This window comes from Camellia sinensis, chromosome 13, assembly GCF_055761805.1.
Source record: "Camellia sinensis isolate YWXY chromosome 13, ASM5576180v1, whole genome shotgun sequence".
NCBI classification, from domain to species: Eukaryota; Viridiplantae; Streptophyta; class Magnoliopsida; order Ericales; family Theaceae; genus Camellia; species Camellia sinensis.
This window is the reverse complement of record NC_138973.1, coordinates 52,259,084-52,331,172: the sequence shown is the minus strand read 5'-3', so window position 1 is coordinate 52,331,172 and position 72,089 is coordinate 52,259,084. Positions and strand designations below refer to the sequence as shown.

The window sequence follows — 72,089 nt, the reverse complement described above, 5'->3', positions numbered from 1 at the left end:
CTGATGTGTTAAGTCTGTTTTGGTTTGAGGCCGTAGGTAATCTTAGGATTACTGGCCGGTTACGTCCTTAACCCATGGGGCCGGGTTCGGGTCGTGACAGAGAGCTTTCAGCCCTTTGTTGTTAACTTCAGTTGTGCCCTATTCTGGCAGGTAGAGTGCCCTTCTTGGCAAGTATGTTGACAATGGGAAAGACAGAAAGCCTGACTCAACTGTGCCCCTAGTTCATCATTTTGACCATTTTTTTGTTTTAGTTTTCTCCTAAAAAAAATTTGACCAAAATGAGAGTTAGATTAACATGCTTGTTCAATTTTCTGATTTAAAATCATGCAAGTCAGGCCATAAGCACTGAAAATTTTCCTCTTTTGGGTCCAAGAAATGGTCCAGTTTTGAAAATGGAATACTTTTCGAGAAGAGTAGTCAACCTCAGTAAAAATTCTCAAAAACTATTTTTGCAAACGACCACTGCTCAACGAGCACGGAACCTACTCTTGAGATGCGCAACCTCGGATCCATGGCAATGGAAAATTGCCCCTTATCTGAAGGACACTGCATGGCAACGGAAAGTTGCCCCTTGTTTGAAATGACACTGCGGCGTTTTGAATGGCAACAGAAAGTTGCCCCTTGTTTGGATAGCACCGCAGCGCATTGTAGTCAGTCCTCAGAGCAACGAACACAACCAGACTCTCAGATACAGAGAAGACAAAGATGACCAGAACCATCGCATGGACACAGTCGATTTGGAAGTGTTTATGACTGGACTTCGGAATGAAGTTGCCTACGTATCCCAAACATGGGAATCAAGCCTTACATAGTTCGGGGTTAAGGTACACTCGGGTATTTAACCTCTCCTTTTTATGCTCTAACTTTTGCCAAGGCGCCTGTTGCGGGTTTTCGACCTTGCGAGCTTTGTTTTTCTTTTTTTCAATTTTTGTGTTCTTTTCTTTTCTTTTCATTTCTTTTTTGATTTTCTTTTTCTTTGTTCTTTTCCTTGCATCTTTCTTTTTTGTTCTTTTGTTCTTTTCTTTTTTTTGTTCTTTTTCTTCTTTTCTTGCTCTAACTTTTGCCTGGGTCGCCCTTCCGGGTTTTCGGTCCAGCGAGCCTCTCAAAGGGTAAAAGTGTAACAAGTCCATGCCAAATGGTTTTAGGGTTTTGAAGCCATCCGTATCCAGGAGAATGGCTGTTGTATTGATTTACTGAAGGATCCATCTTCGGCTCTTCGAGCATATCTGACATTTTTGCCCCTAGTTCGAAGGGTGTTTTTGTTCTAGCTTCGCAAGCTTCTTCTGATGAGGTCTGATCTTCTTGATCTGACTTTGGTGCCTCTTGTTCGAGGGCAGTTTCAAATCTGGCCACACAGGCCTCATATCGCGGTTGACCGTTGAACACTCTAAATCCAAGGTCAAGGTTTGAAAGCAAGGGCTCAAGTCTCGAGGCTGAGAGCGATCCTAAGCTGCACAATCTCAAGAGCGATTCCATACAAGTCTTCACAGGACCGCGCAAAACATTTTGTTTTTGAAAATTTTTAAGAAAGCGACAAATCGCTCGCGCTGAAAACAGTGTAGAACCAATCTGGATCAAGCCAAGATCCTTCCCAGTACTCACACTAACAAGCATGATTTCATTCATTAAGGGCTTAGCACGCCTTTCTTTCTCTCGAATGATCAAAGTTTTGCAAAACCCGAGGAATTCCTTCCTCTTCGTTTTCACCGCAGTGTTCGAAAAGTTTTGAAAAACTTAGGTCGATGCAATGAATTCAAAGCACAAAAAAGACACAGCTTCTAATCAAATACTGCCATCTCATTTGGAATTTCTGGTACAACTGGCACACGGCAGAAGCAAGCACAAAAGCATGAAAAACCACTGCTATTTCATTCAAATCTTCTGGTGTTACTGGCTCCCCAGCAGAAACAGACTCAAAACAAAACGAAAAGACAAACACAAAACAAAATGGTGATGCCCGAGGCAACACCCCCTGGAATCACCCGACTCCTATACAACAGGACTGACTCGATACAACAAGACAGACCCAAAAAAAAAAAAAAAAAAAAGAGACTGACTCAAAACAAAAAGACAGACTCAAAACAAAACAACAAGACTGACCCAATACCCAAGTCAGAAAGCACAAAAGCTAGCATTCGCAAATGCTCAAAACAGTGCATGTCATTCCCACGTCTGGAGTTAATCGAGCGCTGCCTGCAGGTGGTTCATCCCCCGATCACATAACATTATCCCCCCAAATTCACTGATCCAGTGCCGATAGATTTTGCTGAGCTTGGCGGGAGGATGGCCCCATTGTCGAATAGATCCTGTACTTCATGGTGAAGACGGAAGCAGTCGTCGGTAGTATGGCCAGTTTGTTGATGGTACGCGCAGTACTGGGTAGCATCATGTGTAGCCGGAAGAGGGTTCGGGAGAGGCCGAGGCTCAAGGGGTTTGAGATGGCCTTGTTCTATAAGGATTTGGAGGGCTTTGGACAAAGGCATATAGAGGGCATGGAAGACCCTCCGACCTCAAGGTTGGTACTTCAAGGCTTGTGGATTTTTACTGGGCGCACCAGCAAAGGGATTGGTAGGTGCTGGCCTGATTTGCCGATCTCTTCCGAGTGGAGGATTAGAGATAGCAGGATCGTCTCTGGTATGACAGCCCTTCTCCCGATGTTCCCTTTGATTCAGACTGCCCCCAACTTGAGTAGCGAAAGTGTCATCCATAGCTTTTGCAACAACTGCGAGGACTTGCTCTTTGTTCAGTCCCTCGGCTTTTAAAGCCTTAACATCGAACAGGAGATGTTCATGGGGATCCATGTCCGCCACTACCTTGTTCTTTCCACTCGCCTCCACTTTGCCAAGGGATTGGCCTTCCTCAAATGCAGCCTGTCCCAAGATCGGGGAGCCTTTTGACATGAAGTTCCCGGTATGTGGTGTGGTCGATGATGGAGCCAATGTCCTGGAGGCCAGATCTGTTACGGTTCTTTGAAGATCTTTAATCATTCCCATCAAATCAGAAGTAGTGGGTTCACGGGTTTGAAATAACTGGGGTTCCCAGATTGGATGTGCGGCAGGTGACCTAGGTGGGTGTGGCACTTCAACATCGGTATCACCCTACAATGTGATTCCTTGGCCTGATGTGGCTGCCATAACCACAATTTCTTCTGAATTTTGCGTCATCACGAGTCTGCTGAACTGATCGGAGGTGATGTGACTGGTGACTGACGGATCAGATGGACCAGACTGGTAATTGATGGATTTGAAGAACCGGTGAACCTTTTCCTGTCTTGCCTCAGTAAAGGAGAACACTGGTTGCTCTGAATCGAGTCTCTGAACCTAACAAAGTCTATCAGCACTAGTCCAATGTACCCGGGGGATATCAAAGCTTTCTGAAGCTATAGTTCCAGGACTACCCCTAGCAAAAGAGGAAACGTGCAGCATCTCAGCCTGATTTCACCAAAATAGATATGAGCATAACAGGATGACTGTGCCCTCTACTGAACTCTGCCCCAAAATTCGGCCTGTAAATCTGATACCCTTAGGTAAACTGAATCCCAGAATACTGAACTGGTGCCCGCAGGCCTGATGCCCAAACTCGCAAACTGGTGCCCGCAGACCTGATGCCCAAACTTGTAGATTGATACATGCATTCCTATAGAGACTGACTCTAAAAGCACATAGCAGACAAGTGAGAGCCAAAACACCCCTATGTTGGGGTAGGGTTTCCCTGTCCTATTTTGTCAGGAGCTAGGGTTTCACTACGCGCGCAGCGGCTTCAAACAACCTATATTGGGTAAGTAACCTGTCCTAGATTAGAATGGTCACTATGGATCCGAATATGCACTAGGTCGAATGGTCAAAAAGGGTGCCCCGGTAAAACCGGGGTTTGTGTTCCCATACTGGCAGAGCCCACAACTGGTCAGCCTTATGGTCATGTCTTGACAAGACAAGCCTCCGGCAAACCGTTCAGGAATAGCAGATGGCAAACACGGTGTCCTAGGCGCACCAATGCAAATGCAATGCAAAGAAACACATAAGTGTAGTCAAAACCAGATATCATGAGTTCGAGTCAAGTTCTCTAAATCCCCAGCGGAGTCCCCAGAAACTGTAGACGTCCCCGAACACCCTGGGAGGGACGAGCTCCCATTCCGTTTGATATTGGGGTCACTACAGCTCAGGACTCTAAAATTGTCACGGTTCGTAATCTGAACCAAAGAGTCCAAATCCGGCAAATCGTTTTGAGAAAACAGATTTTGAAAGAAGTGCCAAACATGGACTGCTTTGCCAGATACAGAGTCGCCACCTAAATATTTTATTTTGGGAAATTTAGGAAACCCCGACTCGTTGCCTAAGGCCACGTGTCCGTCATCACCAAAGTTGCCTCGGCTCGGGAACTTGGGTACGATTTGGGAAGGTCACTTCGTGAGCACCCCCGCTCGCCCGATCAAAGATCGGCCTCTACTAACCATGATATCAAGTTTTGAAAACATTGTGTGTTCTTATTCCAGTTATTAGCCTAGATTTACTATGTGATGCGCACAGCATACAAGTATAGATTGGATCACTTGAATTGGAACAAAACATTTCATGTTTGTTTATTTGAAAATGGTTTGATGGTGCTACCCGCAAGTAGACTAAGACGTGGATTTGCCACCCTCAGGTGGGCTTAGAAAAACATGATTTTGCCACTATCTAGTGGGCTTAAAACACACATTTGACGAATTGTTCCAATTCAGATAACCCAACCTCACCCACAGGCATTCAAGCAGTTTATATCACATAAGCACATAGCCTCATGGTAAGCATGCTATTCATGGCAGTCACTCACACGCATGCAAGGATGCTAAAGCATAAAACTCACCGAGTACTCCAAGCCAAAAAAGAAGCTAATTAGAAATCCATGCATGACCCTAATTATACAGAAATGCCTAATGCAACACATGCAAAAGTGCAACTATAGCAGGCTCGGCTATTCTAAACATGGCATATGAAATGCTACAGGTAACATGTATTCAATTTGGAATTGAAAATACAATGCAGTTAGTATGATGCGCCGAGCCCGGTGCATGCAAAACAGATGAATGAATGCAAACATGCTATCATACTGTATGCTAATTGAAATATGCCCTAATCTAACCATCGTAAGCAGGTAAATAAAAGGGAGAAAGACATGGGGTTAGAAGACATGCATCACACACACGCACACTTATTACAGTTGTGCCCTCACACGGAGGGTCCGAAAGAATAATATACAGTCCCGAATGAATAAATAATACAGTCCCAATAAATACAAAAATCCTAATTAATTTACAAATTAATCTAGGAAAGCTATAAACTGGCATGCAAGCCAGGGACTGCCTTGACTCTGATGAATGATGTATGTTTGGGCTGCCTTGCGCGGAAATCCACTGGGATGCCCCAATTAGCCTCTGTTTTGTAATTATTCTTGGAAAGCGCGCCAAGTTCCGGAAGGTTGCTAATTCTTGATTTGCTGCAACAGAGAGCAGGAAAGGGGCATAACAATGTATTTTCACATATGTATGCATGTCTCGATCCTCGTGCCACCAATCACGCATATCGATGCATGATGGCCGAGGAGTCGATTTGCATTACTCAATATAGAATGAATGCACATGAAAACTCAACTAAAACCTAACTCCATCATGGATAATCCGAAGTGTCGGTGACTGGGGAATTGAGACACGTTCCGTCACTCGAAGTACGAAACGTCCCTCGTTTCCCGTGCTCGGGCTAACTCCTATCCCAAGCACAATGCAATATGCATGACATGCATGAATGCAACTAATATACAACCTAACATGCGCAATGCTATGAAATGGCATACACGATGCACGAGATAACATGGCATACACAATGCGCTAACATACAACCTAGCATACGCAATGCTATGAAATGAAATGGCATACACAATGCACAATGGACTTACACCAACATGAGTGGACCTCAGCCGCACTCACATGAGAGGCCATGAGATGAAAATGAGACACTCGAAATGCGTGCACATATGCACGCAAACCGAGGACCGATCCTAAGGCACAAAATGCCACTCTAACAAGACATGGCAAGGTATGGAATATGGCATACAAACATGCAAATTTCAGCACTAAAATATGGCCCAAAACAGTCCCGAATCATGGAAACATGGCACCCGAAGCATGAAATGAAACCGAAACACAAAACTAGGCCTATGCATTGGCCTATAGCTATACAAAACATGCATTATTTGAACATGAAATGTGAAGAAAGATTCAAGGCAGCCTCAAAACAAGCATGTTTACAGTTTTAAGCAAAACCAAAAAATGAACACAAATAGGGCTAAACCAATATGCAAAAATGGCCCTAAATGTGAGATAAAGAAGCAAGTCATGGCTGCCGGCCTCAAACACGAGAGAGTCCTTCAACAATGTTGAAGAGAGACCCAAAACATGGCATTTTACAGTTTATGATCAAACTCAAAACAGTGCACAAGCATGCTAAAAATACTATGCAAAACAAGGCCAAAAAGAGAGCTATAACACAAAGTACAAAAAGGATGCCTCAAATAGTAAAATACCCTTAATGAAACATGAATAGGGGGTCAAAATAAGATCATTTATAGTTCATACCAGAGCCCAAAAACAGAAGCATAAGAGGCTAACAAATCATGCAAAAATGGAGCCAAAAGAGAGATACAAAGGCAAGTGGCAAATGGAAGCCTCAAACAGTGATGAGCCCTTGAACAATGTTGAAGAAGGGCTCGAAATAAGCCACTTTTCAGTTTATGACAGAGCTCAAAACAGTTTATACATAGGCCTAAAATACCATGCAAGGAAATGGCATAAAAGAAAGGTAAAGAAGCAAGTGCCACAAGGAAGCCTTAAAGAGTGAGAGGCCCTTAAACAAATATGAAATAGAGCTAAAAAAAATGCTATTTTCAGTTAGGGTCGGAGCTCAAAAGAGTAAGCACAAGGAGCTAGAGTATGAACCAAGAAAAGGGTCAAAAATGGGAGAAGAGGACTTACCCTTGAAGACTACTCTTTGACAGCCTTTTGGACCAAAATGCAGCACTCCTAGGCTCTGAAGAACAACCTCAAGCTGCTGGAATGGAGGATGGAAGGGTGGGGGCTATGGGTTGGTGAGGAAATGGTGTAAGAATCAAAGGGTTTTTTAAGGCTTAGAGTAGAGAGAGAGAGATTTAATGTGAGAGCTCCAAACCAAAATTTTCTAACCCCTAAAACACAGCTGGGGGGTCTTTTATATAGACACAAGAGGGTGGAAAAGAGGGGGAAAAATGGGGGGGAAATGAAATTCAAATTTTCCCCCAAAATTGGCCTAAAAGGGAGATAAAGGGGCAAGTGATAGTAGGAGATCTAAAACTAAAGAGAGCCCTTCAACAAAGTTGAATAAGGGCTCAAAATAAGACACTTTTTAGTTTATGACAAGCCACGAAAATAAATACAAGTAGGCCTAAACTATCATGCAAGAAAAGGCCTAAAAGAGGGGTAAAGAAGCAAGTGGCAGTAGGAGATCTCAAACAGCAAAGGATCCTTAATCAAACATGAAAATGACCTCAAAATATGACTAACTCAAGTTTGGCTCGGAGCCCAAAAATGTAGAACGAAGGTTCGGGAGCCAAAACACGCAGTTCGGGGCCCCGAAAGTGGGCTGTTAGGCACCGGAAGTGGTGTCCGACCACGAAGTTGGTCTCTCGAACCGCAGTGTCCCTCAAAAGGGAGTAAATAAGATGTATGCCAAAAACTGGAGCAAACGGAGGTGGTTAAGCGGTCCCGAACCGAGGCACACGACCAACAGCTCCGAAAAATCGGAAACCGGACTCCAAACGGGCAAAACGGCCTACGACCACGAAACGTAGCCTAAGGCCACTGAGAGATGATCTACGAGACCTCTCCCTCCCTTTGGGAAGAGAAAACAGAGAAAACGGAGTCTGGTTCGTAAATCGAGGCAAAGCACAAAAGAGTCCGGAAGTCCGGAGGCAAGGCTCGCAGCCGAGACTCTGAAACTTCTGAACGAGCACAATATGCAATATCACCGAGCGCTCAACTGGTGACGTCTGAGTCTCAAGGTCGGTCAAAAATGGGATGTCTACAATTACCATCTCCTTTTTCTCTTCCTCTCCCTTATCTCCATCTAAGGAATACCCAAAACGACGTCGTTTTGGGTATTTGAGCCAATTCAGGCCAATGGTTTTTGAGTTACCAAGTATTATTCGGTCTATATATACATGCCCTCAAAATCCGGAAATGAATAGTCTCTTATGTCCAATTCTTGTTGTGTCTTCCATAATTTGTTCACAGGGCATCCACTTGGGTTGTGAAGTAAACATTCTGAACTAAATGAGTTTCTTTATATATCCAATTTAGCATTCTTTCTTCTTCTTCTTCTTCTTCTTCTTCTTCTTTTCTTTTTTTTTTTCCTGAATCTAACATCTGCAATTCATCATTACTCTTGTTACTTGCTTTATGTGTACCAATTTTATTTTAATTTTTATTTCTGATAAGATATTTCCTTGATATTTTTGCTATATAGTCTTGAATACTTTGAAGTTGAAAAGTTCTTTTAATTGAAATATACCAATTAATTACCTTTTTTTTTATTTACGGAATCTTTTTCTATTGGCAGAAATTGAAAAACACAAATAATTGACAGATAGTTCTGTGGTTGAGATTTATTTAAAATGTAAGTCTCATATTATAATAGTTGAATCTATACTACATATGAAAAAAACTAGTTTTAAAAAAGAAAAAGAACAAAAACCTGTGTATGTTTTTTTCCTAGTTTTCTTTCATCACTTTTTAATAGTGTTGAAAATCATTGCACATAATGGATCCTGATTTGAGAGAGACACCTCGAGCAGGAAATATCAATGACTTGTATGTAATAATTCAGTCGAAACTGGACATTTTGGACAAAGAACTTTTTGTGGAGACTCCTCTGCACGTAGCCACGTCAGGTGGAGAAACCCATTTCGCCTTAGAAATCCTGAGATTAAAGCCATCATTCAGAAGAAGTTGAATCCAGAAAGGCTAAGCCCCTTGCACTTGGCTTTGCAAAACAAGCATTCTGACACTGTGAGACGGCTCGTCAAGTTCGACAGTAAACTCATCCGTGTCAAAGGAAGGGAGGGTCTCACTCCTCTGCACTTTGTAGCCAAAACAGACGATCAAGTTAATCTTTATTGATGTTTTTTTTCTTCATACTTTGTATGTGTTTCATCAATAAAGCTTTCTTTTGCAGATCAAAAAGTTGATCTTTTGTTTGAATTTCTAGATGTTTGCTCGTCGTCTATAAATGATGTGACGATTCATGAAGAGACTGCATTGCACATTGCTGTGAAAAGCTCTAGTTTTTATGCTCTTCAGTTCCTCTTGATATGGCTTCAAAAGACCTACAAGGGTGAGGTGTTGTGCTTGACAGACGAGGAAGGCAAGGCAACACCGTGCTGCATACTGCGGTGTCCATTTCACAACCTGAGGCATGCTTCTATCTATTCATTGGTTCTATAAATATCATAGTAGTTGAAAAATTGTTAGCAAACACCACCATTCAATGGTCGGTGATAACTATTGATGTATATATAAAAAAAATATGTCATATATAAAAGTGTATGGAATATATAAAACATATATTGGTTCCAATCTCCACCAGATCAGGTTGTAGCGAGGTTCCAATTGTGCAGAGGTTTGCTGATCAAAAGCTGTTGTAGTTAGCTGGGCTCTCTGGGTATTGCTTCTGCTGGAATTGGTTGGGTTCTCTAAGTCTTTTAAAGCCATATCAAGAGGAACTGAAGAGCGTAAAAACTAGAGCTTTTCACAGCAATGTGCAATGCAGTCTCCTCATGAATCGTCACATCATTTATAGACGACGAGCAAACATCTAGAAATTCAAACAAAAGATCAACTTTTTGATCTGCAAAAGAAAGCTTTATTGATGAAACACATACAAAGTATGAAGAAAAAAAACATCAATAAAGATTAACTTGATTGTCTGTTTTGGCTACAAAGTGCAGAGGAGTGAGACCCTCCCTTCCTTTGACACGGATGAGTTTACTGTCGAACTTGACAAGCCGTCTCACAGTGTCAGAATGCTTGTTTTGCAAAGCCAAGTGCAAGGGGCTTAGCCTTTCTGGATTCAACTTCTTCTGAATGATGGCTTTAATCTCAGGATTTCTACGACGAAATGGGTTTCTCCACCTGACGCGGCTACGTGCAGAGGAGTCTCCACAAAAAGTTCTTTCTCCAAAATGTCCTGTTTCGACTGAATTATTGCATACAAGTCATTGATATTTCCTGCTCGAGGTGTCCCTCTCAAATCGGGTTCCATTCTGTGCAATGATTTTCAACACTATTAAAAAGTGATGAAAGAAAACTAGGAAAAAAACATACACAGGTTTTTGTTCTTTTTCTTTTTTAAAACTAGTTTTTTTTCATATGTAGTATAGATTCAACTATTATAATATGAGACTTACATTTTAAATAAATCTCAACCACAGAACTATCTGTCAATTATTTGTGTTTTTCAATTTCTGCCAACAGAAAAAGATTCCGTAAAAAAAAAAAAAGGTAATTAATTGGTATATTTCAATTAAAAGAACTTTTCAACTTCAAAGTATTCAAGACTATATAGCAAAAATATCAAGGAAATATCTTATCAGAAATAAAAATTAAAATAAAATTGGTACACATAAAGCAAGTAACAAGAGTAATGATGAATTGCAGATGTTAGATTCAGGAAAAAAAGAAAAGAAGAAGAAGAAGAAGAAGAAGAAGAAGAAAGAATGCTAAATTGGATATATAAAGAAACTCATATGGTTCAGATTGTTTACTTCACAACCCAAGTGGATGCCCTATGAACAAATTATGGAAGACACAACAGGAATTGGACGTAAGAGACTATTTATTTTCGGATTTTGAGGGCATGTATATATAGACCGAATAATACTTGGTAACTCAAAAACCATTGGCCTGAATTGGCTCAAATACCCAAAACGACGTTGTTTTGGGTATTCCTTAGATGGAGAGAAGGGGGAGGAAGAGAAAAAGGAGACGGTGATGGCGGCGTCGATTGGTGGCTCTCTCTCTCTCTGCCGGTGGGTGGCCCTCTCTCTCTCTCTCATATATATATATAGATGTGTGTGCGTATAGATTTGTGTATACACACAGATCTGGTATTAATGATGATGTGTGTGTATAGATCTGGTGGCTCTCTCTCTCTCATATATATATATATATATAGATATGTGTGTGTATAGTTCTGTGTATACACACAGATCTGGTGTTGATGATGATGCGTTAATGGGATGAGAAGAAGAGAAGATGAAGAAGATGATCTAGTGTTGATGATGATGCTCTCTTGATTTTTTTTTTTTTTTTGATGATTTGTGTATACAACTTTTTTTTTTTTTTTGATGTTGATTGGTAGTTGTTGATGTTGATGCTCTCTCTCTCCCTCTCTCTATCCCCAGCTCCATATTATCTCCTCCTCTTCTTCTTCTTCTTCTTCTTCTTCTTCTTCTTCTTCATCCTCTCTGTTTCAGAACAGAGGAAAGAAAGAGAAAAAAAATCCAAAATGACATCATTTTGGATTTGAGCCATTTCGGGCCAAACGTTTTTCGAGCTACGTAGCAGCTCTAATATAGACAAAGCTTTTCTTCCTTTTTGTTTTTTAACTTCCTTTATATATATATATATATATATATGAAATGCCTCATATTTGTGGATAATTAAGGAATTATTTGAGATAATTTAAATACATATATTTTTAACTCTTTACAAATATATATGTAAAAAAGTAGAGAGATGAGGGTTTATAGGGGGATCTTAACTCAAGGTATGTTTAACCTCCTCTAATTGACCCCTCTCTTAGAATTGAGTAGGAAATTCTCTATTTTATGTGAGTTAAGATTGACAATATAGGTTATATATGTGTTAAGTGGTTGATTGAGTTGTTTGTCTCTTGTATTGAGTTATTTAGTGAGAAATTACATCCTACTTCAATTATCAAGCTTGAACTCATCCATGTGAATAAATGGTTACATATGTGAGTGTCTATGTGCATATGTGTGTAGGTGTGTGGAAGATGGAAATGACATGGAATTGAGTATGTTTGTGGGTTTAAATTAAGGATCTAATTCATATTACATTGATACATGGTTGTAATTTCTATTTATATGATTTTTGGCTCATATTCTAGCAAATGATAAATTTATGTAGAGCCTTGCAAGTACTCACCAAACTGGAATTTTTGGCTTGATTTCGGACTGAAAATCTGGGCAAATCGCCGCACGTGCGGGGTTCATGGCCGCATGTGTGGGAGTCATGGCCGCACGTGCGGGAAACCAAGAATTTTGAGCATTTGACTACTACTAAAAAGGCACGTGCAGGCTTCACTGCCACACATGCGGGACCAATTGCCGCACGTGCAGGGCTCACAGCCGCACGTGCGGCCCATGCTGGAAAAAATGGTTTACTCCATTTTACGTGTTCGACCCTCCGATATTTTTGAAATGTGTATTTTATGCCTTCTGATGTTGTAAAATTCATTTGAAGTGAAGTGAAATGAGTCAGGAAATGATCCAACATAGAAAGAGGAATTAATTTGCGAGTTATGTATGTGTGCAGTACACACTTCGGAAGGAGCTGTAGCGCCATCAATGCACTGTGAGTAGTAGTACGGTAGACGTATATTTTACTTACCGTTAATAATTAATGTTATTAACATTTTGTGCTTCGTAAATGATTACGTTAGCATTTATATAAATTATCCAGAACGACATATACTATGGATGTTGCACTTTGACTGAATTAACGAATATAACGACATTGATATGGACCTATGGACATTCTGTATAAAAGTGGGCCCCAGGGCCGTTATGATATGAATTGCTCTGCCCTATTAACGTAATGAAACATTTGTCTTCTGATCATCATTAATATTTATGTTATGAACTTACAATAAACCATAGGAAAACCCAAACGCATCATTGGGTAGTAATATTGTAGCACTACATTTTGGTTACTGTTGATAGTTAATATTAACATCCTGTTATCTGCAAGCTAGCGGTGTTGATTTATGACGAACAAATGGAATGTGTGTTCATTATGGAACTACGGTATGTATGTATCTCTAGGATTATTCAAACTGTTATTAATTATTATTAGCACTCTGTTAAACGCAAAGTAACTATGTTAATTCATGTGAATGATTGAAAGAATCTTTGTGCTTCGGTACCACTCTAAGATTAATCTGCTCCGATGGTATTATGGGCCTATGGTCGTTCGGTATAATCTGTTAGACCTATTGATTTCTAGAATGGAACAAAGTGTTGTACGGAACTAAGTGCTGCAATGCGAGTTACCTCTAGAATCCGTGCGAGCCACCTCTTGAGTCCATACATATATGAACTGGGCTTAAAGCCAATCTGTGAGGCCTATGGCCGTTCTGTGAAATCTGTGAGGCCTATGGCCATTCTGGGAAATCTGGGCCTATGGCCAATCTGTGACTCTGTTAGGCCGAAGGCCGTTCTGTATTCTGGGCTTAATGCCACTCTGTTCAAGGGCTTGAAGCCATTCTGTTTAAAGACTGGGCCTAAGGTCGTTCTGAAATTAATACAGAATCAGATTAACCATATGATCTCCGCATTTACATACGCATTGATATGTATTATAATTTAAGTTGAGCATCGAATTGTTTAAGTACTATTATTCACTGAGCTTCGCTCACTCTGTATCTTGTCTGCTTCTGTAGGTAATCAGTCCGGAGGTCAGCCTTAACCCTCAATGCCCGTCTCTCTTTCGTAAAGTTTTGTTAAGATTTTGGCTTTGCACTTTAATTGTCTGTCTGTGGTTAAAATGTATATGTAATTCCTTTCTTTACCAATGTTTGGTTATACACTCTGTAATGGGGCTGGGTATGTGTGTGTATAGAAATATATAACTGGCCCTCAAGTGTGTGATCCTGGCATATTAGTATTAGCTCAATGGATGTTATTCTGTGTTGTTTTAGGTTATTTTATGATATTAAATGCTTCCGTTCAGGCCCCATATCTTATGTATATCGAATTAAGTGTCCGTTTCTGAAGTAGTCATGCCCAAACTTTTAGGAACGGGTTTGGGGTGTGACATTAGCTATGAGTTGCCGAAGCAGATTGTTGTATGGTTGGTTGGTTTTATTTTTGTGTTTGGTTTTGTATCTCTTTTTTGGATTAGTTTCTCGTCAATCTAGGGGTTGTGTGCTAGCAGATAATTGTGCTGCCTCCTTGGTGCCAACCTAGTTGGGATTGTGGAATGTTAGGTATGATGTTTTTTTGTACCTCCCTCCTTTATTGATGTATTTTGTTCTGGTTTTGATCATCCCATCAATAAAGTTTCCCTTTTCTTTGCTGATCAAAAATAGAAATATATATTGTAATTCTTTTCTTTTTGATATTATTTATGTTGTTCAAATTGTGAAATTAAATAAATAGATTCACGAATAAATCAAAATTATATACCAAAAACATATGCTGATAATTATAACTAAATTATAGTAAAAATACACAATACTATAAAATGGTAAAGAAACCAAACCGAAGCTTGCACGGTAACAGTTTCCTTAAAACAGATTTCACCGCCTCACGAGTCGAATGCTTGAGGAATTCCGACGTCTGTCTCCCAGGATACGACGGTCAAAAACCAGCGACGGCAGAAGCACTCTCTGTCTAGCTTAGCGAACAAAACCGTGGTAGCACTCTCTCACTATAAGAAATTTCTAGCAAACTGACTAAAGAACGGAAGAAACAATTTTTGTGTTTGAGACTTGACAGGAGGGTCTCAATTTATACATGTATAGGGGAGAGAGGAGAAGCCTCCAGCCTTTATGGCTGGTCACTAATGCACCATTAACCTCTGCAATAAAGGCAGGAGTTACAAACCCCATTAATGCACTATTCAACTCTACAATAAAGGCAGAAGTTACAAACCCCATTAACTCTTTCATAAAGCTAACTTCATGGGGCAATTTCTCATTCAATTCTCAATGGTTTTTGGCCATTCTAAATGTGGTGTAAAGATCTCATTGAAAAGTATCTAGACCCACTTGGACCAAACACAATAGATGGTTGGGACCCACTTTAATATTTAATTAAAGTCACCAAAAATCCATTTTTTTCCAACAATCTCCCACATGAATAAAAATTGACCGAATGACTCAACAAACGGACACCGTTCAACAATAATGACTCGGAGAGAGAGTACAACAGACTAACCCCGACATTAGAGAATATAGCTTTTGGCTTTGAACCTCTCCCAGTGAAAACCTATCGAGTTTACTGGCTGATCAGTGAATATGGCATCTTGAACTGCGCTGCCGTTTATGTAAACTGAGACAATAGATCTCACACGGGAATTACTCCTACCACCATTCTGTTCTCACTGGTGTGCCCTGTATGGCCCTAAGCACTAGCCTGGTTCAGCAAGTGGTTTCAAAGAATTTTTGGCCTTCCCAATTCTTCTAGAAGTGGCCCCACTTCACACTCACATAGGTGACTCTTTAAGGTATCCTGCTATATCCTGTTTGAATTCTCAACACATAAGAGTCATTAAAAGCTTTGCTTAACCTTCACCCCCGCAGGTATCACTGCTTAAAGGAATGGCTGAAGGATTAACCTCCTCAGTGACATACCACCGTTACACGCAATTAGGTTGTCCCATTGAACCTAGATCTTGGGATCTCCAGTCAACTAGGTCGAGTTTCCATTCCGGTAACACTTACACTAAAGGCCTTAACCCCATTCCTTCTGATGACTTCTCTACTAACACTCGATTTAACCCTTTGGTTAGCGGATCCACAATGTTGTCCTAAGACTTTACATAGTCTAAAGTGACAACTCCGTTCGAGAGTAGTTGTCATATGGAATTATGCCTACGACAAATATGTCTAGACTTTCCATTATACATATTACTCTATGCCCGTCTAATCGCTGATTGGTTGTCACAATGAATACAGATAGCTGGCACAGGTCTGGACCAACGTGGAATATCCTCAACGAACTGACAAAGCTATTCAACTTCTTCAGTTTCTTTATCTAAAGCAATAAACTCAGATTTCATCGTTGATCTAAATATACACGTTTGCTTGGAAGATTTCGAAGACACGGCTGCCCTTCCGAGGGTAAACACAAAACCACTAGTGGATTTGGAGTCTTTTATATCAAATATCTAATTAGCATCACTATACCCTTCTAGTACCGCTGGGTATCGGGTATAATGCAATCCATGATCCCGGGTGTAGCATAGATAAGCTAACACCAACATAATACCCCTCTAATGAGTAGCATTTGGATTATTCGTGTATCTACTAAGCCTGCTAGCAGAGTAGGCTATATCCGGCCTTATACAGCTCATCAGATACATCAAACTGCCAATGACCCTAGAATATTCTAGCTAAGAGACCCTCTCATTGTTATTCTTGGTCAAGTGCAGACTTACGTCTACCGGTGTCCTAGACACACTTGTATCTGATTTACCAAATTTCTCAAGTATCTTCTCAACTTGGTGAGACTGAGAAAGTACAATTCCACTAGATGTTCTAGTAATCTTAATACCTAGAATAACATCTGCAAGGCCCATATCTTTCATGTCAAACTTAGAGTTTAACAATCTTTCAGTAGTTTTAATCATCTCATCATTACTACCAACAATGAGTAAGTCATCAACGTATAGACACAAAATGACATAACCCATGTCACTATCTTTAACATATACGCATTTGTCACACTCGTTGATTCTAAATCCATTTGACAACATAGCGTTGTCAAACTTCTCATGCCATTGCTTAGGAGCATGCTTCAAACTATACAATGATTTGACAAGCTTACAGACTTTCTTACTTTGTCCTGGAGCTGAAAACCCCTCGGGTTGCTCCATGTAGATTTCTTCATTCAAATCTTCATTTAAGAAAGTTGTCTTTACATCCATCTAATGCATCTCCAGACCACGTAACGCTGCTATCGCAATCACCATGCGAATGGATGTAATCCTTGTCACAGGTGAATACGTATCAAAGTAATTCAGGCCTTCTCTCTGCCTGTATCCTTCGATAAGGAGTCTAGCTTTATACTTATCAATTGACCCATCAGCTTTCATCTTTCTTTTAAAGATCCACTTACTCCCCAAGGCCTTACTGCCTAGGGGTAGATCAACCAACTCCCAAGTATGATTCTGCAAGATGGAGCCAATCTCACTCTTAATTGCTTCTTTCCACAAAGGACTTTTAGGTGAAGTCACAGCTTCATGGAAAGTTCGAGGTTCTCCCTCTAACATACAAGTCAAAAAATCAGGACCAAAGGACTTTGCAGTCCTAGCCCTCTTACTCCTTTTTAGCTCATCTTCATCTTCAACTTGATCATCAACTTGATCATGCAAGTGATCATTTGTTTGATTAGCTATGTAATCAGTGTCACCTTCAACCTCTTTCATGGAACTCTGAATCTCTTTTTGGAGACGGCACGGAAATACATTTTTAAAGAAAGATGTATTTCTTGATTCTATGATAATATTCTTGTGTATATCTGGAATAGCAGATTTAAACACACAAAATCGATATGCACTTCTATTATGTGCATATCCAATGAATATACAATCCACTGATTTCGGTCCTATCTGAACCCGCTTGGGTGTAGGCACCGCCACTTTTGCAAGACCCCCCACATTCATAAGAATTTATAAGAAGGCTTGACACCTTTCCATAACTCATACGGGGTCTTGTCCACCTTCTTCTCGGGTACTTTATTCAGAATGTAATTCGTGGAAAGAATTGCCTCCCCCCACATATTCTGTGGCAATCCAGAACTGATAACCTGGTTCCTGTGGCTTGTATGCCGGCTTCTTTGCAAAACCACCCCTTGGCCCCAACTTTGAGCCTTTGTTCACATGAGGCTTCTTCCTCACCCCAGAAGATTTTCCATGCTCAATGACATTGGCCTTCACTAAGGAGGTACTCCCCCCTTTCTTTCTATTATCCTCCTCAATCCGGAGTCGGACAACCAGCTCTTCAACTAACATTTCCTTGCGCTTGTGCTTCAAGTAGTTTTTAAAGTCCTTCCAACCATTAGGAAGTTTCTCAATGATCACAGCAACTTGGAATGACTCGTTCAAAGGCATCCCCTCAGTATGAATTTCATGCAAGATTACTTGGAACTCCTGGACTTGGCTTATCACAGTTTTTGAATCAATCATCTTAAAGTCCAGGAACCAGCCAACTACAAATTTCTTTGCCCCGGCGTCCTCAGTCCTGTATTTCTTGTCTAGAGATTTCCATAACTCCTTTGTTGAGCCCTTGGCACAAAACACACTGTATAGTGAGTCTACCAAGCTGTTGAACACATAGTTCCGGCAAAGATAGTCTGTCTGCTTCCATGTGTCAAGCGCCATGACTTTCTGCCTGTCTGGCTCATTCTCTACCACAGCTGGAGGATCCTCGCTCAAAACCTTTACAAGGTTCAGCGTGGTCAAGTAGAACAGCATCTCCTGAAGTTCACCCCAGCAAATTTCTCTGGGCGCTCTTGATGACTGAGCGGTACTCCCGGAACAGTTAGAGTAACACCAAGGTTAACCATAGAGGTCACAGTAGTAGGGGTTGGCAACCTAGTTGCCCCGAGGTTCAGATCCCCACCAGCATTAGCAGTAGCAACAACATCAGTGATAGTTGCCATTTCTGAAAATTACACCAGAATATCATATTATGTGTTTTCAGAAATTAAACTTAACACTAGAAAATCCCATAGTTGAAAAGTTAATTCAAAATTAGTCTCACCACTAAACCTAGAATCGAACATGGTCAAGAATGTTCCCAGGAAGGCTGGAAGGGTCACAACGGTCCTACTAAAAACCCAGTTAACCATTTGACAAAATTTTCAAGGGCATGTTGACTCTTAGTCCATGGGAAATAATTTTAAAATTAAGATTTCTAGGGCATAAACCAGGTTATAACAAACCAATTCCCAAGCAAATAAAATTTGCTACCAGAATTACACCACTCATAAAAGTTAACCGGTACTCCCAAAACTAAGCCCATTATTTCTGAACAAAATCAAAAATATTTTAGCTAATGCTAAAATTTGGATTCCTTTCTCAAAACCAAAACACTTTGGACATAATCAGATTATAACCAAAGACTTTGTCCAAACTTGGTTTTCTAACACTTTGGGAATAAAATGATTAAATCCAAAAACTTCCTCAAACTCCAAAGGTTTGAAACCAAATCCATCTTAGTTGTCATTTCTGAACAAATAAGAATTACTCTTTAGCCAAAGCTAAACACTTTGGTTTCTATTGCAGAAAACCAAACCAAATTCCAAACTTACAAGCAATTTAAAAATTGCTAACCAAATTATAAGCAATGTTAAAAAATTGCTATAACAATTACACGCATATAAAATGCTTCTAACAAAACAAGCAAATAAAACTTGCTACCACAAATTGGTAAACAAACCAACTAAATCTCAAGCAAAACATGCTTCAACATTTAAATAAAATAGCCAATCCATAAGGATTCTATTTAGTCCAAAAGCCTTTCCATGCTTAGGTATTCCTATTCAGCACAAAGGTTAGTAGTCCAAACATTTTTGTTTTTACATCCCAAATACTATTCATTTGGTTTTGTATTTATTTTTTCATTCCCTTTCGCATAAGTATTTCTGTAAAGAAAGTTAGCAGAAAAAACGACAACAAAATACAAACAAATAATCTAAGCAAAAAATAAATATAATAAATAATTGAAACCATCTAGCCAACTATTGATAAAATTAACCAATGAATTAAACTAATAACTTCAAATAAATAAGTTAAATTCAAAGTTAATGCACCCAATTAAATAATTCAGATTAATGCACCCAATTAAATTCAGATGAATGCACACAATTAAATTACACAATATTCATGTACATAAATTCATACAAGTTACAAAACTCTATAACTCCAAAATACATTAAACTAAAATTAATAGGCAAGAATTATATATAATTGTTAGAAACCAATAACCATTTAGCAATTAACATGCAAAAAATTCTAAAGATTAAATCATGTAAGAAAAACTAAAAGCTAGAAACTAAATAACATGTTAAAACTTGCATAATTTACAATTATTGAATTTCCAGGAAAAACCAGTGGACTAAAAACCGTCAAATTGAAAGTCTATAAGCATGCAAATTATATTGAATAAATTTATAATACAAAAAATTTCAACAGTGGGCACGGTTGTAATAGGCAGCAAGCACATCTGTTCTATTGTTTATTTATTATTATAATACCAAACATGCAACTAAAATCAGAACATGAAAAACTCAAAAGTCATGCAAATCATATTAAAAAAAATGGGGTCGGCTGGTCCTACTCCCTCTTGTGTTTGTGCGTTGTTTTGTCCTTACAATAACTTGATTCCCACAATGTTTTCCCACTTAGGTGTGTTTTGGTGCTGCTGATCCAGCTCCCATTAGGGTTGTTTGTTTTTGTTTCACCAGGGAGTGCTTGGAATAGGGGCAAAACAAAGTAGATGGTGGTCGGTTTTGGACCGGAATAGAGGCTATTCTAATCTGGTTAGGAGTTTCATTCGAGCGTTCCTGTGCGAGTGGGAGTTTGAGGGGTGAACTTTGGTTCGGATCTTTGGAGATTCTTCGGTCCAAATCTAAGATTTAGGAGTTCAGATCTAGATCCAGATCTAAGATTTCATTCGAGCGCTCCTTTTCGAGTGGGTGTTTGAGGGGTGAACTTCTTCCAGATGTATGGAGGTGCCTTGGTGGTTGTTCGCTGGTTTTGGGTTGTTAACTTTGGTGATTCTACATTGGGTGGGTTTGGAGGTTAGATTGGAACAGAGGTGCCCGAACATGGAATTGGAAATGGAAGTGGGTCTTGTTCGGTAGTGGCAGTGGGTTGTGTTCATCCTCGGGTGTGTTCGGCTGCTGTGAGTGTTCGGAGTTTTGAATCGGAAAAGTAGTGTTCCGACCGTGGAAGTGGAGATGGGTGTTCAAATGGGGGTCTTGGTAGGCTCAGCTGGTAGTGTGTGTTTATTGTTCAGGGGCTTGCATAGAAGTTGGCCCTCAAAGAGGTTGCTAGCATGGAGTCAAAAGATTGTTCCATCAGCAAGGAGGATGGTGTACGGAGCAAGGGGACTGGTTTGGTGTTGAGCGTGCAGCAGCTTGGGAGTGCAGCAATGTGGAGGTTATTGATGGTGGCAGGAGCAAGGGGGTAGGTGAGCCCGCAAAGGGCAACAGTAGAGTGGAAGGTAGAGGAGGTAGCTAATTTTCATTTGGCAAGTGTTACCAGGCATGGGCCTTGGCAGGAATGGGTATTGGTTTTGGTATTGGGTGTGCAGCAGCTATGGAGTGCAGCAGCTTTGGGAGTTAGTGTGATTAGCTTGGGTGTTTTGGTGTTGTTTATTGGGTTCGGGTTGTGTGGGTTGATTTTGTGGGGAGTCTTGTTTTTATTTTCTAGTTAAGTTCTTCTTAACTCTTTAGTTTAAAAAAAAAAAAAAATCGTGAGGCCAAGGGGTTGGTTGTATGGATGCGAGTAGCAGTAGTAAGGGTATTATATACTTTCCGAATCTCTCTCGATGCATGTCATCTTCCTGTACCTTTAATTTCATGCTGTTAATGAAATTTTTCTTTGTTGATAAAAAAAATATATTTAAAAAAACTAGAAGCAATCAACCATAAATTATCTAATAAACGTAAAATAATTATCTAATAAATTGGATTGCAACCATAGACAATGAGAAGTAAAGCAGTAGCATGCAATCTTATGAATCTAATTATATAATTTATGAAAACATCGAAAATCTGTTTTAAGCTTGTTGTTCAAATTGTGAAATTAAATAAATAGATTCACGAATAAATCAAAATTATATACCAAGCACGTATGCTAATAATTATAACTAAATTACAGCAGAAATACACAATACAATAAAATGGTAAAGAAACCAAACCGAAGCCTACACGGTAGCAGTTTCCTTAAAACAGATTTCGCCGCCTCACGGGTCAAGTGCTTGAGGAATTCCAGCGTCTGTCTCCCAGGATATAACGGTCAAAAACCAGGTACGGCAGAAGCACTCTCTGTCTAGCTTAGCGAACAAAACCGTGGTAGCACTCTCTCACTGTAAGAAATTTCTAGCAAACTGACTAAAGAATGGAAGAAACAATTTTTGTGTTTGAGACTTGACAAGAGGGTCTCAATTTATACATTTATAGAGGAGAGAGGAGAAGCCTCCAGCTTTTATGGCTGGTCACTAATGCACCATTGACCTCTGCAATAAAGGCAGGAGTTACAAACCCCATTAATGCACTATTCAACTCTGCAATAAAGGCAGAAGTTACAAACCCCATTAACTCTTTCATGAAGCTAACTCCGTAGGGCAATTTCTCATTCAATTTTCAATGGTTTTTGGCCATTCTATTTGTGGTATAAAGATCTCATTGCAAAGTATCTAGACCTACTTGGACCAAACACAATAGATGGTTGGGACCCACTTAAATATTTAATTAAAGTTAACAAAAATCCATTTTTTTCCAACAATTTGATCTTTAACGAACACTGCCGATGAGCAACACCCAATATAAAATAATTGATTTGTACATTTTTCATTTACACAGATTGTGAAGTTATTAGTGAAAGAGATCTACGTTGGCAAAAATGCAAAGAATTTGATGAAGCAAACAGCTCTTGACATTGCAGCAACACTTCCCAACGGTCAGGCCAAAACTGAAATCGAGAATACTTTAGGCCATGCACGAACTTTAGAATGATCATACCTAGTTAGTGACCTTGGAGAATTTTTTATATCACCGCGCCAATGGTTCCAAGCTCTAATCAGACAAATCATTCACAGGCGCAGAGAAATGTCAATGGATAAGCGAAACATGATACTTAGCAGAGCTGTTCTGATCGTAATAGCTACATTCCAAGCTTTACTTCAGCCTCCAGGCGGAGTAATGCGCGATAACAATACCACTCATATTTACATTAACCGCACCATCACCACTGCCAATTTTATTTCTACTAACATCACACATTTTAACGCCACCATATTCACCAACAACACCAACACCACCGACAATCCTGCTAAAATCAAGTTAAGGAAATCTATGACTTACGGATCCTTTTTCATCAATTTTTTTTACCCTGAACACGGTATGCTTTCTTGCCTCAATCACCGCAATGATATTTGTGTTTCCCTTACGACTCTCTAGTTTCATGTTGCACATTCCTTTGTTGTTTCTGATGGTGAACTATGGGATAGCATTTTACAGCATATCTCCAACTCCTTCGTATGCTAACAGTTTGTTCTTCGCATCATGTATTGCTTTTCCTTGTGCTTATAGCCTATGGATAGCGATTTCCATAATCTCTCTTTTCCCAAAAGTTTGACAATGTTGTTCCATGCCAGATGAACTGCGGAAGCACATCCAGATGCTACGCAATTTGTATAACAAATCCATTGACAAGTCAAAGCAAATTCAGAGTCAGCGAAGCCAAATTTGACATCTGTCTTATTAATTAAGCTCTTAACTTTTTTGAATTCTTCAAGATTCTTTTTCGGAGGTTTCAGAGTGTTTTTGGTTTTGAGGACATAAGCTTGCCTTTGTTTTCTCTGTTTTGGTCTTGATTTGAGCCAGATGGTTTTGCAGATTTCTGTGTGGGAGTTTAAGCCACTTGTTTTGTTTAGCTCTCTACTTTGCTGCATTGTACTTACTTGGCTTGTCTTATTAATGTTTCTCTTGAAGTTACTCTCTTTGTACTCTAATAAACTTTTCCTTTGCTGATAAAAGAACTGATGCAATTTATGTGTAAACACAATATAGCAATACCAAACTTGTGGGCTCAATTTATTTTCTCTATAAACTCAAGAGAGAGGTTAGTGTAGTTTACTAAAAAATATATATATATATATATATTTGCTCCTCCTTCCTCAATCCAATATGATTCAATTGTTACCTTTCGAATAACAATTACCCTTCTTGGCTGTTAATGTACCTTAACTGAATTGTCAACGTTTTTCGCCACTTCTGTTTGTTTTGCTGGTATAATTGTTGTATTTTAAGGGAAACGAAAGTTTTCATTTTTTTTTTTTTGAATTGTTGGGCACCTTAAATTGCACTAGTAGAAGAGTTACAAACCAATGTGTAAGCTTTCCCATATGAGCATTTGATACATGTATCAGTTTTCCTAGAAGATTGAAAGTATTACAGTTACTGATGTATCTCCGCTAATCTTAGATTAGACTTTTTTTTGAAGTCTAAACCCTCCTAATAAGTATGAGTGCTTCATTTCTTTCACTTTTGATATAGAAACAAATTTCCAATTCACATCAATTTTAACAATTTTAGCATGGAATTGATTTTCTAAACCAAATGAATAAATTAGAAACTCTGAAACACATTCAAAACTCAGAACCCTTGCATTGCAAAACCTTAACTTTAAAAAATTTCATTATACATTATTCTACTTAACTAATCAACTCAAAAAAACTACCCCTTCGAATCTCAGTAGTCAAAACCCTCCACTCCCCCTATCTCATCATTTTCCCATCAAAAAAAATTCATATACAGAGAAACATACATACATATATATATATATATATATATATATATATATATATATTATAATATTCCCAACATTCATCTAGAGCCAAACACACTCCTAAGTTAAACTCCATTTAGGATATCAAAACCAAACTCCAAACTTGATAGTATAGGTGTGACCAAACACCCCATTTCAACTATAAAAAAAAAAAAAAAAAAAAAGTGCAGATTTTTTTACTTCATTGTCTTCATTTTTCTCTCTCTAACTTCTCTCTACATTTTCTCTCATTTTCCTTTACTTTCTTGGTGGCCAAACACCCCACCTTTGCTCCACCCTTACACCACCACCTTAAACCACCATCTCCACCACCGCCGGCCATCTTATCTTGCCGAAAAAAGGGTCCGGTCGGCCACTGCATCACTCTATCCGAAAATAGCACAATAGAAGTACCAACTCTAGATTTTTCTTAAATCTTTTGAAGATTCAAAGCTTGGGTTTATTTTCTTGATGGATTAGAGGCTTTTAATTGGTAAAAATCTTTCTCTAAAAAGTTTAGTTTAAGGTTTTACATATTTTGAGTTAGAGATGATGAATTTTTTTTCTATTTTAGATCTATTATGATTTGGAGTTTGATTGTTAAGTTTTATACTCTCAATTAGTTTCTATGAATGTTTTACATGTAGAAAAATGATCAATTTGATGGTTGTTTTGGAGATTGAGATTTGGGTTAATCTAGGTTTGAATGTGATATAAAAATTGGAGATTTTGGTGTTAGGAAATTTATATGTTGAAATTGATTTGATAAATGGTGGATTGGGTGTCTCTATGTTCTATAAACGATTTTGGAGGAATTTTATTAATGATTGAAGTGGTTTTATCTAAATTGTTGAGTTTATGAAAAATGTTGATTTTTGACTTTTGTGGTTTAATTGATGGTGGCATTGTGCATATAAATTGGTTGAAGATTTAAAAAAGTTAATAACTCAAAAATGTACAAAGTTTGGGTGCTGTGGAGTTTGGATAAGTTGTTTGTTTGGGTGACTTGAAGTTGGAGGAGTTCTTTAATTTGGTTTTAGCTCTCATTCCATAGCATGTCTTATTTAGGATCAATTTTGTAGATGTTGTAATTTTCATTAAAAGCTTTCCCCTAATTTTAGATTTTATTTACTAATTGTTACGATTGGAGGAAGGCGTCTCAACACCTCTTGGGAATTAACTCATAGGGTTTCAAATCTACACTTTTGCTATTTTGGAGGTGAGTATACTTACCATAGAAATTTACCTTATCTTTATCTTTAATACAAAGTTTGAAATATTTTTGAATCAAAGGAAGTAACACATTTTATCATGATATATGTATAAAAAGAAAATCTATAAATTTATTGAGGTCAAAGGTTAAGTTTTAAATAAATATATGATTTCATTTCTATAATGAAGCATTAATTTTTATGAGAATTTATTTAAGTTGAGTCCTTCAAATTTTATGATGATGATGATTAAATGACAATGAAACGTTATGCGAGAGTATTTTTTTTTATTAATCATATAACCGAATATAGCCTTTGGGGCCACAAGGGCCTAAATGCTTTGGGGTCTTGGGGACCGAAATGTTTTAAGGACCATAAGGGTCATTGTACATAAGGGGTCCTGGAGATCGAAACATTGAAATGAGAATTGAAGTGCTACGATGACATGAGTTATGTTCCTATGGTTATGTTTTGGGTAACGGTACCGTCACCACCTAAGCCGCGAGGTAACGCGACCCTAAAGCTATGTAGTGGTTCGTATGATGGGCATGAAATCTTAATGTATTGAAAAGTTGTATTTTTGTTTATTTTCCTTATCCAAGTGTATTTTTCCTGCATTATGAGATTCTTTGGAAAAATCTTGATAACGGTTTATGCAAAACTTTCTCAATCTGTATAAATTTCAGTCCAATTAAGCTCTTGTGTTTATTATCTTATTTTGAACACAATTGGAAGGAGCAAGCTTTATAACTCCATGATATTTGTAAACTCATTGGGCTCTAGCTCATTCTTTTTTAATTATTTTTTTTTTTTAAGATTCCTAGACTTTTGTGTGGCTCGCCTCAACTTGGAAGACTAGAGTTTCTGAAGGATCAAATGTAAGCATCCGGTAGTTGAGGTTTACTTAGGGTCACTCTAGGATATAATTCTATCCTTTGTTTTATGAAGGAGGTTGATTGTAAATATTTGCTTTGTGAAGTTGGATGTATTGATGGATTCATGAATAGTATGTTTTATTTTTTGGGTAGTGGTGCATGGGAACTATCTTAGTAGTATGATGATATTTTTTTGTCTTTGAATGGATCATCTCATATATATTGGCCAATCGAAGAGGTAAAGGTGATTATTGTGCACAGGTGTTATAGCGTTTGAAGTGCACCCTTTTGGAGGGGGTTGCCTTGCCGAGATTGGGTCGTGACATATATATATATATATATAGCAAACCCTAGATAAGAAAGGAAAATGGTTGGGAACAATATATATATATATATATATATATATATTTTGGTTAATATAGTTAAAATAGTCAAGAGAAAATACATTGAGCCCATAAGTTAAAAAAAGTTATTAATAAAATAAAATGTCACACTTTATATATCAATCAATTATTTTTTTTCTAATCATCTATTCAACTGAAAGGAATTTATAAATCATTTTAAATACAATTTTTTTATTTAATAAAATAATTAAAAAGAATTAATTAAATAGTCAAATTCTTAAACAAGCTGGACTTAGGAACAATACTTTGGTGATGAGACCTGTACGAGCATGAAATAATCTTCTCATATAATCATGTTGATCAAGTTTGCACTTCTCCAAACGTTGTCGCTTTACTTCCTAAAAACACAAATGTGAGCTAGTCGGTGGGTGTGTGCCAGAAATCTTTCCGATGCCTAAGTCAGCAAATAGACAATAGACAAAAAGCTCTGTGTTTATGAGGGTAAGAATTGTGATTGTGATAACTGTCCATAGGTCCTGCTATGATCTTTTATAGACTCTGCCTGGCCCAATCCTAGTAGGATTCCAACTCTCCTTATAAGAGTCCTCCTAGAAATCACACACCCTACTCACTACCAACCAAGTGAGATGGTTTGCACAATCCTAGTAGGACTCTACTCTCCTTAGCAGAGTCCCCCTAGGAGTCACACTCCTACTCACTACCAACCAAGTGAGATGGCCACTTCCTTATGCTCGGATATACATTCCTGACCAAGCTACCTTATCTCAGTCCCCTGTCATTCGGGCCGTGTGACCGAAAGCCGATCTATTGAATGGCACCCTCCCGAGCTACGCACAGCTCGGTTCTCTTTATTGACAACATCTCTGTCCAATAAAGGACTAGCTTCAGACAGCTAGGTCTAGGCCTTGGCAACCCATCTCTGATCGGCCTAGTGTCTTCTTAGCCCAAGACCAAGCTACACCAGCTCTTATCTCAGCCCATTATGTGGCCCAACTTCCAAAGAAAACTTTTCCTAGCTCGGCCCAATTTGTTTACAAATTACCCTCTCAATTGCCCCTTAATTCCATCTGCGTAGCATGATTAGGATTATTTTCCTCCAGCTTAGCTAAGAATGCCCAACTCTGCCGAGCTAGAAAAGTCGTTCGGTTTCATAACTCGTTCGACCCCAATAAGTTTTGTTAGTTGCTCAACATGTCCTTCCACTAATCTGGCAAGACGTCATTCCCAAGATACGTGGCGTGCCCCCATTATCCTCATTCTCCTGTTACAACCGTCATGTACCTCCAAAAATTTGAACAGCCCCGTATTTTTGCCTTCAACATTTATACCCTTCGAGTTCGTAACCGCACGAAAAGGCATTTTTTCTATGTAACTGGGCTATATGTCGCACCTTTTGTAATCATCTTCTAATTAATGAAAATTTTTGATCTCTTTGCTCGGTTACTATATTTCTTTTTCAATGTTTTGCATCATTCCGATTGCATGCCTAGCCGAACTAATTAGCTTGGCCTTACCTAATCCTGCCAACCTTCTTTGGCCGAGATACGCATCTCGGCTGAATAATGAAAAAATTGTTGGTCAAACCTGCCAACCTTCCTGAGCCTAGATCCTTATCTCAGCTAAAGAAAGAAAAAGTGTTGGTCAAACCTGCTAACCTTCTTCCGCCTTGATCCTTATCTCAGCTGAAGAACAGGATATGTTTAGCCCAACCTACCAAACTTCTGTCAGCCTAGATTTTTATCTCGACTGATGGACTAGATGTTGGTTAAACCTGCTAACCTTCTTCAGCCTTGATCCTTATCTCGGCTGAAGAACAGGATATGTTTGGCCCAACATGCCAAACTTCCGTTAGCCTAGATCCTTATCTCGGCTGATGGACTAGATGTTGGTCAAACCAGCTAACCTTCTTCAGCCTCAATCCTTATCTCAGCTGAAGAACAGGTTTGGCCCAACCTGCCAAACCTTGTTAGCCTAGATCCTTATCTCGGCCGATGGACTGGATATTGGTCAAACCTACTAATAACCTTCTTCAGCCTTGATCCTTATCTCAGCTGAAGAACAGGATATGTTTGGCCCAATCTACCAAACTTCCATCAGTCTACATCCTTATCTCGGCTGATGGACTGGATGTTGGTCAAACCTGCCAACCTTCTGAAGCCTAGATCCTTATCTCGGCTAAAGAATGAAAAAAGTGTTGGTCAAACCTGCCAACCTTTTTTGTTGCCCCCCAATCGGGCAAAGACTTGTTGGAAAGAGTTGGTCAATCCTGCCAATCCACTTTGCCCCCAGTTGGGCAAAGATTTTTTATTTGGTTGGTCCTTCGTGTTAACTTTTGCCAAGGGTTTTTTGTCCGACATCACTATTTGTATCGGACTCTGCCTTGGTGCGCATCCCATCTTCCTCTACCAAGATGTGTTGGTGCACTCTCTCTATCAGGGCTTCCATAGTAAGAGGCGGCGTCATTGTCATTGAATCCCTTAATTTATTATCAGCTAGCAAACCTCGTTTGTACCGTGTGATAGCTAGGTTTGTGGGGCAATCTCCAATTTGATTAAAAGTCTCCCAATACCGGTTATTGTAGGACCTCAATGTTTCTTTCTCGCCCATGTCTATGGAGAGAAGCTAGTCAATCTCCACTAGCGTCTTGGTGTTTGTTCTGAATCTGGTCACAAATTCCTCCGCTAGTTGCACACATGTAGCTATGCTACCTTCCAGAAACCTTTTAAACTAGTCAAGCCCTGGTCGCCTAAGCTTGACGGAAGCAAGATGCACATTAGAGTTTCATTCCGTCAATGTATGGCCATAACTTGGCGAAAGTGGCTCAAGTACATGTAGGGGTCTGACTTCCCCTTATAGATTGTGAACTTAGGCTGGTGGAAGCCTACGGGTAATGGTGCATTCTCAATCGCTGGAACGAACGACGAGCTCTGCAACCTTGCTAACACTTTGTCTACTGGCTCGTAAGCAAGGCGTGGTACTAGCATCTCAACCTCGATGCTCCCATGTGTTCTAGGAGCTAACCACTGTAGTGTTAAGACTCTATGGGGGTCGCGAGCCTGAGTGTCTTCTCTCCTTCAAGCCCTTTCCTCTAGCATCGTTCGCAGGTCTACTGACCTAGGCAACTTCGCGTGCCTAGATGTCGTTTGATGGGAATGCAAGGGCCGATAACTGCTTCCTTTTGTGTGAGACCTTTCAGTCCTCGTTCTCTCAGACTAGGAGTAATGAGTCCTGGAAGTCCTAGTTTGTATATCGCCTGACCTGAGGCTTCTACTTTCAGCTTGTGATGGTGTGACTTGTCTGTCACGATCTTCTGAGTGGTAAGAGCGTGTGTTGCCTTTGCGCCCCTCTTTTGTTGCCACCCCTTTGCCTTTTATCTGGCGCTTCATCGTCTCCATGTCTGCCGCCATCCTCCATATCAATTTGTCTTGCTCCCTTACCGATCTTCTAGAACCTGAGGATCCAACCTCCGCCTTTGCCTTTAGGGCTTTGGAAGCGACGAGGATTGGAGTCCCGTCTTTCTCGTGTGTCCCTCCGATGGTTCCGTCGCTGGGGATCTAACTCTTCCATGGGAGCGATAAAAGGCAAGCATTCGCGCCTCCTACCCCCCTCCGGGGTTTGCCCATCAATAGCAGAGTGTGACAAGTCTTCATTGTGCGCCATTGAAATCAGTTGAAAGAAAAACTTAATCAAGAGGTTTGTTCTTTGTGATTGCTTCCCACAGACGGCGCCAATTGTACAAGCACGAAATAATCTTCTCGTATAATCTTGTTGATCAAGTTTGTACTTCTCCAAACGTCGTCGCTTTACTTCATGAAAACACAAACGTGTGCTAGCCGGCGGGTGTGTGCCGGAAACCTCTCTGATGCCTAAGTCAGCAAATAGACAATAGACAAAAAGCTCTGTGTTTATGAGAGTAAGAATTGTGATTGTGATACCTGTCCATAGGTCCTGCTATGAGCTTTTGTAGACTCTGCCTGGCCCAATCCTAGTAGGATTCCAACTCTCCTTATAAGAGTCCTCCTAGGAATCGCACACTCTACTCACTACCAACCAAATAAGATGGTTTGCATAACCCTAGTAGGACTCTACTCTCCTTAGCAGAGTCCCCCTAGGAGTCACACTCCTACTCACTACCAACCAAGTGAGATGGCCACTTCCTTATGCTCGGATATACATTCCTGACCAAGTTACCTTATCTCGGTCCCCTGTCATTCGGGCCATGTGACCGGAAGCCGATCTATCGAGTGGCACCCTGCCGAGCTACGCACAGCTCGATTCTCTCTATTGACAACATCTCGGTCCAATAAAGGAATACCTTCAAATAGCTAGGTCTAAGTCCTGACAACTCATCTCTGACCGGCTTAGTGTCTTCTTAGCCCAAAACCGAGCTACACCAGCTCTTATCTCGGCACATTGTGTGGCCCAACTTCCAAAGAAGACTTTTCCTAGCTCGGTCCAATTTGTTTACAAATTACCCTCTCAAAACCGCAATTGGAATAAGAGCCTCAACGATACATGTAGCGATTTCCATGGCTGCTCTGTAGAGAGAGAGAGAGAGAGAGAGAGAGATCTGTAGTGCTTTGAAAGCATTGGTGGGCCGGGCGTTGTCTTGATTGGGCTTAATTTGAGTTGGAAGAGTCGACAATGGCTGTTATTGAACTGGAAGTGGCCCATTAGTACTAGGGCCATTGTAGCAACATTAATTGGATTATCCTGAAATTATTCCGCATGTTTCAAAAATTCTTCAATGTTGCATCGCTTTCTTTTTTCTTTTTAGGTACATTAATGCATCACTTTTCCTTCTTTCCATTTCTTTTCTCTCTATTTTTTTAATTATTTATAATTTTATAATTTTTATACTCTTTTTGACAGCCAATATATAATCTTGGTGTGGATGCTATTAGTTTGCTATAAATTGTATACAAATTGACATGAACACAATAATAATAAATCAAATTTTTATATCAAATTTGTGGGAAAAAAAATCACTCTGTCGCTTCAAACTAACACACTTGTGTCATTTTACTCCTAAGCCATTAATTTGAACAATTATTCACTTAAATTAATTACTAACATTTAATCATTAATGGAGTTAATTTGTTTTACAAAATATCATATTTCTTAGCCCACAAAATATTTAGGGTGGGATATCAATAAATTTTAAATAGTGATCTTATTAATTGTTTGGTCCTTTTTTTTTCTTTTTCTTTTTATGGATCCAAATGTCACATTCTAGTGTGAATTATATGAAGGGTGAAACATAAATGTGTGTGTCATATATTGATGGACAAATGTGAGTTTTTGCATAATATTAAAATTACTAAAATGTAACACTTTAAAGAAAACTTCTTAGTGTACTTTTCCCAAACTTAGCACTCCAATGTAACAAATTTAAAAACTTTTTAGTGTACTTTTCTCAAACATAACTACATAACATTCCACAAAAACTCCTTTGTGTATTTTTTTTCTCCAAATGTAACACTTCAATTAATGTAACACTAAAAAATTTCTTAGTGTATTTTTTCCAAACGTAACACTCTAATATAACACATTAAAAAACTCCTTAGTATACTTTTCTCAAATATAACAACATAACATTCTAAAAAAAAAAATTAGGGCATTTTTTTCCAAACATAACACTCCCATATAACACAAAAAAAACTCCTTAATGTACTTTTCTCAAATGTAACAACGTAACATTAACTTCTTTAGTGTATTTTTCCCAAACGTAACACTTCAATCAATATAACACACAAAAACTCCTTAGTATACTTTTTTCAAATATAGCACTCTAATGTAACACTCCAATGTAACAACAAAAAATCACTAACAGAAATATAGATTTTCAAGCTCGACAATCAACACTTCAGTCACCAATTCCTTCAAAAAGAATTTTCCACACCTCATATTTCTATTTCCATCCCAAAAATAAATCAAAAAATTGGAAAAAGAAAGTACAAAAGAATATTCACTTACACTCAAATGACACCAAATTAAATAAATATAATTTTCTAAAACAAAAATGACTAATTAGTTTATAAGAAAACTTTTAAAATAAAATTGATTAACATTCTCCCATATGAGATTTATGAATAAAATTTTCAAATATTTATATTTGTGGTTTATTTTATTTGATGGTATTTAGAGATTGCAATTTGTTACAATTGGTTGAATTTGGTGTTTTACTAAATATTTTCAAATTCTATTTATGGTGTTGACGCATTACTCTTTATTTTTTAATATATTTTTTTATAAAAAATTTTAAAAATTAACTAAAATAACCACTTAACAAATGAGAGTTTTGCATCGCTTCCTTTTTCTTTTTCCTTTTTTTTTATTATTAAATGTATCTTCAAAAAATGAATTTAATACCAAACAACTTGGATACACATGCCGTTTTGTGTTCCCATACAAGTTGATGGCGGACTCACGCGCCAAAGCAATTTCAAAGGTAGACTTATCATTCATTTTTCAAATTATGAATTATTTGATCATTATACAATAATCTAAAATTATTATCATAATTTCACCAAATTAATAGATTCCTGAAAATTGTTCCTCATGTTTTAAAATTTCCTGAATATTGCATCGCTTTCTTTTTCTTTTTCCGTTTCCTTTTTTTTGTTTGTACATTTCTTTAGATAGAAACGTACAAAATTTAATATATTGTATATCCAATAATAAGTTATCTAGTAAAGTACATCGTAATACAAAATAGATCCTAAAAAGGGTAAATAGAACCTCCATGTAAAAAGAATATGAGTCTCCACATAGAAGGAAAAAATAAACCTTCACGCAAGGAGGAGAAAACCTCCATGAAAGAAAGAAATCTCTACATAGAGAGATATTATTGCAACACAAAAAAAAATAATATAAACAACAAAACAAAACAAAACAAAATGATCACCATCAAACAAACAATACACATCACCTTTACAATCCGGTCATTATCACAACCGGTAGTTTTGGTATCTTAATCCCCGGCTCTACATTACAAAATAAAATATTATGATTTGAGGTGGTTGCCTAGCGTATAACAACGCGTTGAATAACATTGAATCTTGGTCATAAATTAAATTTGAGATTAAATCTAAAAGTTTTCTTGGTAACAAGCTGATGATAGAGATAAGAAGAGCGATAGTGGTTAGCATAATAATAGAAACCACAGGAGAAGAAACAAAAGAGAGAGGAAGGTTAAAAGCACCACCCTCACCACCCTTTCCCTCTAAAGAGCAAAGAAAGAGAAAATGGTTAAGATTTCTTAGAGAGGTATCTCCTTTTTTGTCCATTAAAACATCACTTCTTTTATCTTTCTGCCTTTTTAATTTTTCTTTTGTCTTTCTTTTAAAGTTTTTGACCACTAATAATATATAATTTATTGACAATGAACCTTGTACAAAAAAAATATTATATTATACTTATCTAATGCATGCTATATTTTTCTACTACGACTTTGTTTGAATATCGTGGCTTTTTAATTTCTATAAAATGCATACAAGTGCATGTGTACAACTACAAACCACATGCTTTATATTAAAATTTTAGGTCAAATATTCAAGGGCGGACCCAGGATTCGTTGATGGGGTGAGCTAATATTAATGTAAAATTATTCAATATATTTTAAGTATAACCACATAAGAAAAAAAAAAGAATTTAATAATATAATCTAAATTAATATCTAAATTTATTGATTAGAAACAATCTACCTAAGTTGTGCTCGACAAGTCTTTAAAGATTCAAATTCTTTGATTACAGAATCTGGATCAATTTTCAAAGTAAGGTCTCGTTCAAGGTAGAGAGACAAGCAATCGGCAAGAAACTCATCCCCCATTGAATTGCGAATAACAGTTTTACATGCTTCATACCCAAAAATGCTCTTTCTGTAGTTGCCGTAGAAACAGGAAGGGCTGACACAAGATGAATAAATTTGTAGATCATGGTGTAATGCTCGAACTTTCTTGTCACAAATAGTTCTCGGCACAAATCGACAAAGGTAGATATCTTATGAAACTTGGGATCACAAACAACATCAAGCTTATAATGCATTAATTGACATCTCAAAGCATGGATGTCTTGAGAAGTGAAATCTTGGGGATAAAATTTCTTGGCAATATTGCAAATATTATTCACATAAAAAGATCTAAAGTTGCCACTAGGATCCAAGGCCGAGCTAAGAGAAAGAAGTTCCACTACCCCATCATTAAATCTATGTTCTAACTCTATCAATTGAAAATCAATTGTAGAGTTGAATATGTCAAAGTGATAATGATGCTCAACTGTAATGTGATCTTGTTGACGACGATGACTTGTACCCTCTTCATAAGGAGAACTCATATTATGCACCGCAATGTTATGTTGATTGCAAAATGACCCCACATTTGTAAGAAAAATATCTTAATCATCTTGTCTAAGTTTTTGAAGGAGAGCTCATCTTGTCTAAGTTTTTGAAGGAGAGCTTTTGCTTTGGAGACTAATTTCATCGCATTTAAGATGTCTTGAGTTTTCTATTCCAAGGCTTGACAAAGTGTATTCATGATTCCCAAAATGTTGTCCATCAAGTGCAAGACGAGTATGAATTCAAAGCTCTTCATTACTTTGTAAACACCATTAGCTTGCCCGCAAATTTCTTGAGACTTTCAACAACTACACAAGATGCCTCATATATATCAATCAAGTTTCTAACAGAGTCATAATGCAAGCTCCAACGAGTAGCTGTAGCTCGATGCAAGGTACCAATTTGATTGGCCCATTTACCAAATTGACGCTCACCACTAGCCAACATATTTTCAACCTCACTCCTATGAAAAGATTTTAACTTACTAAGGCGCTTTGGAGGCAACAAGATTGACAATACAACTCAAGTGAGAAAAAAAAATGCCAAACATTAGGCTCATCTTTTGCTACCGCAATTAAGGCCAATTGCAAACAATGTGCAAAGCAATGTTCATAATATGCATATGGGAAATCTTTAAGAAATAAAGCTTGAAGTCCATTCCATTCACTACGCATATTGCTAGCAACATCATACCCTTGACCGCACATGTTTTGAATAGGGAGATTAAATCGAGAAAGAATATTTGATATCTCATTTCTAAGAGTCAATGCATATGTATTTTTGACACCCACGATATCAAACAATCGTTCCCCTAGCAAACCATCATTCTTGACGTGTCTCAAAATAAGGGCCATTTGTTATTTTTTAGACTCGTCTTGGGATTCATCAACCAGAATACAAAAATAACCTCTTGCAACATAATCAAAAATCATATTCCCAACTCTGTTAGCAAGTATATGCGAAATCTCCTTTTGGATCTTCGGAGAAGTGTATTTGGCTTTTTGTGGAGCATTCTTTAATATAATGCTCTCAAGTGCATCATTCCCTCTCACCTTGAACTTTAATAATTCAATTAGATTACCTTGATCCAATGAAGTCGACCTTTCATCATGAGCACTAAAACCAAGTCCTTGAAAAGCAAGTACTTGAATGGTTTCAATTGTTGCCTTTACCCGCATTCGATTCTTCAAAATCTCTTCTTTTAATTGCGCATTCAACACTTTTTCAATGTATTGGGAAGATTTCTTTAAGTTGTCATGACTAATAACATAATGACTATGCGATGAAGATGCAAGTCTGACATGAAGCAAAAAAACACATTTGGATACATCATTTCCTCTCTTCCCCACATCAACAAGTGTAGAACGACTGATCGACTTATTTGGCTGATCAAACAAAAAGCATGAAAAACAATATGGTTTATCCTTTGAAGGAGAATACTCTAGCCAAGAAAATTATTTACCAAATATGTTGGAATCGGCAATTATGCTTTCCAAATGAGGACCTAGGATACTTAAGTTTAGGTTGATAAGGCCCCAAGTTCACATACACTAGTCTAACCTCATCTTGTTGATTAACCGGATATTCACAAATTTGAAATTGTAAACCAAGATCCCCGTTCAATAACAATTGAATCAAATTCGCTCGTTTTATTTGCTTGAGGCATGTAAGGCGGTTGAACATCATGAAATGAGGTTTCAACAACATTGGATGTTGTACTACTAGACTTTTGTTTTGATTGATAGAATGAGAAAAGGGTTTTGCCTTTTTTTAGTGGTGGAGGTTCCATTATTTATAACCTAAAAAAAATTTAAATTTTTTTTATCCCCATTTAATATTAAACCATAGTATATTTGCAATAATTTTAAATATTATGGTTTTTATATATATCCCCAATAATTTTTATTTAGGCTGTCATTATTTTTATATATGTCCAAAAAAACTCCTTCAAAGTTCAAAAACTAAGAGCAATATAGAACATCAAACAAGGCAGCATCATAAAAAAAACTAAGAGCAATATAATATTTGTTACATAAAGACAAAATTTTAAAACCATTGTTAATCAAATCCATTCTCAACCAATGAAATAAAATAATTGGTTAATTACACTTACAAAAAATGTTAGGAAAGAGGAGTTGCTGCAGGCTGCTAGAGACGACGGAGAGAGGGTCGCTGCCTATCTACTGGAAGATGTGAGGATTGTTTTGGAAGAATTGTTCTTTAAACAAATACAAACCTATTGGGCTATCTATCTATTTTTTTTGGGTAAGTAATGGGCTACTATTGGGCTACCTATCTAAAAAACAAACAAAAAAGCTATAAGCCCTTATTTGGGACTGGGCTGGAAGAGGTTGGGAGGCTGGGCTGGGAAAAAAAATTTCCACAAATTTTTTAAATTTTTGGGCTGGGCTGCAGCCACTAATGCCTAGCCCTAAGTCCACCCTTGCAAATATTATAAAATGATTATTATAGAGTAAGACATATATATTTTGAAATTGGCATCAATACTTTTAATGAAAGGTATGATTTTCATTTTTGTCTCTTTCCACTAATTTTCTATTGACCATATAAAATATAGATGAAATGTTGTGTTTGTAAATGTAAATATGAATAACAAAACATTTAACTTGGCTCAAATGTATCCCATAAAAAAATAAAATAAAATAAAAAAAGGAAGGAGAAAAAACTCAGTTCAAATGTAATACATAAAAATTCTATTTCTGAATTTTATTTGACTTACACTTTTGATTAATGAACTTGATCTAGAATTTCACCAATTTGTGTTGTGCAATATTATCACTGGATATATGAATTTCCATGTCAATTTATTCCAATTTGTGGTTGGGTGTGATACAAATAAAACAAGCATGCAGTAGTTTAAAGAGGTGTTTTTTTTTTTTTTTTAATTTTTTATCTTTTAATTTTTTAAATTACTGAGTACTTGGAAGAAGGTTGAGTTAGAGAGAGAAGAGGACAGATGAATAAATGTTGCATACTGTTTTTTTTCATATACTTGGTTTGTAATTTGGTTTGATCGCTAACGCCATGTCCAATGTTGCATTAGATTCATCACCAAATTTGAATTTGGTGAAAAAATGCACTTTTTTTTTTTTTTTTTTATCTCCAACAGTTTCACCAGATCGATATCAAATTGAGAACAGGCCAAACCGTTCACCAAAATGAGGATCTGCTCACCTTTCACCATTTTACTGTGTAGGACCGTTGTGGATAGACCCATAGGACGACCAGCCGGACATCCGGGTTGTTATCCCAGCAATCGTCCGGTTACTTGAAGAAAAACAATGCAACCCTTTTCCCTCTTTACCAGGAAACAATGATTAAAGACCAAATTGAAGAGAGAGAGAGAGTGAGAGAGTGAGTGAGTGTGTGTGTGTGTGTGTGTGTGTGTGTGTGTGTGTGTGAAACTTGCTGTGAAAAAGGTTCGTTTCTATGAAGATCAGATTGTAAATTGTCTGAGTTGTTTTGTACCAAATGCTTCACTTTCTCTCTTTGAAAACCCCGCAACAATGGGAGCTTCAAGTTGTAGAAATTGTTCACAATGGATATTCAACAAATCTAAAAGACCCAAGAAACATCAAGTTAAATCTGAAATGGGCATTTGACAAATCTATCAACTATACCACTTGCAGAAAAGACTCAAAATAAATAAAATTTGGAAGAAATCTAAATTGGGCATGCTGTAAAATAAATGAACATGAATTTCAATTTACATACATTGTTATGGGTTTTGTTTGCTTTGTCTTTGGCCTTTACTGGTTTTTCTTCTTTTTTTGGTTCTGACACCAAGCAGAAAGAGATTTTGAGAGAGACGATCTATCCTTATCCCCTTCCATCACAAAATTATGTACTTCAATATTTTTTTAGAAAGAGAGTGGAAAGAGAGATAGAGTGAAAAACCATCAATTATGTAGAGACAAAGAGAGAGGGGATGAGATTACACTAGCTGGTCGACCAGCCGCTCGACCCCCTGGTCGTCCACCCGGTCGACCTGTGATTTGATGAAAAGCAAAATCTTTCCGTTGGAATAGGTGATATCAAACTGAGTTTTTACCCAAAATTTTAATCAAATTTGGTGAAAAAAGTAATGCACCGTTGGAGATGCTCTAAGAGTTAATAATTTGACAAAGTATCTAATACTAAAGAGATATAACTCATGTCTACAAGAAATTCCACTTTTGGCAACTACTTTTGGTGACTGCCAATTTTTCATAGCCAAAAGAATATTTTTGGTGACATAGTAATCAATTTCGTCGCTAAAAGTAAACATTTAACGACGCAATTTACTACCATCACTAAAAAAACATAACATTCACCCGGAGCCAAAATTATTGGTTGAGGCCAAATTTTCAAAAATTTTAGCGACAAGGGTTATTTTTTGGCAACACGATAAGTGTTGCTATTAGTTTGTTTACTTTTGGCGACAATAAGTTGGTGTGGGCAAAGAGTTAAATATTTAGCGACGACAAAATATACGTTGGCAAAAGTTTTGTTAGTGAAACAAGATGGTTTCATGACTTACGTTTTTATTAAAACTTTCTAAAGGAGTTTCGATTCTCTCAAATGGTCCATCTAAATATGTTTTAAACATATAGTTACCAATATCTGATTATTTTGATTTTTTTTTAATGAATATTCTAGTCAATAAATTGTAAAAAGTGAATAGTTCAGATCGCCGAAATCAATCTCAAAATGAGCCCACAAAACTCAAAGTTGACATAACCAAATTAAGATAATCAAAATTCTTTCCAAAGTTGAGGTGGTGGCCTTGTTCGATTTGATTTTCCGAAACTTGATTCAAATTTATTTTTTAAAGACTAAAAATTAGTTTCGTGAAAAAATTTAAAAAATCAAAGCTACCATACTTGTCAATTTTATATAATTTTTCGAAGGATATAATCAACTTGTTTGGTTTGGATTTTCAGTATTCACTTTTCAGAAAATTAATTTTTTTTTTATTTTTCATATTTTTTTGTTTTCACTAATTTTTTTTAATATTCTAAGCATTTTTTTTAAATTTTTAGATACACCAAACATAAATAAATTTTAAAAGTATAATATTTGTGAAAAAATATTCACTAAATACTAAAAATATATAAAAAAAATTATGAGAATTCAGTACATTTTTTATATTCGTATATATTTATTATTTTTTAACAAATATTTTATTTTTTAGATACATCTGAGTAAGGTGTATCTAAAAAAATGAAAAAAATTAGTTAAAATTTTAAAAATATTCACTAAAAATAAAAAAAACTCAATTTTTAAAAAATTGAATCCAAAAACTTGAAACTAAACAATTTTTAAAAATTCAAAAATTCATTTAAAAAAAAAAAAAATCAACCAAACAGGACCTCAATCTTTTACCCCCCTCCCAAATTCCCCAATGTTCAAATTTCCCTCAAAACCCTGTCTCATTGGTGCCTCTGATTTCAGTTTTCCCTCTCTTTCTCTCTTTTCACGCTCAACTCTACTTACTGCGTGAGATTCATCACTTTCCTTAGTTCTCCCCACCTTCGCGCAACTCATCTCTCTCCTTTTGTCACCACCGCCGTGAGCATGGCTTCTCGTCATCACTGGCCTCTCCATAATAATTGGTTTGTATATCCTCCTGTTTCTCTCTCTCAGTAAACCCTAACATTTATAATTTTTTTTCCCCACTTTTCCTTATATTTGTCCTAGCCCCTTCACAAACACTGATCGGTCTCTTCGCTCTCTCTATCTCTCGCTCACAATAATACGACCAGTATGAATCTTGAAGGTACTATCTTCGATTTGGAAATTTAGCCCCTGTTCGCTAATCAATTTATGGCTTTATTTTTTTTATTTTTTTGAATTTTTCTCTGTATCATTTTATCGATTGATGCAATCTGTTCCTTCTTTGTTTTTTCAGAATTCATGTTCAATTTGAAGTGTTGTTAAATTAACAGGGCTTGTCGACTAACAGTGGATCACCATGAATAAACCAAAAGATTGGTACTTCCTAGGTTGACCTGCTATGGGAATGTGTCCCTACATGATTGAAGAAAATATTAAGGTGATTTTGTAACACAAGAACTTATACATATGGTTCAGTAGTTTATCGAGGGTAGTAAATAGTTTACCAGTGCAAGGACAACAGTTTATGACTACTTATGATGCCTCTGCCTAAATATACAAGTGAATCATCCATTCATCTTTTACTGTTTCCCCAATATCATGCTAATTATGCCTTCATACAAATCAAAATTTAGTTTCGGTGTGTTGTTTTAGGTCACTTGGAAACGTTAGGGAGACGATAATATTTTTTGGAAATGTATAGAATTGTTTGATATGACAATACTAAAGCCTATATAAATGTTTATAAAAACATTTTTAAGTCTACACACCTCTTTACATAAATGCGTTAAAGTGTATAGTTTAATATATAGTATTAAAATAGTGTTTACCATGATGAAATTGTTTTCTGACATCCTCTTGTAAAGGTTCAATAAGCTAAATTAAAGATCATTTTTATTTTATTTTTTTTGGTTGTTGGGTTAGTAATCTGATTTTTTGAAAATTTAGTTACTATTCTTAAATCATAGGAAATGGTTACAAAAGGCTTCACTATGTACTAGGTGCATGTGCTCTATGTGCTGACTTGAACTCCAAACAAATCTTAAGATTTACTTGGGGCTTTGTAGGCAATAGTTAAACCAAATATTGGAATCCAACATTTCTATTTATTTCTCTGCTTTAAACTTCAACTATTTAAAATCTAAATTCTTTTTGAATTTTTTTTTTTTTTTTTTTTTTTTTTTTTTTTTCAGAATATAATTCTTTTTGGTTTTCCTTTGGGATCTTTGTATGGTTACTTGTGATGAGATCAATTATTTATGTGATGTGATCAACTCTTAATTGGTGGAGATTTGGCAATGAAGATAAGGTGTCGTAGAAGAAAATAGTTTGTGGTAAGTACAATCTCCAAGGGAGCAGGTGGTACCCACCTGTTGAGGGATTTGATGCCCATTCTAGGATCTGGGAGGACATCCTATCTGTGGGGAGCTTAAGACCTGAACTTTATAATTTTTTTTGTGAGCAATACTCAAACACAGATTGGAAATGGCGCCAGGACTTTGTTTTGAAAAGATAAATGGATTGGAGATAGGTGTCTAAAGGAGGTGTTTCCAAGGTTGTAGACTTTCAATTGATAGGCACAAATTAGTAAAGGAGGTACGCAACCTTAGAAGTGATTTACCTGATTGGCTACTGGGCTTCTGTAGAGAGTTGAGGGATTGGGAAAAAGAATTATGGTCAGCATAGTTAACATGTTACTCTCTGCTTGTGCACTTAGATCTGATAAGGAGGATGCTTTATATTGGAGGGTAGAAAACTCTGGTTGTTTTAGTGTTTCATCAGTGTATAGATGGTGTAAATTTAATCTTCATCCTAATGACATTGGAGTTATTGCCAAAACGATTTGGCACAATGTCTCTCCACCCAAAGTCAAATCCATTGTGTGGTTGGCTTGGAGGCAAAAGCTTAAAAGTACTGTGTATCTGCAGAATATTTGTATCATAAATGGGAGTGCAATATTGCTCGTGTGTTTTGTAAAGTTGAAGCAGAATCTGTAACAACAGGGGTGTTTTATTTTTAAAAATTTTTTTTTGGTCTTATTGGGCTGTTGCTTGTATTTTTTGTTTTGTTTTGTTTTTTTTTTCTACTTTGCTTTGTTGGTTGCTTGCCAAATTTTTTGTATAGCTTTTTAGATGGGTCAACAAGTACAAGAATTGAAAGTGTTGAACAGGAAAGCAACCCAAGAGGGGGGGTTGAATTGGATAATTAAAAAAATTGATCCAAAAGTATGGTTCAAAAGATCTTATGTAAGTAAATGCAGCAGATAATCAAATGATTAACAGAAAGAAAAAAGAATAGGAAAGAAGAACTTAACACAGAGATTTATAGTGATTCGGCTCACCGACCTAGGTCCACTCCTCAAGAATCTTTCTTGAGAATTTCTTCACTATGAATCGATGCACCACCAAGCTCTTCCAACTTGAGGTTTTTTACAAAAGGACTTACTTCAGTCTGTTGAGGAACTCACCCAACAAAATGCCTCACTAACAAATGTTTCACTCAGAAACTAAGAAACTAGAAGAAAATGTTCAACTGTCCTCTTTGACTATTACAATCTCTCAAAAGATGGATTATGAAAGTGTAAGCTCTCACGTAAGTTTTTGGACTTACTTAGATCTGAAAATGGAAGAACACAAGTGAAATCTCAGAGATTAAAAAAAATAGTATCCTTAGTGTAGTTGCAGTTGTATCTCCTTTTCTCTGGCCCTTTTCAGATCTAGAAACAATCCCGATTTATAGCCTCCATTCGACTTGTCTCTTGAAGAAGAGAAAACACACCCACGTGGGTTTATTACCTGTTGGAGCTGGGCAAGGAACAGGTTTCCAGCCATTGTAAATGGAGCATGGCTGGTACAGGCTGTTATCTGACCATTGGAGATGGAGCTTCCTCAAAGGAAGTGATGCCCATGCTTGGGAGAAAAACCAATGGTGGAGGGATATAATGTTGTCTCCAAGCTTTTTCTTTTTCTGATCTTGGGAGTGGTGTGAGTGGAGAATGTTCCCTCCATTAAGTCAGAAAATATTATCCCAAAGTTCCTTTTGATTAGAATAATATATGTTTGATGATGATGTCACAGAGACCCTCTTTGAGTTGGAAGATGGTGGCTAGGTTTTATTCAACCCAGACATAAAGGTGTCGACCTCTGCAAGTTGGGTGTTGACCTTTTGCTCTGATTTTTCTTTCCTGAGTTGAGTTACATGTGTTCCTGGTGTCGACCCTTGCGGCTGAAGTGTATACTGTTTTTTGGTGTCGACCCTTGCTGCTGTTGGTGTTGACCCTTACAACTAGAGTGTATACTGCTTTTTGGTGTCGACCCTTGCTGCTGTTGGTGTCGACCCTTACAACTGGAGTTTATATTGTTTTTTGGTGTCGACCCTTGCTGCTGATGGTGTCGACCCTTGCATCTGGAACACTTAATTATTTTTCTAGCTTTTCCCTGGTGTCGACCCCTGCTTTTCTGGCGTCGACCCTCTGTTCTAGAACACTTAACATTTGAGGATTATTCTAGTGACTACCCTTGGACCTGTGTTAGACAAAGATAGATTTTTGCAACCAAGAGCTAGTGCTTATATTTTTGATAACCCAAAAAGTTATTGAAACATATATTCTAGAGTCTCAAAACAATTAGAATCATGAAGTACAAATATTAATTTGAAAAATTCAAATAATTAGAAGAATAAAATATTCGTCATAAATCAAAATCAATAGAAAATCAAGTTTGAGTAACCTTGGGGCTAACAGAAAGAATGAAGCTTAAGCTTGAAACACCTATTGCAATTGCAAAGCAACTATTTTCTGCTTGTCAGAAGCCTATGAAAGAAAAGTGCCAGCATGCCAAGCAGGACTGGATGTCAGTAAATGAATAAGTTGATAGTGTGAAAGAGTATGCAATGAGAATGGAAAGTGTTAGCATTTCGTGGAAGAGACAAACTTTATCACTAATTCACTGGTATGTTTCTTAGACTTCAAAATATTACAAGCTAGATGCAAACTCTGGTGTCAAATTGATGTACCAATCTATGTCTTTGACAATATTTATCAATCTTTTTTGTTCTTTTGTCCTGAATTTTATTTATGAAATTACATGTGTCTATACAAATGCAAATTGATAGCACACTTGTATGTATTGTGAAGATTATAGAATCAACTTTACAATTATCAAATCTTGATCTTATTGCTTCATATGCTAGAGAAATTTGTTCCAATGCCTGCCACCTCAATTACTCAAAATGACATTAGTGAATTCTACCAACGTAGTTTAAATTTAATACGTTGAAATAGGGGTAAATTTAATACTAATTAAACTGATGTATTTTATTTAACTTGAATAACATGTGTTAACAACCTACAATTAAATAAGTTGGTTTGGTTGTTGTCTTTTTGGGTGCTGATTTGTGGTGCTTATATTGCAGGTTTGATGTTGTTGGTTTAAGTCTTAAGTATTGTTTGGTGCTTTTAGCTTTACTCTGAAACAGAGGCAGCAGGGTTTAAGGTCTTAAGCATTGTAAAACATAACACCTTAAGCTTGAAAATAGGCATTTTAAGGGCATAATTGTGAAATAGCCATGGAAATACTTGAGAATCAATAGGAACATCTTAGTAAGGATAAGAGTAACTTGTAGAAAGTCATGAAGTAAGCACATGGCTCTTGGTTTTTAAATTAAGCTCAAACTTGCATTTTTTGAGCACTTTAGTCTTGAATGTAAGCGTTTGGAGGGGAAAATCATGCGACAGCCACAAAAATGGTCATGAATCAATACAAAAACCTTAGTGAAGATAAAACTAACTTGTACAAACTCATAGAACAATACAAGATTCCCCATTTTAAAATTAAGCTCAAACTTACATTTGTTAAACACTTAGACTAAGAAATTGGCATTTAGAGGGAAAAATCAAGAAATCACCCCAAAATGCCTGGAAATCAGTATGAACACGGTAGTAAGCATAAAATAACTTGTTGTAACTCACGGAACAATCATGGGACTCCCAGCTTTCAAATTAAGCTCAACCGTTTTTTTTTTTGAACATTTATGCTTGATAATAGGCATTTGAAGGGCAAAATCATAAAGTAGCCACAGAAATACCTAGGAATCAGTATAAATAACTTAGTAAGGATTAAAATGTAGAAAATCGTGGAACATTCACAGGATTCCCCATTTTAAAATTAAACTCAAATTTGCATCTTTTGTAACACTTAATCTTGAAAATTAAAATCCGGAGGCAAAATTGTGAATTAGCCATAAAAATACCCAAGAATTGGTTCAAACACCTTAGTAAGGACAAAAGTTACTTATAAAAACTCACAAAACAAGCATGAGAGTCCTAGTTTCAAAATTATGCTCAAATTTGTATTTTTTTGAACACTTCGACTAAAAAATTGGCATTCGAAGGGAAAATTTGTGTAATAGCTATGAAAATGCCCAGGAATTGGTTTGAGCTCTTTATTAAGGACATAAATGACTTGTAGAAACTCATGGAATAAGCACAAGACTCTTAGTTTCAAAATAAACACTTAGAAATGAAACTAATTCAATTAATTTTAACTAATTTATATATTAGTTATGAAGTTAATGCATTGATAAAATACTCATGTTTTTAATTTTTTATTGAAAGGTTGGTGATGGACGTTCGTGATTTGGGTAGTGACATGGTCATTAAAGATATAAGAGTTTGTCATTTGATAGTGCAGACGTTTATTTTATTTTCTGTTAAAACCTATCACCTACTTCACCCACTAAACCTAACCCACTACACCACTACCACCTCACCTACTCCACTAAACCTAACCCACTACACCACTACCACCTCACCTACTCCACTAAACCTAACCTACTACACCACTATCACCATCCACTACACCTACATCTATATAAGGAACCATTTGTAATAGACAGAAAATAACATCAATATATCAATCAATAATACATAATTCATTCTCTCTATTTCTCTATACATCAAATTTTACATGGTATCAGAGCTATAGGTTAAGCTCTTGGTGTTCTTCGCCTTCCGGCGGGCGGCAACCTTGCCTTGACCGCCCGTCGGATTTCATTTCCCTATACAAATCATAACCCTCTCAAGGCTTGTGCAGCCCGTGGAGTGTACTGTTCCACTGTGATCACAGCTGTCACTGCTCAGAACACCATTGGAGTTCAGGGTGTGAACATTGTGCCCGAGGATTTTGTTGCAGAGCAATTAAAGTCCGTGCTGTTTGACATGAATGTTGATATTGTGAGAACAGGCATGCTTCCTTCCATTGGCATAGTCAAGGTTCTTCATCACTGTCTCAAGCAGTTCCCAGTTAGAGCTTTAGTCGTTGGCCCTGTAATGGTATCTACAAGTGGAGATGTACTGGCTGGACCTTCCACACTTATGGAATCTTTAGTGGGTTTTGATGAGGGCAGAACAGCATTGACATCTGAAGAAGGTGGAGTGCTTGCAGTGGTCGAAGTTCTGGAAAGTGGGTCTCTTCAAAGCCGTGAGCACGCAGTGGATGTGTGAGGCTTCCTCACCGGAGTGTTTCTCTCCATTGTTACTTGGAATCCAAAACAAACCAATACTTTGCCTTTCTTTCTTTTTCTCTTCCCTTTTCCAACCTTCTCCACTCATTTATTTTATTATTATTTTGTACAAATCCAACCCATCCTTTTTTCTTTTTCATTCTTTCCACACACTCATGTTCCCCACTCAACTTTTTTACTCCATCTTTTGAAAAGCAACCAACACACCCGCCCACAACTTTAAATCTCCCATTTCTTTTTTATTTTTTTATTACTTTCACATTCACACACTTCTCTTCAATTTTCTTTTCTTTTATTAAAAAAAAAAAAAAAACAAAACAAAAAAACAAAAAAACAAAAAACAAAAAACAAAAAACAAAAAACAAAAAACAAAAAACAAAAAACAAAAACAAAAACAAAAAAAGACGCAGGAAGATCTGCACACCAAACTCATTTTATTCATGTCAGGGCTCACCCCGATCACCATGTTTCCACATACAAAAAAAAAAAAAAAAAAAAAACAAACAAACAAACAAACACCCACATTCACAGGTGGGATTTTTCTTCTCTACTCTGCCGCCGGTCTTTTCTTCTTGCCTCCGTCCTGGGCGGCCCTTGACGGTGTTGCCTCCGTGTTTCCCACTCCACTGGGCACGATCACTACCCCCTGCTCCTCCCCTGCAGTATATGGCGGACCTCCAAATCGGAACATCACGGTGGCCTTCCGCTTCAGCTCCTTGTTTTCTGCCTTTAGCACGCTTATCTCTGCTCGCGCATCCTTATACATGCGTTGGAGCAGAGCCAGCTGGGAGTTTAACTGCTGCACCTCATTTGTCCTACTCTGCAGCCGGTGCGACAGATTTGTAACCGCCGTCATGGTTTCCACACATGACTTCAACGTATACTGATTGGCCTCCACATCCGACTGCACCGCCATTTTTTGCTCCACAGACCGCATCGGAAAGTTCAACGGAGCAAACTCCGGGGCACTTGGTTGAGGTTCCAGTGCCACCGCACCAGTTTTCTCTCTTGTTGACTCGTTGAGGTCTGGAAAGAGAGTGAGCAGACTCCGGGAAGACGAGGCCATTTTCTGGGCAACAGAGTATTACAGACTATCTCTCGCAACAGAGTGTTCCAGACTCTCTCTCTCAGCACAACGAAGAGTTTTTCAGAGAAATTCGCAGGTTTTTTGTCTCAGCCTCTGCCTCAGCCTCAGGTTCAGTCTTGGTTATATAGCCGAGGCAGCCACGCGCATCGCGCGCCTCTTGACGCCCGACAAACTGGCACGCCTTTTCATGGCACATCTTTTGATAAAGTGGGCGCGCCTTTTGAGGGCGCGACTTTTGAGGGCTCACTATATATATCCATATATATATATATTTGGGCAGCCTATATACACCATCATACAGTGTATTTTTTAGGGGTCCGACAAGACTCTGTAAACTGTCCCGATATTGATTCCGGTTAGCTCCTTTATGGGTCCGACAAGACTCTGTAAACTGTCCCGACATAGATTCCGGTTAGTTTCTACAAGGGTCCGACAAGACTCTGTAAACTGTCCCGACATAGATTCCGGTTAGTTTCTACAAGGGTCCGACAAGACTCTGTAAACTGTCCCGACATTGATTCCGGTTAGCTCCTTTATGGGTCCGACAAGACTCTGTAAACTGTCCCGACATAGATTCCGGTTAGTTTCTACAAGGGTCCGACAAGACTCTGTAAACTGTCCCGACATAGATTCCGGTTAGTTTCTACAAGGGTCCGACAAGACTCTGTAAACTGTCCCGACATTGATTCCGGTTAGTTTCTACAAGGGTCCAGCAAGACTCCGTAAACTGTCACAACAACTGTCACAACATTGTCTGCTACAACGGTCCGACATGACCCCATAAACTGTCTTCTACATCGGTCTGACACCACCATACAGTGTCCTCTACCACGTTATGACACCCCCATACAGTGTCATCTACAACGTTATGACACCACCATACAGTGTCCTCTACAACGTTATGACACCACCATACAGTGTCTTCTACAACGGTCTGACACGACCATACAGTGTCTCCTATCCTCTTTTATTTTTTATGTATTTTCTTGTTTTGTTACTCTCTCCAAACTCAAGTTGGTTAGTTCCAATCCCCCTTGAGTTTGCGGGGGGCTGTTAAAACCTATCACCTACTTCACCCACTAAACCTAACCCACTACACCACTACCACCTCACCTACTCCACTAAACCTAACCCACTACACCACTACCACCTCACCTACTCCACTAAACCTAACCTACTACACCACTATCACCATCCATTACACCTACATCTATATAAGGAACCATTTGTAATAGACAGAAAATAACATCAATATATCAATCAATAATACATAATTCATTCTCTCTATTTCTCTATACATCAAATTTTCTTTGTTTCATTTTATAGGTTGTTAAATATTTGAATATATTTTGGAATTATTATGTTTGGGATTGATGGATATTTGGACACATTTTAGGATTCTTATGTTTAGTATTGTTGGATATTTGAATGCAATTTGGGATTGTTTGATATTGGAATGCATTTGAGATTAATTTGGTTGCATTAGTAATTGTTACGATGTATAACGTTTAAGTTTAGTTTGTATAGTTTGTTATATATAGATTTGTTTGTATGTCATATACAGGTTACAAGAAAAACAAATCACAGGGCAACATTTAAAAAGAAAATATTATCATATATGCAGTTTATACATGTCAATGATTTTTATAATCTTAGCGACACAATCAATCATTGATAAAAGAAATCCTATAGAAAATATAAATAATTTCTAATTGATTTTGCCAATGCAAATTTGTCGTTGCCAAAAGTAAAGCTTTCTTGACAAACAACTCGTAGGCAAATGGCAACATTTATCGATGTAAATGTGTCGCCAAAAGTTTACTTTTGCCAACTCGTAATTTGTTGCTAAAAGTATATTTTTTGCCCATGCAAATTTGTGTCGAGAAAAGTCTCACACAATTATCATATTTGAATTACTTTTACTAACACAAGGTAAATTGCCGATGATAGATGAAGGCTTTTATCGATGACTATTTTTGTCGCTAAAGGAATTATTTTTATCAACGCAATGATAATTTCGTCGGCAAAAAGTTTTGCCGACTCACTTTTACCCACTGGTTGGCGATGTAGTTGTGTGTCGGCGAAATTTTTTGTTGACGAGTTTTCCCTTTTAGCAACATATTTTGTTGCGTTGCAAAAAATGCAATTTCTTGCAAGAAGGATTCCTATCCCATAATATTGTGTAATAGCAATAAGTAGCTCATAACAAAAATGTAAGAGAGCTATGAGAACAAGTGAAGCATCTAGTATAAAGAGAAATGTTGCACACTTGGTTCCGATCTCTTTCTTTTTTATTGTACTTGTTTTGATTATTAAGAGTTAACAATTTGACCTGGCATCTAATACTAAAGAGACATAACTTATTTCTCAAAGGTAACTTCTGTCCCATATTATATGATAGTAATGAGTTACTCTAACTCTGATAATGATGTATGAAGGGATTCTCTTTTGCTTTTCTTTTACTTCTATTGCTTTTGATCACTGAGAGTTAATCATTTAGGAAGGCACGTGGTACTTAAGAGATGAATCTTGTCTCACAATTGAATTCATGTCTCACATGTGTAGTAAAGGGTAATCATTTGATAAGACATTTTATATTTCATATCAGATCTTTGTTAAGTACTATGTAGTGTGATCAGGAGACCCCATTTTTTCCTTTTGATTTTTCCTTTACTACTTTTGATCATTAAGAGTTAATTGTTTAGCAAGGCATTTGATACATAAGAGATATCTTGTGCCTTACAATGGGAATCATATCTTGTATTGTGTGGTAACAATTAATTATTTGGCAAGTTATCAAGTACAAAATTGATATATTTTGTGCCTCACATGGGATTTTAGTCTCATTTTATAACGTAGTGATAGTTATTTTAACTGTAATCGTATTAACAACTGGGTCTTTTCATTTTTCATTTTCCATCTTTCCTTTAATTACTTTCTTTCTTTCTTTTTTATCACTAAAAATTAATAATTTATCAAGGCTCCTAATAAAGAAACTTCTTGTGTATGACATGGGATTCACATTCTATTTATGTGGTAAGAGTTAATCATTTGACAAGATACTTGATATTAAAAAAACATATCTTATGTCTTACATGGAATCCACGTCTTGCAAACACTCTAGTACTAAAAACATATGTTGGGTTTCTCATGGGATTCTTGTCTCATATGGCGAGGTAGCCATCACTCTTTTTAACTTAGAACTAAAGAAACAAGATATATATTGTGTTTCACATAAAATAATCATTTGAGAAGTTCGGTATTTGTTATTAGACATCTCTTGTGCCTCACATCGCATGAGACCTGCTTATACTGTATTGTAGCGTTGAATTATATTTGAGCTCTTATTATGGGGTAGGGAGAGATTTAAACAAGGAGATAAAGGAGAAATGAGGGAGAATCTAGTCACATTATGTATAATATATGCAATATTTTCTTGAAATTAATTAATTTGTTTATTTTGCATGTGCCATGCCGTAGAAAATAACCACAACTATGTAGAGACTCAAATACAACTTTGCAGAAATTTGATGTTCAATTAGCGTATGTCATGAACACATGCTTTGTTAACAAAGCCTTCCATTGAATCTTATTGACAAAAAACATAAAATTATATTTAGATCATGAATTTAAATAGGAATTTGAAAAAGAAAAGGGGAAAGATGGATGAAATATTTAGATTTAAATTGATAAAATTAAAAACTCAAGATTTATTCGTTAAAAAAGAATTTTTTGTTGTTGTAATTTCTCAAAAGGAAAAAAAGAGAAGAAAAAAAAGAAGGCCTAATCTATATGCAATTGCATGCCTATATATATGTACAAAATCTGCATGCAAGTCCCCCAAAATCTTAAACCAATCTCTCTTCCTTCTTTTGCTGGTTCCAATCTGTTTTGTCTTCAATTGTTTGTTGGCTGGTCAACACCATTATTCTCAGTGGCTTCTTGGTGGCTTCGTATAGTGCTCTGCTTTTCAAGACTTGATTGTTCAATCAATCTGTGAGTTGGTCTAGTGCTTGGGTGAGATTTTTGTGTCACGTGATGTGTGCTTCAAAGGATTTTTTGGGTCACGGATTTGATATAGTTTTGGTTGTCTTCTACAATTTGTTCATTTATCTGGTGAGGTCTTTCTTATTTATTTGTGATTATTTGGAATTTACTTAAAGGTGGTTTGTGAGACCATTCGTGTTTCATTTGTAATCGTTTGAAAACTCTTGGTTGATAGTGAAATCGGATTTTGGTTCTGTGAACGTGTCTCACATTGAGAGAACCATGCAAAAATTCTTGTATCGTTGTTGATTTAATTTTTTTGAATTATTTTTATTTTTATCAATTGATTTATTTGTGGAAAATCATCCATGTTCCCTAACAGTTTTGATGGGAGAGAGAGCAGAGAGTTTATGGGTGGGAAAACAAATGATCTAATACGTTAATTTTTTGTTTGGGAAGATCTAGACCATTCAAACCAAATATGTTTCTAATACATTTTAAATATTTTCAAAGACCCTTGTGTCATATTATATAGATTTGACAATGAACCTTGTACAAAAAAAAATATATTATATTTATCTTATCTAATGTATGCTATATTTTTCTACTATGATTTTGTTTGAGTATTGTGAATCTTAATTTCTATAAAATGCATACAAAGGTATGTATTGTGCTACAGCTACAAACCACATGCTTTATAATAAAGTTTTGAGTCAAATATTATAAAATGATAACTATAGAGCAAGACATATATTTTGAAATAGGCATCAATACTGTTAATGATGAAATGTATGATTTTCATTTTTTTTCTCTTTCCACTAGTTTGCTCCTGACTTCATGAAATGTTGTGTTCGTAAATATAGATCTGACTAACAAAACATTTAACTTGGTTCAAATGTATCCCATAGTTTAAAAAAAAAAAAAAAAAAAAAAAAAAAAAAAAAAAAAAAAAAACTCGGTTCAACTATAATACATAATCTATTTGGTGTACACTTTTGATCAATGAACTTGATCTAGAAATTTTCCCAATTTGTGTCACTAAAACAATTTCTTGTGTCATTCCTTCATAAAATGCTATGAAATTGATGTTACTAAATTAAATTTTTGTTGTAGTGATATGGCACTTATTTATTGAAATGCCACAAGAGCCTTTTATGTTTGTGACTCAGTGACATTTTTCTTTAACGTGCCACCAAGTATTATTTTTGTGGCATCTTCTAAAAACATGCCACTACTATTAGGGATGTAACTTGGGCGGGTTGAACCCGCGCCGAACCCAAATTTTTTTAGGGCTTGGATAATATATTTTTGAATTCGTTATGAGCTTGTGAAAAATTCAAAAACCTGAATTAAATTTAAGCGGACTTAGGCAAAGACATCAAACAACTTAAGCAACCCAAAATCCGAATTATACATATATAGATATATATAAAAATATTAAATATATATAAATTATTAGTCATTACATGATATTAAAGTAATTTAGATCATTAAATCATATATAATGTATTATATATACAAGTAACATAAAGTCCTACATTTTTTATTCTCTCACAAGTTGTAATGACTATCATAGCGCATCTCTCTTGCATTATATTAATTATTTGTTTTGATATTATTAATGATTTTCTAAAAAAAAATGTAAATAGAATCTAATTTTACTAAGTTAATAATTTAGATGCCAAAAAAACAAAAATCTAAAATTCATGTACAATTCGGGCAGCTCGGGTAATTCAAGTTTAACTTGGGTCAGGCTTGGGAAGACAACTCCGGGTTACAATTCGGTCTGAGCAGGTCTCAACACAACTTGAGCTGAGCTTGGATAATCTCTCAATCTAGCCGAACCCGCTCGAGTTGTATCCTTAACTACTATAGTGTCACTAAAATGTGTTTTTGTTGTAAGTAGAAGATTGAGTTTAGAAGAAAATTGTGAAAGAGAGAAGAGAACAAATGAAACATCTAATCCAAAGAAATGTTGTGTACTTTTCTTTTTCATTGTACTTGGTTTTTACTTTGTTTTGATCACTAAAAGCAACTCCACCTAATATGTTAAATTTAACGTGACAGACAATAATTTTACTTTGACATGAAGAATGAAATCCACCCGATATGTCAAATGCTAAATTAGCATTTGGCATGAACTTAACATATCAAATTTGACATGGTCCTTGTTGAAGTCAAATGTTGAGTTCACCCAATCAAATAATTTTATTTTTTAAAATAATAGAATAATAGATTTGATATATTCTGTGGAGAGTTTCTAGATCAAATTGACATATGTCAATTTGCCACCTGAGTCTTCAAAAAAATTTGGCACACCAAATTTTAAAAGTTTGGGTGGAGATGCTCTAAAAGTTAATAATTTGACAAAGTATCTGATAAGATATATCTCATGTTATTCCTATCCCATATTGTGTAATAGCAATGAGTCGCTTATAACAAAAATGTAAGAGAGCTAAGAGAACAATTTACTAAAGAGAAATGTTGCATATTTGATTCCCACCTTTTTCTTTTTTATTATACTTGTTTTGATTGTTAAGAGTTAACAATTTGACAAGGCATCTAATACTAAAGAGACATATTTTATTTTTAAAAAATAATTTATGTCCCATATTGTATGATAGCGATGAGTTACTTTAACTCTGATTGTGATGTAGGAAGAGATCCTCTTTTTCTTTTTCTTTTTCTTTCCATCACTAAGAGCATCTCCAAAGGTAGTAGGCATTTTACCTATCTAAATATTACTATAAAGTATATATTTTATTTTGCCTATCAACTATTTCATGTTTTTACTCCAATCATGCTCTTTATTTTAGCTATTTATCCAAATGCTATTAATTTTATAGAATGCCACGTCAACAACAAAGATGGAGGGAAATGATCCTAATGACTGAATACATTTTGCCTAGCGTTGAAGGCTAGCTACATGTAGCTAGTGAATATGAGTTGAGCCAAAATGCCTAATCATATGCCTAGTGCATTGGAATTGAAAAAAGTGAATCACACTAGGCATTTTAACTAATAAGTATTATATGCCTAGTGCATTGGAGATGCTCTAAGAGTTAATTAGGAAGGCATGTGGTACTAGAGACATATCTTGTGTCTCACAATTGAATTCATGTCTCACATATGTAGTAAAGGACAATCATTTGATAAGATATTTTGTATCTCACATGGGATCTTTGTTGGTCTTTGCTCAGTACCATGTAGTAGTGATGAGTTACTCCAATTCTAATAGTGTGATCAGGAGACCCCATTTTTTCCTTTTGATTTTTCTTTTTATAAATTTGATCATAAAGAGTTAATTGTTAAACAAGGTATTTGATACAAAAGAGATATCTCATGCCTTACAATGGAAATCATATCTTGTATTGTGTGATAAGAGTAATTATTTGAGAAGTTATCAAGTACAAAATTGATATATTTTGTGTCTCACATGGGATTTTAGCCTCATTTTATAAGGTAGTGATAAGTTATTCTAACTCTAATCGTGTTATAATGGTGGGTCTTTTTATTTTTCATCTTTCCTTTTACTTTATTTTTATTAATAAAAATTTATAATTTGTCAAGGCTCCTTCTAATAAAGAGATTTCTTGTGTATGACATGGGATTCCTATTCTATTTGTGGTAAGAATTAATCATTTGACAAGATATTTTATATTAGAAAAACATATCTTATGTCTTATATGGTATTATAGTGAGAATGAGTTACTTTGCTCTAACCATGTGGTTTTTTTTTTTTTTTTTTTTTTTTTAAACTAAGAGTTAACAAACACTTTAGTACTAAAAAGATATGTTGTGTCTCTCATGGGATTCTTATCCCATGTGGCGAGGTAGCCATCACTCTTTTTAGTTTAGAACTAAACATATATCTTGTGTTTCATATAAAATAATCAATTCAGAAGTTAAGTATTTATTACTAAAGAGACATATCTTGTGTCTCCCATATCATAAGACCTACTTATAATGTATAGTACCATTGAATTATATTTGAACTCTTATTGTAAATAAGGGAGAGATTTAAACAAGGAGATAAAAGGAGAAATGAGAGAGAATCTAGTCACATTATGTATAATATATGCAATATTTTCTTGAAATTAATTAAAATTATTATTATTATTTACATTTTTTTTTTTGGGTGTGCCATGCAGAGAAGACAACCACAACTATGTAAAGACTCAAATACAACTTTGCCGTTCAATTAGCGCATGTCACATGCTTCGTAAACAAAGTCCTCAATTGAATCCGATTGACAAAAAACATTAAGACTGTATTTGGATAATAAATTTAGATAGGAATTTAAAAAAAGAAAGAAAAAATATGAATGAAATATTTATATTTAAATTGATAAAATTAAAAACTCAACATTTATTTATTTATTTATTTATTTATTGTTGTTGTTGTTGTTGTTGTAATTTCTCAAAAGAAAAAAGAAAAAAAGATAAATTGACAGTAATTCTTTTTTTGGGTAATATTTAGAGAAAGTTCTTTTTTCACAAAGAAATTTAAGCTCTTTAAAGAGAATTTCACAAAGAAATTTCAACTCTTCATAATATTATTGAGAGATCTTAACTAATAAGAAAAAATAAATTGGACCTCTCCTACCATCCAAAGTTGGAGGGATGTTTCACTAATCTGCTCTTTTTTAAATTATAAATATATAATTGAATTGAAATCAAACATTTTATAAATAGTCTCATTTAGTAAAGATTAATTTCATGAAATAAATTATGCAAAAAAAATTTCTATATTGCCATACATTGGGTGTTTTAAGTAAGAGTGTGAATTTTTGAAATGACACATTAACGCAATAAAAATCAAACACATGTTGAATTGCTATAACACAATAATACAAAAAATAAATGGAGTTTTGGTCAAAGCCCCCCTCATGATAAAATTTTAATATATTAAAGAAAAACACAAAAAATTTTTCTTGAAAAGTTCAGTACACACCACTATTACCAAAGTATTTTTAGTGACTAATTTACTATTTAAAATTTTAAAAAGATATAATTTTTGATCTAGATGTTAATTTTTAATAAAATTAATATTTTTAAAATCCTCATATCAAGATTTATTAAACAAGATCCAAATTGATTATGAAATTCTTAAAATAAAAAATAAAATTACCGTCGTAATTTTTTCTGCGAAAGTCAATTATTAGTTGTTAGATTAGTATTAATGGGATTTAACCTCTTCACCTTTTACAAAGCACCAAGTACGCGTTCCCTTAATTCAACTCCTCCCTAAGGAGAGTTGAACACATGATCTTTCCTTAGGGACTAAGCCCCTAGTTGGTTAAAAATTACCGTCGTAATTGATGTAACAATAAAATTTTACAGTTGACGTTAGTTTTAATAAGAAAAAAATTATAATTTTTTTTTTTAAAGAATTTCATAACCAATATAGATCTTATTTAATCGATCTTAACAAGAGGATTTTAAAATTATTAATTTTATTAAAAATTAATATATAAATAAAAAATTATATTACTTTAAAATTTAAAATATAAAATAGTTACTGAGAATACAATTGTCTATAAAAATAAATAAATAAATAAATTTATTTGTCCGTTTTGAAAGGGACGCTGCTTCTCTAAGAGGTTTACAAATTAAAAATATTTAACTTGTCCTTTTCACTTTAAAGGGGACTATGAGAGACTTTAGCCCAATATATCAAAAATAAATAAATTGGGTTAAGGTTAAAGTGATTCTAACATAAACTCAAAACGACCTACGACACCTATCCATGCCTTTGTCGGCTTGGGTAACTCATCCTGAGTAAGAACCAGTCTCGGAGAGAGAGCCGGTCTCGTTAAAAGTAGATGTTTGGTATATATTAAAAAAGTGTAATTTTTTTATATGTATATATATATATTTATTTAAGTTATATTAATTAATATTTTTTCTCTATTTTTTATTTTTTTTTTATTTTTTTACGTATTTTTTTATAAAAAATAAAAAAATATATTTATTTAAAACATCTAAAACCTCTCCTAAAGATACATATTCTTTTGTCTCAAATGATATTATTGTCCCATGTTGTGTGATAGCGACAAACTATTTGGAGAGACAGGATAAGAGGGGGATTGTAATCCATCAGACTATTAATTCTGGGATACATTGTCCCCGGATTATTTGGTTGGACTGGATTTGCATCCTATGTTTGTTTATCCATGAGATTAGATGTCTAGATTGAATTATTTTTAGTTATCCAATGTTTGTTTAGGATATTATGGAGAATGATAAATACTCAAATGATTATTTTATTCTTTTCAATTATTTACTAAGTAATAGTAATTGTAACGCCCTCAAAATAATAACATTTAACCATCAATTAAGACATTCATTGACATACAAAATATCCACATTCTTCTATTAATCAGAGTTGATCCTTACAAAAGTATTACATGTTAACAACAAAAGCAAATGCCCTACGGGCTTACAGCTTTCCAAGTTAACACTTGGTTACAACAAAAGAGTACTACTCATTTACACTTTAAGCCCTTGGCTTGAAATTACATGTAATACATCAAAATAGAACGACAAAAGTATGTCCGCCTCTAGCCTCCCAAGCTATGTCCTTGGAGGTGGCATGCTACCTGCACCTGAAAATGATATTCCCATATAGGGTGAGCCACAGCCCAGTAGAAATACACTAAACCAACCATGAACAATGACTAAAAGATTAGCAATTGATAGATGGCCAACACTGATACATCCATATAAATCACATTATATGCCATACGACTTATGAGTCCAAGTTACTTTTCATTTTCCATTTTTCAACAGATAAGCATATTAGCTCTATCATCGCCTCAACAGATATGTATAAAACTATATCCCACATTCACAGATAAGCATACAAGCTACATCCACATTTCACAAAGATAAGCATGTTAGCCCTATCTTCACTTCTCTAGAAAAGCATATGAGCTATATCTACACTTGTCAAAGATAAGCATATGAGCTCTATCTTCATTTCTCTAGACAAGCATATGAGCTGTATCTACGGAGTTCATCCCCAATCTCCTCCCAACACTATCTGGTTTAGAGGTACATCCCCCATCTTCCCCTAAACCGCGGAGTACATCCCCCATCTCCTCCTCTACACATAACGTATACAAACACATTGGTTCTATATACAATCAATCAATACATAAAATTAATGTATTCAATCCACCGTCATACTCTATGACGCATTCAATCGATTAGTTTTAATTTGCCTAATCATCATGCATTGTCTACAACAATCACGACTATCCTCCACCGATAGCCCAAAGTAGTTATTTCTAAACAGAAAATAAATGCACAAATGGATATTAAATCAACATTTCAATTCAGTGAGTAATAAATAATACAACTACACCCTTCTTCCCATACATTCCCAATCTCAACATTTCCATTTCATAACTCCATTTTCCATGATTAATTAACCCAATTAATCAAACAATGCAATTATGTCATTTTTCATAATTAACATTACAACCCTTAAGGTTCCATTTTCATCAATGATTCAACATCTATTCCGTTTCTCTATGCCAAACATGCATCTAGGTTTATTATAAATAAAACCCAAACTTTTGTAAAATCACACAAAAACCTCAAACTTTCACAAAATTACCAAACCAACCCAACATCTCAAAATACTAAAATTTAAAGACAAAACCCATAGAGAGGAGTAGGATATCCCTACCTCAAATTCGGAGCCCCAAAGGAGGAGAAGACAAAACCCAACGTGCTCCAAAACTCGAAATTTTCAGATTAAAAAGTAGCCCTCGACGATCAACAACCTTTTTGTAAAGGCCAAAGATGAGCAAATCACTAGATCAAAACCTAGAGAGAAGGTAGTATCTAGAGTGAGAGGCTCAACAATGGCGTCTTTGGAAAAGTAGGAGAGAGAAGAGAAAGTGAAAAAGTGATCCAAAAGTCGGATCTCGGATTTATATAAAAGTCGCCCCGCTCGAGCGTCCAAACCCCCGCTCGAGCGTCACTCACAGACTCCCGCTCGAGCGTCCAAACTCCCGCTCGAGCGCCGGATGCACTCTCCCAGAACTTTTACAGAACTAGGTCTCCGCTCGAGCGCCAACTCCTCCGCTCGAGCGTCACACACAACACTCCCGCTCGAGCGTTAAATCCCACTCTCGAGCGTCCAACACTGCACAGGAAATACTGGATGGGTGTATTCCCCGCTCGAGCGCCAAGACCCCCGCTCGAGCGGACAGGCCAAAATCTGGGCAACTAGTTTTGGTTTCTAAACTCAACCAACCTGTAACAAGCCTGCCCAACACATCCTATAACTCAATTACAAAGTAAGGAAGGATGTACACAAGATAATGTTCAACTACTAACATCCACGGACACATGTCCAGATCGCTGTATAACAAGGGTAAACCCGGGATCGCTATAACCTCCCCCCTTAAAGAATTTCGTCCCCGAAATTAAGCACAAGTTTTCAAAAACAGGTTTTCCTCCATTTTAACAATGTTACATTTTTAACATTCAACAATTCGACCCATTACCGGTCATCCCATCTCTTATCAAGAGGCATTTCACAATATGTAAACAACATATGTACTTCCAACATGCATCAACATTACGCATTTCCTTTCCAATTTCAACAATATATTTCAACATATATAATGTTACATTCAACTTCCATATGAGGCAAGTTCCAAAACATACTTCCAATAAACCAAAACATTTTCAATGTTTCACAACTTAAGACATATATAAAAGCTCTTAAGTTCAACAATAGTTTCAAATCTATATACAAGATTACATATCAACAAATAAGTCCGGATATTTCTCGCGGATCTCCAACTCACGTTCCCAAGTGGCTTCCTCCACTCCGTGATGTTTCCACAAGACTTCACCAAAGGAATGGTCTTGCCACGTAGGACCTGATCCAGCCTATCCAAGACCCGAACCGGTCTCTCCTCATACGAGGCATCCTCATCTACCTCTAAATCGGTCCAATCCAACACATGTGATGGATCTGGCTCATACTTCTTAAGCATACTCACATGAAACACATCATGCACTCCGAACAACTGCGGCGGTAAGGCTAAACGATAAGCAACCTCGCCAATCCTCTTAAGGATCTCAAAAGGTCCAATAAATCGAGGGGACAACTTCCCACTCTTCCCAAACCTCATCAAACCTCGCCTAGGTGATATCTTCAAAAGACATGGTCACCTACCTCAAACGCCAAAGGCCTCCTCCTATGGTCGGCATAACTCTTTTGGCGACTCTGGGCTGTAACAAGCCTCCTACGGATAAGCTCAACTTTCTCCGTCGTCTCCCTGACCAACTCCGGACCCAACAAAGGTGCATCACCCACCTCGGCCCAACAAACTGGAGACCTACACGGTCGGCCATACAAGGCCTCAAACGGTGCCATACCGATACTAGACTGAAAACTGTTGTTGTAGGCAAACTCCACTAATGGCAAGTGCCTCTCCCACGTCTCACTGAAATCAAGGACACAACTCCGAAGCATATCCTCGAGGATCTGAATAGTACGCTCGGACTGCCCGTCAGTCTGAGGGTGATAAGCCGTACTAAAAGTCAACTTAGTGCCCAAGGCACTCTGCAAACTCTGCCACAACCTAGCAGTAAAACGAGGATCTCTATCTGAGACGATCGTCACTGGGACCCCGTGCAATCTCACTATGTCCCGAACATACAAGTCGGCAAGATGATCTACCGAATCTCTCACGTGCATAGGAATAAAATGCGCCGACTTAGTCAACCGGTCTACAACCACCCAAATAGCATCACTACCCCGCTGAGTCCTCGGAAGACCTACAACGAAGTCCATAGTGATATGTTCCCACTTCCACTCGGCAATAGGCAAGGGTTGCAACAAACCCGCTGGCCTCTGATGCTCGGCCTTCACTTGCTGGCAAGTAAGGCACTTCAATACGAAAACAGCTACATCTCTCTTCATACCCCGCCACCAAAATTGGTGACCTAAATCCTGATACATCTTAGTACCTCCCGGATGCACCGCAAGGCGCGAATGATGAAACTCTCGGAGTGCATCCTCTCGGCAAGACTCCGGCACGAACAAACGGTCTCGGTATCTCACACTCTGGTCGGGATACACCGTCAAACCCTTCTCAACCTTCCCACCTGAGATCTTCTCTCGGAGGGATTCTACCTCAAGGTCACCTCTCTGAGCCTCTAACACTCTAGTCACAAGTGTAGGCTGTGCGACAATAGAAAACAAGGCCGCAGCCTCAACAGATTCGCCCAGTAGCAAATCAAACTCGCCAAGTGCACCCAACATCTCCCATTCCCGGATGGCTAGACTAGCTACATCACTAATGGATTTCCTACTAAGGGCATTGGCCACAACATTGGCCTTTCCCGGATGATAATGCAACTCAAAATCATAGTCCTCGATGAACTCCATCCACCTTCTCTGCCTCAAATTCAAGTCTCTCTGTGTAAACAGATACTTCAAACTCTTGTGGTCCGAGAATACCTCGAACCTCTCACCATAAAGGTAATGCCTCCAGATTTTCAAGGCAAAGATCACAGCCGCTAACTCTAGATCGTGAGTAAGGTAATTCTTCTCGTGTATTTTCAACTGACGTGAGCCATAAGCTACCACTTTCCCCTCTTGCATCAACACACAACCCAGACCCTTTCGTGAGGCATCACAATAAACTGCATAACCCAACCCTCTCTCCGGAATAATCAACACCGGAGCGGTGGTCAATCTAACTTTCAGCTCTTGGAACGACTTTTCACAAGTCTCGCTCCACACAAACTTGACTCCCTTCCGAGTCAGCCTAGTCAATGGTGACGCTAACCTGGAGAAATCTTTCACAAACCGACGGTAATACCCAGCTAATCCCAGAAAACTGCGGATCTCAAACACACTCTTAGGCTGTGCCCAATCTTGCACTGCCTCAACCTTGGATGCATCAACAGACACCCCTTCCCCGGATACCACGTGGCCTAAGAATTTCACCTCTCCTAGCCAGAACTCACACTTCCCAAACTTGGCATACAGCCTATGGACTCTAAGTAACTCAAGCACCACTCTCAAGTGTTCCTCGTGCTTCTCCTCAGAAGGCGAATAGATAAGGATGTCGTCCACGAAGACGACCACAAATCGGTCTAAGAACTCCCGGAAAATCCGGTTCATCAAGTCCATAAAGACTGTCGGTGCATTGGTAAGCCCAAATGGCATCACCAGAAACTCGTAATGGCCATACCGCGTACGGAATGCCGTCTTTGGAATGTCCTCTTCCCTGACCCTCAACTGGTGGTAACCCGATCTCAAGTCTATCTTAGAGAAACAACGGGAACCCTTCAACTGGTCAAACAAATCATCTATACGGGGCATAGGGTACTTATTCTTAACTGTAGCCCGATTCAACTTCCGGTAGTCAATACACAATCTCAAGGCCCCATCTTTCTTTTTAGCAAAGAGGGCCGGTGCTCCCCACGGCGAAACACTAGGGCGAACAAAACCCTTATCTAACAACTCCTGAAGCTGAACTTTCAACTCAATCAACTCTGCTGGAGCAAAACGATAAGGTGCCATAGAAATCGGCGCTGTGCCGGGCACTAAATCAATGGAGAACTCGATCTCCCGATGAGGTGGCAAACTAACGAGATCCTCGGGAAAGACGTCCGAGTACTCACAAACTACCCTCGGCAACACAACCTGGGTCTCATCACACTCACCACTCTCAAAGCTAGCAAGTAAACCACTAAGCTCACTTCGCCCTCGCGAATCATACCCCGGTAGCAAAACACTACCAACCCGGTCTCCCAAGAAATGGAAACACTCCCCGCTCGGAGTACACACAGTTACCCTCTGTCGGTAACAATCTATAACAGCTCGGTATGACGATAACCAGTCCATACCCAAAATAACATCAAAACCCTTCATGGGCATGACAACAAACGGAAAAGGAAGCCTATGGTCGGCGACCTCTATATCACAACCTCTACATCCGTGTTCCAAAACCAACTCACCCCCAACAGGCGACACAACACAAACAGGAGATGCTAATAGCGCTAACACCAATTCCAACACAGATGCAAATGCAGTAGATACAAAAGAATGAGATGCACCCGTGTCTATCAACACACTAGCAACCGAGTTGCAAAACAGAAAAGTACCTCTCACTACTGATGGAGCCGGTACTAGATCCTGCGCGGTAACAGCATACACGCGCCCTGTAGGCCCCTCATCTACCTGCTCATCCCTCGGAGCAAACGACTGCTGTACAGACTGGGATGACGAAGCTCCCGGATTGGCCATCGAGACCTGCACAGACTGAGCTGGCAGAAAACTCTACGTCTGCCTAGAACCAGACGCTCCCGAAGTGGCACTCAACTGCGGGCAAAACCTCTTCAGGTGCCCGGGCTGACCACACTAATAACAAGACAAGGGCTGCCCCCTGCCCAAACTCTGACTCTGCGGTCTAGCTGAAGAAGAAGCAGCTCTCAGACCCCCACCCTTCTGCGGGCAAACCGAAACCTTGTGACCCAGCTGGCCACACTTGTAACAGGTGAAATCCCCCTGACTACCTCTCCCGGAGCCTGCACTCGGCACTGGAAATGTTGATCTAGCCACACCACCCTGCGACTGCTGAGGGTTAGAACCCCTCTGCCTCCTGCCATCACCCTGGCCATCTTGGCTCCTCTTGGAGCCTCTCTGCCCCTCATCCTCCTCCTACATCAAGAGCTCCATATGAGCTGCAGCATCCACTAGGTGTCTATACTCCCTGATGTAAGACCCACCAACTCTCAACTTGAGGCCCCGCCTCAACTTCCTCTCAAACTCATAGCAACGGCGTTCCTCAGACGCCACCAGTTCAGGTGCAAACCTGGACAGACTGGTAAAAGTAGCCTCAAACTCGGCCACTGACAAGCCCTGCTGATTAAGCCGGCTGAACTGATCCCTCAACTTCTCTCTAGCCACAGCAGACAAAAACCTCTCCTGAAAAGCATTCCCAAATGCCTCCCAAGTACCACCAACACGAGCCTTCTCGTACTTCCACCATTGACCCGCATCTCCTTTCAGCTGGAAGAATGCCAAGGTCACTTTCAGTGTTCCGTCCTCGATGCCAAGCATCTCGAACGTCTTACTCATTTGCTCTAGCCACTCATCAGCCTTCAGTGGCTCCTTAGGATCCCCGACAAACTCATCCGGGTTAGACCGGAAGAACTCTCTCTTCAAGAAAGAAGGCCCTGCCTCAGCTGCCTGATTCCCTGCTCTGAGAATACCCAAAGCTCCTGCTATCTCTCGGGCCAAGGCACTCATAGCCTGCTGACCCGCTGGCTCGGCCACATTGGCCTGGCCAACTCCCTCTTGTACTGCCGGAATCTCATCCGGTAAAGGTACTTCCTGCCTCGCAGGTCTCCCACGCCTAGCACCTCTTCCTCGTCCTGATATCCTAATAAAGGTAGTACAGAACGTCAGTACATTCACAAATGTGCCAAAACTAAACACTCACGCCCTAATGCATGGACGATTGTAATTCACTCCACGTAAGCACATAAACACATAAGCACTTACGAATTTCATTTCCGGATAATAATAGTCCCGAGGCATTACTAGAGTTCTGGTCAGAAACAGCACTGATCAAGTGCTTTTCCAACAAGACTCACAGAAACCCAAGGATCCAATCAACATCATAGAAATTAAATCCCATACCCAAATAAACACATAAGCATGTTATCAATTAAACACATAGCATGTGACACTACATCTAAGTCTCTATCAAGCGAGACACACCCATTGTGATACTAATCACTTCCCACGTACCCAAAGTATTCGAACTCGGTACGCTCTGATACCAAGTTGTAACGCCCTCAAAATAATAACATTTAACCATCAATTAAGACATTCATTGACATACAAAATATCCACATTCTTCTATTAATCAGAGTTGATCCTTACAAAAGTTTTACATGTTAACAACAAAAGCAAATGCCCTACGGGCTTACAGCTTTCCAAGTTAACACTTGGTTACAACAAAAGAGTACTACTCATTTACACTTTAAGCCCTTGGCTTGAAATTACATGTAATACATCAAAATAGAACGACAAAAGTATGTCCGCCTCTAGCCTCCCAAGCTATGTCCTTGGAGGTGGCATGCTACCTGCACCTGAAAATGATATTCCCATATAGGGTGAGCCACAGCCCAGTAGAAATACACTAAACCAACCATGAACAATGACTAAAAGATTAGCAATTGATAGATGGCCAACACTGATACATCCATATAAATCACATTATATGCCATACGACTTATGAGTCCAAGTTACTTTTCATTTTTCCTTTTTCAACAGATAAGCATATTAGCTCTATCATCGCCTCAACAGATATGTATAAAACTATATCCCACATTCACAGATAAGCATACAAGCTACATCCACATTTCACAAAGATAAGCATGTTAGCCCTATCTTCACTTCTCTAGACAAGCATATGAGCTATATCTACACTTCTCAAAGATAAGCATATGAGCTCTATCTTCATTTCTCTAGACAAGCATATGAGCTGTATCTACGGAGTTCATCCCCCATCTCCTCCCAATACTATCCGGTTTAGAGGTACATCTCCCATCTTCCCCTAAACCGCGGAGTACATCCCCCATCTCCTCCTCTACACATAACGTATACAAACACATTGGTTCTATATACAATCAATCAATACATAAAATTAATGTATTCAATCCACCGTCATACTCTATGACGCATTCAATCGATTAGTTTTAGTTTGCCTAATCATCATGCATTGTCTACAACAATCACGACTATCCTCCACCGATAGCCCAAAGTAGTTATTTCTAAACAGAAAATAAATGCACAAATGTATATTAAATCAACATTTCAATTCGGTGAGTGATAAATAATACAACTACACCCTTCTTCCCATACATTTCCAATCTCAACATTTCCATTTCATAACTCCATTTTCCACGATTAATTAACCCAATTAATCAAACAATGCAATTATGTCATTTTTCATAATTAACATTACAACCCTTAAGGTTCCATTTTCATCAATGATTCAACATCTATTCCGTTTCTCTATGCCAAACATGCATCTAGGTTTATTATAAATAAAACCCCAACTTTTGTAAAATCACACAAAAGCCTCAAACTTTCACAAAATTACCAAACCAACCCAACATCTCAAAATACTAAAATTTAAAGACAAAAACCATAGAGAGGAGTATGATATCCCTACCTCAAATTCGGAGCCCCAAAGGAGGAGAAGACAAAACCCAACGTGCTCCAAAACTCGAAATTTTCAGATTAAAAAGTAGCCCTCGACGATCAACAACCTTTTTGTAAAGGCCAAAGATGAGCAAATCACTCATACTAGATCAAAACCTAGAGAGAAGGTAGTATCTAGAGTGAGAGGCTCAACAATGGCGTCTTTGGAAAAGTAGGAGAGAGAAGAGAAAGTGAAAAAGTGATCCAAAAGTCGGATCTCGGATTTATATAAAAGTCACCCCGCTCGAGCGTCCAAACCCCCGCTCGAGCGTCATTCACAGACTCCCGCTCGAGCGTCCAAACTCCCGCTCGAGCGCCGGATGCACTCTCCCAGAACTTTTACAGAACTAGGTCTCCGCTCGAGCGCCAACTCCTCCGCTCGAGCGTCACACACAACACTCCCGCTCGAGCGTCAAATCCTACGCTCGAGCGTCCAACACTGCACAGGAAATACTGGATGGGTGTATTCCCCACTCGAGCGCCAAGACCCCCGCTCGAGCGGACAGGCCAAAATCTGGGCAACTAGTTTTGGTTTCTAAACTCAACCAACCTGTAACAAACCTACCCAACACATCCTATAACTCAATTACAAAGTAAGGAAGGATGTACACAAGATAATGTTCAACTACTAACATCCACGGACACATGTCCGGATCACTGTATAACAAGGGTAAACCCGGGATCGCTATAGTAATATTAAACATAGCTTTAATATTTTAATTATTTTTAGCTAGATTAAATAAAAATTCATTTTATTTTATTTTTTGCACAATTAAATAAATTTATTTTTGAAAAATTAAATAAATTAAATATCAATAAAAATATATGTTATTTTTTTAATTAAAATTTTAAATAATAATAATAATAATTAAATAATAAAATAAAATAAAACATCTATTAAAATTTAAATAATGAAATTAAATAAAATATAAACAAAATTTTAAAATAAAATATCTATAAAAAATTATTTTAAAAAATTAAATAAATAAAACAAAAATCAAAATTAAATAAAATTATTTTATTTTTAAATTGAAACATTTAAATTTAATTGAATTTTACTAAATATAATACATAATTAAATGTCAGAGGGCAAAAATGTAATTTTAGTTGCTAATCCCATGGGATGAGTTATCCCATGGTTTTTATCTTACCCCCCCATGGGATAGCATAGTCTCACAAATATGAGACTAATAGTCCGGCGGTATTATTAGTCCGGACCAAATAATTCATACCAAACAACGGATTATTAGTCCAATCCCAGGGTGGTATCCTTCAAAATAAACATGACTTTAGGGTGTGTTTGATTGGACAAACTGGATAAGGAGGATTAAAATTCATCGGACTTGAATTCTGGAACTGTGAATCGCCCAGACTATTTGGTTGGATTGGATGTGTATCCCGTATTTGTTTTTCATGGGTTTAGATGTCTGGAAATGACTATTTTTAATAAATTCAATGTTTGGTTGGATGGACTGGATAAGATAAATGAACAAAAGATTATTTTACCTATTTTTAATTGTTTACTAAGTAATAGTAATATTAAACATATATTTAATATTTTAATTATTTTTAGCTAGATTAAATAAAATTTTATTTTATTTTATTTTTTACACAATTAAATAAATTTATTTTTTTTAAAAAATAAATAAAATATCAATAAAAATATATGTTATTTTTTTAATTAAAATTTTACATAAATTTATTTTTAAAAATAATAATTATTAAAATTTAAATAATGAAATTAAATAAAATATAAACAAAATTTTAAAATAAAATATCAATAAAATATCTATAAAAAATTATTTTAAAAAATAATATAAATAAAACATCAATAAAAAGTTAAACAAAATTATTTTATTTTTACATTGACACATTTAAATTTTATTAAATTTTACTAAATATAATATATAATTAAATAATAAAAAGTCAAAATAATCATTTCACATTCTAATCTCAATAATAAATAGTCCAATAAAAATTAACTCATACCCACCCTAAATTTCTATTCTAATATTGATGTACTGCTCCCTTTGTACTTTATTGTCTATTGTTTTGTTTTATTAGTTTTCACTGTGTCGTTTATTATTATTTTTTTCCCCTTTATTGTCTATTGTTTTGTTTGATTAGTTTTCACTGTGTTGTTTATTATTATTTTTTTCCCAACAAATTGGCTTTCACCCGCAATGTTTCGAACTGTTTGATAACTGCAATTTGGTCTCCCAAGATCGGGGTATTTTCATCCACATAAAATAAGATATGATCCTTATTAATTATCTGAAAAATATTAAATTCATTTATAGTTTTGTTCAACATTTTCATACCAGTGGGAATAGTTACAGTCATATATTATTTTTTTAATATTTGCGTTAACAATACCATTATTATATTTTGTTGCTTTTATCATTTTAGTTCATATAATTTTAATTAGTTTGATTTTAACTTTTAATTTAAAATTTTGTATCAATTTAATCTAATTGATAATATTGATTAGAACTTTTGAAAGAAAATGGCTACTGATGTGGTTGAATTTTTTAATTTTTTATTTTAATTAAACAAAAGAGAGTCCTTTATTAATGATAAAAAAAAAATACATCAATATCTAACAATTGCAATCTATTGAATGAAATTGAGATGAAATCATAAATTTAAGAACAAAATCGAGCTAATTAAAATAGAAGAACTACCGGTGCAATTTACCTTTAATTAAATTTCTAAATTGCCAATGTTTCTTCAATGAGTAATGCTATACAATCACGAAAAAACATACCAAAAACTTGTATAAAATGATATGGTGACATTATGAGATTATTACTATAAAACAAAAAAATTCTTGAACTCTCATTGATGCCAAATGAAAATTAAGAACGTTAAAATCATCTCTTTAAATTGTCATTGAGAACACAGTGCTGGTGAGAAAATTCGGGTGATTATTGGGTATTTCTGAAATACGATCATGATTAAGGCCGAAATGTACATCATTGAGACCGTTAATTAGAATCTCTTAATTTCACTTGCTGGTCAAACTGTATACTTTATGTTTGTTAAATGTCAGTCAAGTTGTACATTGTCGGAGCATAAAATGGGCACAAAGACAGAATTTGAATAGAGTTGACTTTTTTGCACGTGTGTTGACTTTTCCCGCACGTGCGTTGACGTTTTCTGGGAAAGTCAAACCGACGTTTTAAACCTGTTTGGAAGTGAGTAGAAGTATAAAAAGGAAAGGAAAAAGCTTTTCTAAGGTTCTGAAGTTGTTTTGACCTAAAGAGAGAGGCTAGGGTTTGAAAGAGGAGGAAGGAACTAAAAGCTTCAAGGATGTCTCCAATGGTGATTCCTTCTCCATCTACCTCCTTCCACTCCTCCATGAGTGGCTAGTCTCCTTTTCTAGGGTTTTGATGAAACCCTAGCCATGTAATTATTTAGTTTTCTTTTTGATTTTAAATTATGTAAAGGTTTGAACATTTGTATGGTGATTTAGAAGTTTCTTTTATATAATTTTCATTATTCCTTTGAATATTTGACTTTCTGTGATTGTTGAATGTTATCCATACAATTGTTTTCTATTCCTTCACATTCAAGGTATGGGACGAACCATACTACGAGGAACGAGTCATATCACTACCTTAGTTTAGAGTGAACAGTTCATATTACTTGAGATGGTTCGTGCTGGTACATTGAATGTGATGATCTTCTTGTTAAATGCTTTGAGTTTATAGTTGCGAAGCATTAATCCGTTCAAACCATAACATAATTGATTTCAATTGGAAACCCTAATTATTTAGCTAGTGGTGGACTCTTTGCCTTAGTTTTTCCCCCAATTCAGTAAATCCAATTTCATTTATTATTCATAATTTAATTCCTTAGTTTAATTTATTTGTTATTAAATTAGGTTATAAACAATCAATCTTTTTATCAAAATTAATTTAGGAATTTAACAATTAAATTAGTTTAATTTCACAATAGTCCCTGTGGATTGATACCTGGACTTGCCATTATTCTTATTGAATTTGGTATAGTTTAGTATTTAATTTTGGTGTGTTCAACGACCCATCAAATTTTGGCGCCGTTGCCGGGGACTTCTGGCGAAATTAGTTAATTTAAAGTTACATTCTTATTTTAATTTTTAGTTTAGGATTTTATGCTTTTGTGTTGCTAAGTGTGCAGAGCGTTTGAAGTTGGAGCTATTATTGAAGTGCAAGCAGAGCACAGCCGAGCTTTAAAAATAAAAATAAAAAAAAACCGCAGCT

General features: G+C 36.9%; 1 protein-coding gene and 1 long non-coding RNA gene across 4 annotated transcripts; one reads left to right on the top strand and one right to left on the bottom strand.

Annotated features, from left to right (window-relative positions):
• Positions 1 to 34,742: 34,742 nt before the first annotated feature.
• LOC145805386 (uncharacterized) lies at positions 34,743 to 36,553 on the bottom strand. The gene is made up of 3 exons (XM_082900508.1): positions 36,283 to 36,553; positions 35,052 to 35,259; positions 34,743 to 34,947 (listed from the first exon to the last, which is right to left on the bottom strand). Exons 1-3 carry the CDS (start codon positions 36,551 to 36,553, stop codon positions 34,743 to 34,745), a joined length of 684 nt encoding a protein of 227 aa, XP_082756634.1.
• Positions 36,554 to 40,764: 4,211 nt separating this feature from the next.
• Positions 40,765 to 47,852, top strand: LOC114301533 (uncharacterized). 3 transcript variants are annotated; one of them, XR_014348864.1, is made up of 3 exons: positions 40,773 to 41,154; positions 41,287 to 41,430; positions 46,606 to 47,852. It is a non-coding gene; the product is annotated as an uncharacterized LOC114301533 (long non-coding RNA). The 3 variants fall into 3 exon arrangements; XR_003643066.2 differs by lacking the exon at positions 46,606 to 47,852 and adding an exon at positions 42,185 to 46,599 and having other exon boundaries at positions 40,774 to 41,154; XR_003643065.2 differs by lacking the exon at positions 46,606 to 47,852 and having other exon boundaries at positions 40,765 to 41,154; positions 41,287 to 41,754.
• Positions 47,853 to 72,089: the final 24,237 nt, after the last annotated feature.

Bases quoted from the DNA above. Each gene is read 5' to 3' on its own strand.
- LOC145805386 (XM_082900508.1), bottom strand. From the start codon at position 36,553: ATGCGGGTAAAGGCAACAATTGAAACCATTCAAGTACTTGCTTTTCAA. The intron at 35,260-36,282 runs GTTATTTTTGTA...TTCAATTGATAG, and splicing joins TTTTGATTATGTTGCAAGAG to AGTTAGAACATAGATTTAAT. The intron at 34,948-35,051 runs GTTTCATAAGAT...ATCTTGTGTCAG, and splicing joins GATGTTGTTTGTGATCCCAA to CCCTTCCTGTTTCTACGGCA.